The 55,614-nt window shown below is 40.0% G+C and overlaps 3 protein-coding genes across 8 annotated transcripts; 1 reads left to right on the forward strand and 2 right to left on the reverse strand.

The window, feature by feature from the left end:
- Positions 1-561: 561 nt before the first annotated feature.
- SLC27A2 (solute carrier family 27 member 2) lies at positions 562-16,551 on the forward strand. The gene is made up of 10 exons (XM_086620214.1): positions 562-1,039; positions 3,936-4,145; positions 5,396-5,554; positions 6,065-6,189; positions 9,847-10,041; positions 10,380-10,470; positions 11,648-11,846; positions 12,460-12,557; positions 15,139-15,269; positions 16,375-16,551. The coding sequence occupies exons 1-10, from the start codon at positions 562-564 to the stop codon at positions 16,549-16,551; spliced, it is 1,863 nt and encodes a 620-aa protein (XP_086476340.1).
- Positions 16,552-17,161: 610 nt separating this feature from the next.
- Positions 17,162-28,501, reverse strand: HDC (histidine decarboxylase). The gene is given in 13 exon segments (XM_086620131.1): positions 17,162-17,298; positions 17,301-17,961; positions 18,143-18,244; positions 18,934-19,032; positions 20,199-20,289; positions 20,396-20,558; positions 21,448-21,514; positions 21,760-21,903; positions 22,900-23,034; positions 24,717-24,839; positions 26,256-26,369; positions 27,425-27,597; positions 28,440-28,501. Coding segments are annotated over 13 exon segments (1,998 nt in total). The 5' UTR covers positions 28,468-28,501; the 3' UTR covers positions 17,162-17,200.
- Positions 28,502-32,461: 3,960 nt separating this feature from the next.
- GABPB1 (GA binding protein transcription factor subunit beta 1) lies at positions 32,462-55,334 on the reverse strand. Of its 6 annotated transcripts, none has more exons than XM_086620312.1 (9): positions 55,254-55,334; positions 47,849-47,956; positions 46,848-47,015; positions 46,186-46,380; positions 44,950-45,097; positions 44,485-44,598; positions 39,379-39,564; positions 38,000-38,115; positions 32,462-33,154 (listed from the first exon to the last, which is right to left on the reverse strand). In XM_086620312.1, the coding sequence occupies exons 1-9, from the start codon at positions 55,332-55,334 to the stop codon at positions 33,002-33,004; spliced, it is 1,269 nt and encodes a 422-aa protein (XP_086476438.1). In that variant the 3' UTR covers positions 32,462-33,001. The 6 variants fall into 6 exon arrangements, with proteins under 6 accessions (XP_086476438.1, XP_086476444.1, XP_086476440.1 ...); XM_086620318.1 differs by having other exon boundaries at positions 44,986-45,097; positions 55,244-55,265; XM_086620314.1 differs by having other exon boundaries at positions 55,244-55,265.
- Between the last annotated feature and the right edge of the window lie 280 nt (positions 55,335-55,614).

Consider the following 55,614-nt stretch of genomic DNA (forward strand, 5'->3'; position numbering starts at 1 on the left):
CTGCCTTCGCCACTGGCGACCGCGGCGTCAGAAGGGGACGCTCAGACGGCTCGTACCCCGCGCAGGACGCGCGCAGGCTCCAAGAGCGGCACCGGTTCTGACGGCAATGAAGGATGCCAGCCTCCCGCCCCGGGTCTGCGCGTCTCTCCCGCGGCACCGCCGGGCCCAGCGCTGACACAACCCGCGGGCAGAGACCCCGCGGGGCTGCAGCACCCCCTTGGCCTGCGCTTCCATTCCCTACAGCGGGCGCCGGGCGGGCCCTCTGATCACAGCGGGCAGCCACTGCCACCGACTCGGGCAGCCCTGCGGGGGACTCCGAAGCCCGTACGAGGAAGGCTCGACTGCGGGGGGTCAGCCGGCGCCCGACGCGGCCGCCGCCCCGGCGCTGTGCGGAGGCGGGCGCGGCCGTCGGTCCTGCCCGTCCCTCCCCGGGCGCGAGGCGCGGCCGTCGGTCCTGCCCCGCCGGGCGCGAGGCGCGGCTGCGGGTCGTTCCGCCCCCCCCGGCGCGGCTGTGCCCGAGAGCGGCGCGGCGGCCGGAGGAGAAGCGGCGGCGGCGGCGGGATGCTGCCCGCGCTCTGCACCGCGCTGGCGGGGCTGCTGCTCCTGCCGCTGCTGCTGCGCTGCGCCTGCCCCTACTTCTTCCAAGACCTGCGCTTCGCCCTCGCGATGGCGCGGATAGCGCGAAGGGTGCGGAGAGCCGGTGCCCGCCGGCCCGCCAGCACCCTCCTGGACGTCTTCGCGCGGCGGGCGCGGCGGACGCCGCACAAGCCGCTGCTGATCTTCGGCGACGAGGTCTCCACCTACGAGCAGGTGGAGCGGCGGAGCAGCCAGGCGGCGCGGGCGCTGCGGGACGCCGCGGGGCTGCGGGCGGGCGGCTGCCTGGCGCTCTTCATGGGCAACCGGCCCGCCTACGTCTGGGTCTGGCTGGGCTGCGCCAAGCTGGGCTGCGCCGTGGCGTGCCTCAACTCCAACATCAGGGCCGCGTCCCTGCTGCGCTGCTTCCAGAGCAGCGCGGCCACCGTGCTGCTGGCGGCCCCAGGTGAGGAAAGCACCGGCCCCGGTGGCGAGCGGAGCCGCGCGGAGCTTCTCGGTTGCCCCCCGCGGTGACGGGGCTCCTCGCCGGGCTCGTCGGTGCGCGGAGGTGGCGGCTGCCGAGGGCGAGCTGGAGCGGAGGGGCACCTGCTTCTGGTTGCGTCCCGTTCGCTGAAGGGGAGTTTGGGGATGCGAGGAGTTGCTTCAGACCAGATAAATGGAAAAAGTTTCCAAATAATTGGCACTGTGTTTTCATCTTCAGCTCAGGTACAAGGCGTACATTAAGCTCTGATCCCTTGTTAGCTATTTGATAAGGATAACACAGAAATGAAACAGCCCTCAATCATGAACAACAGGATTAATTCGCAGTTATGGTTCACACAAATGTCCAAGTTAGAAATAAAAAAGGTAACGCAGAAGAACCCTCGTGCTGCAGCTGGACAGTGACTTAGACACATGGAGGAGGTCGCAGTCTACGTAAAAGCTTTTTGTCAGGTTTCAGTTCAAAGAAAAAGGCAGGAAGCCATGTAGACAAACCATATTCCTTTTCCATAGAAGCGACTTTGACATATTAGTATGTTTTAAATTGAGAGCTGCATTCCGTTCCACAGAGAGCAGAGACCTAATTTCATGTCCTTTATATATATTTGTATGCCTATGCATACATACAGTATGAATGACTGATTGTACGGGAAGTCAAAGATGCTCTTTATCTGCCTAGACTTAACAATTTAACAATTTCTACATGAATATATACTCTGTTTCAGCTTAGATAGTTGAACTCATTCGTCTATTGTATGTAACTGAATTATTTTATATGCCCCAAAACTTTAGGAGTTCAAATGAAATTTTCTCCTTTTGTGATGAATTTCTGCCTCACTGAGAATAAATCCAGTGCAATCTCTGAACTTTCAAAATTAATCAGTATTTGAGTTACTAGCATATGTGGGAAAAGCTATTGTGTAGAATAGGAAATGTCTTTTTCCTCCTCCTATAACATACTTGCCTCAAATTTTCTCAAAAGCCTTGAGCTCTAAGAAAAAAAAAATGAAAGAAATCAATTAAGCCTTATAAAAACTTACTGCATGCCTGATTCCACTAGTGATTGCTGGACACTAGGAGAGGAAAGAAGTCTAGGTCTTTTCTTCTGGACCGTGATTCTGTCTGTCCTTATTAAGTTTCATTCTTTATCTTGCTACTTCATGCAGAAGATGAATATTGTCTCATCAGAACTTACCACCACATGAGATCCTGTCTGTGTGATTGTGCAGATAAGTTTCTGAAAAGAAATATGCTGAATTCATTAATACAGTTTATATGTCATTAAAGTTACTTACACCTACAACAAAACACGGATTTCAAAGTTTATTGGAGGCTCATTTATCTCTAAGGTGCCAGCTCATTAGATACTTGCATAGAAGGCCTTATTTTATCTCCTTCATGCCTGATAGTGTCTAAGGAGCAGAACTCTCCTCCCACCCAGCTTTACTCTTTGTGCAGTCCAGTGTGAGAGCATAGGTGGAACAGAGGAAGACAGGCCAGGCTGTGCTAATAATATTTTGAAGTTTCCTCACCTGTTCACTAAAAGAAGCCTTCATTAGATTTTTGTGACTAGCTCGGTGGCTAAAGGGTGCCCACAGTAATCTCAGGATGTTTGTTGGACCAGAGTTACAGCACAAGTACAGAATTGTTTGATGGGGAATTCCAGAGTCTGCCAGACTTGAAAAGCTAATGCTTTTATTAAAGTTACTGCTTTTATGCAATTGAGACAAACTTTTGATGTGGATCTTGGCTTTAGCTAGAGTGGAGACATAATTTCCAGTAACAGATTTAGTTTTCAGCATTGCATTACCTCAGAGATTTGTTGACTTAATAGTATTTAATTTATTATTTGCTTTAAAACAGAAGTGGCAAAAAAACCTTATATGTTATGGAAAGTTTTATATTATGATGTTTTAGTGAAATTGATGTTGAGGATTAATTTTAAATCCTGTGGATTATCTATTCAAGTAAAAGTGTCTGTGAGCTGGAAGGCTTTTAGTCTGGATTCCTAAAGAAACAAGGTATATACAGTTGCACCAGCTGTCTGGTCATCTTCACTTCGTTCTGTTATCCATCTTCTTAAAGGAATAAAAGTCTCGGGGACAACTGCATTCTTTCCAATTTGGTTGAAACTGGCAGTGAGTGGAGGAGAGACCTGCATTACTGCTTCAATAAGAGAAAGGCAGACAGGCCGCGATCATGCAAGGAGTGAGCCTACTCATTGCACATAAGTGAAGTGGTGGGTCTTGTTGGTTGGAGATACCAGAGGGAATATGAGGAGAACTGAGATTAATCAAGACGCGTAGGAGACAGGCAGAGGGAGAGACAGAAGACAACTATCTAAGAGTCCAGGCTTAAGTAGTACCACTACTTACTAAGTCACTCTTCATTCTGCTCTCCAGTGTTTCTTCCATTTATGTTAGAACTTGAGAAAGATGACCTTCATCTTTACGCATAAAACATAGTGGTGATTTAAGCAGCACCAAGCTTTGTGTGGGTACTTGCCAGGTGAGGCATCCCCCCATGGTAGAGAGGGAGTAGCAACGTGGAGCTGGTGATGCCAGGTGTACGCTCCCTGAGAGTCCTGCAGGGTCTGCAGACAGGGGGAAGTGTGCCTGGACTGGTCCTCTGCAGTTCTGTTCCTGCTGCAGAAAATCAGATCGAATCAAATCACTCCCAGTTCTGTGGGGAGACACTGTTCCTCTTCAGTCCTTTTTGATGGATTCTGAAGTAACTTGAACATGAGTTTCTCCAAGAGCAGCTAAACATGAAAGCTGCTGAGCCAAAGTTGATGTGCCAATAGTACTGTTCACAGAATAATACAGAATTTTTTTATAATACTTTTTTCTCTTCTTTTTAAGAACTGAAGGAATCTGTTGAAGAAATACTGCCATTCTTGAAGAAAGAAAATGTTAAAGTTTATTATTTAAGCAAGAATTCTGCTACAGAAGGAGTTGAGAGCTTTCTTGATAAAGTAGATGCTGCTTCAGATGAGCCTACTCCATTGTCTTGGAGAGCGGATATAACCTTTAAAACTCCTGCCATGTACATTTATACTTCTGGAACTACAGGTAATGTAAATTCACAAAAACTCCATGGAAGGTCACGCATTCCCCCCGACATTGTGATTTTTTAGTAAGGAAAGAAAATCTGTTACTTCACGTTAATTCCTACTCTCATTTAGTCCCCCTCAGGATGAAAATCGTATATCTGTATCTAAAACCAAAAAGCACATAGATCATAGGCTGACTTAAGCACTAAATCTAGCGGGAGGGACTGAAGCAAAAGCCAGATACAAGCTTTATGCCAGTAAGATCTCTAGACATCTGCTATCTCTTATCCCTGGAGTCACTGCTGGCCGACGTACGTGTCTTGGCACCCACTTTATATCAGTATGTTTGGATCATGAACTCTTAAATGCTGGCCATTGAGTTTTTGGGTGTCAGGGTATCAAAAATAGTGAGAGCAGCACAAAATACAACTAGTCATGGCCACTGTGCAAAACTGCAGCTAGTATAGGAGCAGCAACTTGCTCTACATAAAGGCAGCCAGCGTTAAGAGCACTTAGCCACAGCAGAAACCGAGTGACAAGGATGAAGAAGCCTGAAGGCACTCAAATGTATAGCTTCATTAGGAAGAGCAGGGTATGCCTCCACGCAAGCTCAGTCTTTGAGCCTCATAGGGCAGGAACTCCCCTGGAAGGGAGGAAGTAAAAATTTGAATCCTATTTGGGCTGCAGAAGGCAAATAACTCGGGCGTCCTTCATCCTTGTTAGGGGCTGTAACATCTCTGTTCTTACAGAATAGGCAAGCACTACCATCATTTTGTCTTATAGCATCTGTTTCAGCGTAATCAGTTCAACTGTATCTGATGGGAAACCAAGAAGAGATTTTGTAGTATGAATTCCAATTTGATCTAGGCTGATTCAGAGCTGCCAGGAGATACCTAATTCCAGGAGAGATGCAAGTTCTAGCCTCTGTTTTAGCAGTTCCATTCCCTTTGCTCAGCATGCTAGATTCTCCAGATCCCATTTCCTCATTCATTAGGTACTTGTTATTCCTATGTACCATAGTATTGGGGAATTTAGGCACTTAACAGGGGGTAATCACCTAGAGGTTACATGTGGGAAGAGATATCCTCACTAGGGCTAAATGCCAGTATGTTGCATAGACACAAGCTGTGTATCTCCCTGGACTCTGGAACTATCACTTGCATCAGTGAACGAGAGAAGATTTCTTCTAAAGCCCTTGTGAAACCGACTGGTCTTACTATGTTTATTGTTCAAGTGAGGTTACACACTTTTTTGCTTGACTTTAAACAGGTCTTCCCAAAGCTGCAACGATTAATCATGAACGCATAATGCTAGCTTGTGGTTTGTTTGACGCTGGCAATGTCACCTCAGAAGATATTGTGTATACTGCTCTACCACTCTATCATAGCTCTGCCCTCCTCATTGGAGTCCATGGATGTATCACGAAAGGTACCGTGTGTATGAATGTAGTATGAACGAACGTGTTACTGTGCCGAATTCATGCGCAGGTACAGTAAGCCTTTCCCTAGCTACCAGACTTCGAGACTAAATACTTGGTTATACATCTCTGTTACCAGCAACTGTTAAGTCAAGAGACATTCTCATTTCTCTGTTGTCTTCATATGACTCACACAGATCTTCACCCTGGACAAATTTTATTTCATCACCTGGACAAACAGGATGTATCCTATCTTACATGACAGGTCTTTGCATAGTTTTAGGGTAAATCAGTACAGAGTTTCATCCACAAAACCAGCCTTTAACTTCTGATGAATAGAGGTTAAACCAATTATTCAGCATGGATTGTATTTCAATACGTTTTAGGAAGAGTTGCTTCCAAAAGCTATATGACCCTAATTCTACAAGTTTTCTACAACATTGTGCTAAGAAATTCTATACGGCCTTATGATATAATAAGAATTGTTCTTTCTGTTATTTGTTTTCCTTCTTTCTACACAGGTGCAACTGTTGTTTTGCGTGACAGATTTTCAGCAAGCCAGTTCTGGGATGATTGCAGAAAATATAATGTAACTGTGATACAGTATATTGGGGAAGTGCTTCGGTATCTATGCAGTGTGCCACAGGTAACATTAATTGCCTTTCTTTTTTAGCTAATTAAATTATTGGGAATATTTGTTATATTATGCTTAAAATCCAACCGTAAGGGGAGGGGGAAAGAAAGCCCAACAAAAACCTTCCCTCCCAAGGTCTGTAATCTCTTTGCATCCTAACATTAACTTTTTTAAAGAAAAAAAAAAAAAAGGAGCTTTTGGCTTGAATTAATCATCCTTTTGAATAGCAGAACAATGGCAATCCATTAATTGACATTCTGTTAAAGAGGGCAGAAAAAACACTTACCTTATATGAGCACTCCAGCTGCAAACGAAAAATGAGAAGTTCTGAAGGAACTGGTGGACCTGTGTTTTGAGCAATGTGAGTTTTGGAGTTTTTGTAGCTAAAATGTCCTAACCCAAGGTAGTCAGGTGATCCCCAGGTGAAAGCGTTAATATGATTATTTAAAGAACGCCCCCTTTGAAGATGCCCTTAACATCCTGTCTTCATAGCCACTTTCCTGCTGAGATCCCTGCAATCATATTAGTTAATCCTTAATTTCAAAACTGTGTTTGCATAAAATGACTTTCACAGAGGTAGGTCTAGTGAATTGCAGTTAGAATTTAGTAATAACAAAGGTGTTATCAGTCTTCCTAGCACCATTTGATAAGCCAGAACAGAGAATCAGGTCCATGGTTTCTTTGTAATTTACGTATGTGTGCAAAATATCAAAAAGACAGAGGTTTCATTCTGATGTCAGTTACAGAGATATGAAAGAACTTCACTGGAAATCAGTAGGATTCCTCAGGAATGAGGTATCTAAGCAAGATTCTGCTGTGTTTTGTATTATTTCTTCATGAGTTGTTAGTACAAAATGAGCAGTTAATAAAATAAAGTTTTATAATAATCAGAAGGCTTGGCCTCTGGATTGGGCCAGTTTTAAAAGTGTGGGTGGAGGAGATTTAAACTGAGTTAAAGAAAAACTGGGCACTTGAAACATATAGTTAAAGGTGGTGATAAGTTACACGTCAGTCCTGCAGTTCATGGAAGATCCCAATTAGCAAAGTACTCATAATTCGACAATACTCAACTAGTATAAATAAAATAGGGGAAAAAGTGAAAAACTAGATTATCTCCTTTCATACAGAATGTTGTTGGTTTTTTTTTGAAAATAAGCTTAAAGAATGAGCTAATAACTCATTTTTGATAGAGTTGTGTTTCTTGATAGCATGCATGCACGCACAAATGTAACTGAGTCACAAGGCATACTCCATAACTTCCTGAATTCAGACGGTATCGGAGGTGTGTACAGTTGCCAGCCAAGTATAAATTAGTTCCCAAATGGGGTGAGTTTGGTAATGTTAGCCACACAGAGGCGTTTAGCTTAACCATAAAAGTAACCTGATAATCAAAAATAACATGAACAGCTGAGCCTGAAGCCCACTGAAGCCCAGCTGAGTAGTATTTGAGGCTCTTACAGATTACTCGTTATTGGTGGCTGCTTGTCTACAAAGGTCAGATTTTAAGATAGACACAGATAGCTTAGCTTTCATTATTTAATGTAAGGATTTTTGTTTACTTAGTGTGTAGAACTCAACACCAGTGGAGAAAACATCTTTGCATAAGCAAGGTTTATAAGCTGATCCCATGTACCCATATGCATGTTACTTTGAGTGCACAAGTCTCCCAGAAAGATGGGATTAACATTTTAAGAATGCAAGAACTTGACCAAATGGATGTTATTACTTAAACTGTCATAGTGCCAAGAGGGCTTGGCCTGTTATTGCAGCTGTAACAGGGTGACAGTCTTTTCCATGAAGAACTCACAGTATAAGCAAGATCCGCATTGATGTAGGGTGTCAGCTCTCTTACCTAATGCCATTTCATTACTGAACTTCCTTATTGCACTAGTAACTTTTATCTGTGATACCGTTTCTTTCCTTTACGTATCCACAGAAGAAAAAAAACTCAGCATGTGTCACAGTTTTCTTTCTGATTGTATTTCCAGCTAACTTTACATAGTCATTTCAGAACAAATGAACAGTCCAAGTATTACAGAAATCACCTTAAGGGTGAATCGTTAAGTCCTTCTTTCCTCCTTTCATGAACTGTGACTAATTAATGGCTAAATAACAAATTTTCTTTATCCACCTCAGCAAATGGGGAAGAAAGATTGAAAATACAGACTTAAGAACAACAAAAGATGAGGGACAGTGTGGAGCCAAGCAGCACCCTGTCCCCACTGAATAATTTCAAAATAAAATGTTTTAAGCTCAGATGTATAAATGCCTAATCAAGTGGAGTCTCTCTCCTGAGAGACTAAGGTGTTGTGTACGGTGTTGTAGAGCATCTACAACAACAAAGATTTTATAAAAAGTGAACATCAGGTCATTTAGACACTGCAGAAATTCAGCAGATTTAATTGTTCTATTTTAAGCTTGATATTGTGCTAACATGCTAATGGCAGATCTCTCTCAATAGTACAGAGAGGACTATATATTAAAATATTTATTCTTTAGATTAAATTTAAACATCCATTTCTAGACTATTCTGCAGAAAAGCAGTAATAATCCAGAAGTAATATGACTGAAGTCCAAAATAAAATTAAAGTTTTACAGTATTTTAAAATTGCAGCCATTTTATTGTGGCATTTTTTTGTCTTTTCTGGGAATACACTATAAGACCCATCCATGTTTGTCTTAATGGCCAGATTTCTCTCTTGACTTGCTCCTTGAAAGAGCATTTTGCAGTTGCAGTGTTCTGTACTTATCTTCTGCTTCTACCGTCTACTGCATTGCCCTCTGCATTGTATTTCCTGAAAGACATAGACTCAGCATTCTTATTCTGCACAAATACACATTCCAGTCTGTTGCTGATAGAATAGTTTTATTCTATTCTAAAGTATTCCAAGTTAAGAAGCCAATATATATTTAAAAAGATTCTTCATGCCTTAAAATACTATTAAATTATGTAATAAAAGAAATGGAGGAAAAGGCAGGGAGAGGGACAAAAGAGCCTTTCCATATTTTGCTAAAATTCTCTCCGGCTATTATTACTAATTAGCACATTAGATATGTTTATGAATTACAAGTTTCTGACCCAGTTCAGTACTTCTTATTGTTGGGGATAAACATAAACACCTAAGAGAAGGCATAAATGGACTGCCATCCTCACTGTGTGTTCATCGCTTTACTGTGCGTAAACAGAAAATTCTAACATCGCTATTAAAAGTGATATGAAATGTGGTAACAGAATTTTTAGCAGGCTCAATCCTGCACGTACAATCACAGAAGGGATTTCTTTTCCACCCAAACACCATTTTAAATCCTGCAAACATTTTGCTGAATTCAGGGTAAATTACACTCCTCTGCAGATAGTCAGGACAAGGCTTACAAATAAAATAGTTTAACATGGTGCCTGAGTTTCATTCTGGCTTTCTGTGTAGAATTATTTGTTCCTGTCTTCATCCAAAACAACTTAACTTTTAACTACAGTTAGATATATAGCCCAACTTGCTCAGTAATTTCTTTTCCATATCAAAATCCTAAGCTTAATTGTAACGATGTTTGGAAATATTTTGCTTCAGAATGAGCTCAATACTTTTAGACTAAAGTTTCTCTCAGAGTTTTCCAGAAGTAGAAGCTTTCACTCAGCAGAAATGTGACCTCATGACTGCGCCTTGTTTCTAGAGACACAATGATCAGGATCACAAAGTCAGACTTGCTATAGGAAATGGAATAAGGGCTGATGTTTGGAGGGAATTTATCCGAAGATTTGGAAATATTAACGTTTTGGAGTTTTATGCATCAACTGAAGGAAACATTTCTTTTGTTAATTACACTGGAAAAATTGGTGCAGTGGGAAGAGTAAACTGCCTGCAGAAGGTAAGAATAACAACAAAACCTGGTATTTTGTCCTTCTTGGTGAAACTTGGTATATTGCCAAGGGCATATACCAGGCCATTTGTATGGAACACAGGGCTCAGTTATGAATTTGTTCAGGGTGAAGATTCTCCCAAGTACGGTGTGTAGCTGCCCATGCTAGGTATCACAGATACCACTCGCTAGTTCAGGCAAAAGGACATTTAGACTCAGCACAGCCAGTTGAAATGTGATGAATCTGGCTCCTGTTAAATAGAAAGCTGACTATGTAGAATAATTCTGGAAATATTTTTCAAAGATTGAATATTCATGTGTGTATACATTTTGCAAATTTTCACTAGAAAATCTTACGCTATGAACTGATTAAATATGACGTAGAGAAAGATGAACCGGTCCGAGATGAAAATGGATACTGCATAAGGGTTCCCAAAGGTAAAAATTTAACTCCTTTAAAAAATTTCAGAAAGCTATTTACTTTTTAAAATCCTCTCTCTTTGCATCACTTCTATCTGGAAAGATGCTAAGAATTGCCATTGAGTAACCCAGATTTTTAAATACAAGTTAGAAAATATGTACCAAATCACATACTATTGTAATACAGCTTCACAGTCATTACTGCAACGGAGGACAGAAACGCTCGCCTTCTGTGTGATTCGGAAATAGGTGGTCTGGGTAGCAACTGTGTTAAATTCTCATTGCTGAGGAATACACCAGTTATGTTAAGAGTGTCTGCCCCATAGGCATACTTTCCTATGCCAACTCTCCCTATGCGGTCTCTTCAGTCAGGATGAGGAGGGATGTGCACACATATATTCCATATTTATATAAATGCACCTAATGTTTAAGTTGCTGAACTGCAGAGATGTGGAAAATATATGCAATGTAAGAGAGAAACCCACGAGAAAATGTAAAATCCCAGGTTTGATGGGGACAGACTGTAATTTATTTTGTATAGAGATAAAATTCACTCCAGTGAAATCCACGCAAAGCTCTATACAATGTGGGGTTGAGTTTCAATTTACATAAACATATAGGTGTTCCTGCCCCCTTCATAAATTATGCCAGCTCTAGCACATGAAAGACTAAAGAAAATACTAAGCAGCCTTTTGGTCTGTTTTGCATTCAAAGTAAGCAAGCCGAACCCTGATATTTGGTTCCTAAATCAAATTGAATTTTTTGGTTGAGGAGTAAGGCTGCCCCATGCCAACTGAAGTAGCCTGTACCAATGGTCACCTTCTAAAGACATGTCTGATGCCATGTGTAGGTTTCCGTTGTAAACACAGCTCCTATTGAGTCACCTGTTTTAAAGTGAGGTTTATGAAGCTGTCTAGACAAACCGGGCAACTCTTTTCCACTTACCAGACAAAACCTCAGAGATTCTGTTCTGCTGCATTAATACAAGCAGGTGATAAATTCTATTATCTACTCTCATTTTTGAGCGCTAGTGAAACTCAATCTATACCCTCACAACTGATTTTAAAAGATGATGATTATGACAAAATTCGGAAGTAATTCTGTAACATCTGCAAACTTCACCGATGTAATGAAAATTGGTTATTTTTGGCAATGTACACTGTGCTTTTTAAAGAAATGTTTTTCTTCTTCATAGGTAAACCTGGACTACTGATCTGCAAAATCACCCAATATGCACCATTTAGTGGCTATGCAGGAGCAAAACAGCAAACAGAGAAGAAGCAATTAAGAAATGTCTTCCAAAAAGGGGATTTATATTTTAATAGTGGTGACCTTTTAGTGATCGACAATAATAACTTCATTTATTTCCATGATCGAACTGGAGACACATTCCGGTTAGTTTATTTGTTTAAATGCTTGTCACAAGAGAAAATTCTAACTCGTTCTTAGGTTTGAATTCATATCCAGTATTTCCTACTGATTGATGAAGAGGAATTTCTCTGACTTCAGTCTGAAAAAGAGAGGACTGGAAGTCACGTCCACGGTTGTATTTTATCAGGTGTGTCCATGGCTACACACAGAGCCCACGAGAGGTTCAGTTTAGGGCGGTGAATGAATGCAATTTTGAACAGCCAGAAACCAGTCACATTCACAGAACAAAACCATTGCGGCTTCACGTTCACTGTACTTAAACTCAGAAAGCATAGAGCCTAGGATGAAATCTAAGGTAAGTAATAATTTGGGGTTATGTTTGTTTAGAGCCATTTTAAGCCTGAGTAAACTAAATGTGTTAAAGTTGTCTGAGATCTGAATAATCTGGGATGCATTGTTGACCTTTGCAGCATGTTTTTCTCTACTTTTGATAACAAATTTCTTGTTCTAGTGCAGAAGTGCTTTTTGATCTCAAGCTCAGTGCTCAGCCCATTGCAAAGTCAGACATTAAAATACTCAAGATCACTGTGTAATGCACATAGAAATCATGACTTCTGTCGACTGCCTATTTTCCAGGTGGAAAGGGGAAAACGTTTCTACAACGGAAGTTGCAGATGTTTTAGGACTAATTGACTGTGTTCAAGAAGTTATTGTATATGGAGTATCTGTTCCAGGTATGAGTGAAATACTTGAAGTATTTCAACAAAAGAATTTTTAAATACATTAACAAAATGTCAGTATACTGAACTGCAGAGTATAGATAGTTCTACTTCAGCTTATTTTTCATAAGCTACATTTGATTCATTCCATCATTTAAATGTATGCAACATTAATTAGCTAAAAAACCATACCCAAAGCTTGTATTAATGACAAGAATACTAACAGCAGAATGGAAGAACATTGGAGATTAAGTATCTTGGATATAAATAGTGTTGTGTCTTTTACAGGAATATAGCTCTGCAATTACTGTACAGTGGGACAAACAAAATAGACTTGAATTTCTAGAACAAGAACATCACTTAAGAAATTGATTCCTCCCTTTTTCACCCTTCTTTAAGAATCTGAAGGAATGCAAGAAGTTCTGAGATGTTTTCTGCCTTTTTTCTACTCTTCAAAAATCTGTGAAATCCTTGAACTTTTTTCCTTGAAACTCTGTAAGTGCTTATGGCAGCTTTTTTTTTTTCTTTTAAATTTGAGAGGCACTGCTGCTAAAGGCAAATTCCCAGATATACTGGAAGACAAAAGAGGGAACAGATAGCTTTAATCTACTTTCTTGTCTCTCGTATTTTGGAGGTACCTTCCTGTCCATGTATCTCACTTACCCAAGATCCACAGGACTGCCATCTAGCTCCTCACTGCATTTAGGTTGTGATGGACAGATAAAATGAAACCCATTCTTACAGTGTAATATAGGGACCTGAAATCAAATAAACATGGTTAGATTTGATTGAAATCCTGAGTATTGCATTATGCAAGTGGTTTGGACTTGGTGGCGTAATATGTTGCATGCCCTTAGAGTAGTCTAAGGAGGAGGAGGAGGAGGAATTTTGGAGCCCCCAGTAACTAAGTTAACAGATATTAACAGGTGTAACAAATTATTAATTCATTAACAATGAATTAATAAAGTTAACAGGTATCACACTTTTCCAGAAAGGCTTCCAGACTATGGTATATCATAACATGGGTCACATCAATGACAATTTAGTATTTTGGAATTGAAAGACATGTTAGAGATGCCACTCTTCCTATGTCCACGATTTCCTTCCACCATTTATTCAACATGTGAGAGATTCTGTTAGTGTTATGACCCACTCGCTGTTTCCTCTACTAAAAGTGGAAGACATGAGAATAGAAATGCCCAGTGTTCTGACACTAGAATAACAAGGCTGTTAATAAATTAACATGACTTATTAGAATAGTGAATTTAATTCAAATAAATAAGCTTTTTATTAATCATGTATGTCTCTGCTACACCTATTGATCTAAAATTAAAGCCTCTCTCTTTAAATCACTCTTGTTTTCAGCTACTTTGTGGTAGGGATAAACACAGCTGCCCTAGGAGACATTTCAAAAGAAAGGTAACATGAATGGTCTAGAATTCTTTATGTATTTCTCAAATTACAGTCTAGGAGATGAGGAAGATATGCTCTTTTTCTCAATGCTCTTGTAAAACCACATAGAAGAGGTATTAATACCTAATTATGGAACAACTTTATGGGAAAAAAAAAATATTGTTCAAACCAGTTCTCACCTTACATTTGTGTAAGAACTGGGTGGATTGTGTTTTGGGTTTTTTTTTTTTCTGTTTTACATGGCACAGAAATATTTGTACTTGGGTAATGTAGCTGGGGATGATAGTATACATCACCTGAGAACTCATTAATTCAACACTCTAGACTTCGAATAAACAAATTGGAATGCCATGTGTCATCATACATGGTGTTAAAGGCAAACAGAAAACAGAAATAAGACTCAAAAGAAACTGAAGAACAATTCGTCTTAAATTAGCATATGCGTCTGCTCTGCTTCTCTTTAAGCATTAGATGCTACTTTCCATTTTCACTTCCTCCTGCACACAGTTCTGTGAAAGCGTTCATACGGTTCTAACGTAAAACTGTATATTACCTATTTCTTCTTGCATTACCTGTAATCCCTGGAACCAGAAGGAACCCCAAAAGGTTTGTATTTAAATGATATCCTATCCCTCAGCCACCAAAAGGGGAGGGAAGCCCTCTCAGATTGTAGTTAAACAAGTAAAAAATTTGAAGTACTTGGACTTTTGCAGCACCTAATCGTTCATATGGTAGTAAAGAATGGTAAACTGGGTCTTATTCCTTTCTGTCCTCCTTCTGCATGGATGAGCTTGTCAGTACAAGTACAAGCATATTTACCATGATTTATTGTAAAGTAAATTAACCCACACAGTTAAATGCTGCTGCAGGCAGACTTCTGTCTCAGAGTACTGAAACCTCATTTTCCAAAGTCTTTCCAAAGACTTTCAAAAGGATGATTTTCAAAACGTCTGCCATCCATAATTCTGATGCTAGGCTTTCAAAAGAGTTTGGCATCTAGCATGCTGAAGCCTTAAGAAAATCTAATGACTCAGATGTCTAAAGGAAAATATGTTAGTATGTTTTCTAAAGTAGCTTAGAAGGAAGAGTTCACTTAGAGGAAGAAAAAAAGAAAAAAAAAATGTTAGCCTGAAGTTCAGATTTTTGTATGAACTACAGTTATTTGCTGTCATTATTCCTTCAGGTTATGAAGGCAGAACAGGAATGGCATGTATTCGACTAAAGGAAAACTGTGAATTTAATGGAGAAAGTACTTACAGACATGTTAACACTCACCTTCCAAACTACGCAAGACCTCGTTTTATAAGGATTAAGGTAAAACAGTGTTCCTAAGCAGCTTTTGTGTGTCCATCTGCATTGTGTTTTCTCTCTTTTCTATGAGGACTATGGACTTCCTAGTTAGCAATTCTCAACAAGGTTTCTTTTGCCTCTCACTTGCTCCTGTCATTACGAATATGAAAGTAGAACTGCACCCAGATGTTTCATTTCAGCCTGAAAAAACAAGTTGCATGAGCTCCTACAGGATACCTGACACATTTTTACACGTAAAATCAGGAAGATCTTTTAATGGAAAATACATTTTCTGTTGGATTCTTTCAGCAGAGTAACACTGCTGTGTTCCCAGTTTAGTGAGGCTCCCTCTTCAGACTGTTCTGTGCAAAACAAAGATCCCAACACAAACAAAAAGCTTACAAGAGCTGTCTTTTTCAAGAGGCCTTAGATTTTTATCATACCAGTGAATAAACAGCCAAATTCTAAACTGAAGTTTAACTTGAATTAGGAAAACGTTGCAAGAATGTCACTCACTGTACTTCTTAAGTTACTTATTTTAAATAAACATTGCTTCTTGGAGAAAGGTCGTGTATTCACCGAGATGATTCAAGAGGACTAACACAGATACTAGCATGCCTAATTATTTAATCAAATTTTAAACTTTTGAGTTATACAAACAGAACAGTTGACCAGTCAAGGTAGGGGTTTGTCTTGCCGTCTCATGTAAAGTACAGTGAGTCTTGCCCAGTCTCTAACTGCCATTTTCTTTGCTCTTCTTTTCTGAGAAAAATTCTGTCGTATTTTGGTCTGAGAACATGATTAAATAATTTTCTGGATAAACCTCTTGATTCTCTCTCACTGAAAGCTGAAAACTAGTTGTTTGCCTGCCTCATTTAAATAGAATAGTAACATCAGCCTTTCAATAACGTTTCTGTGGCCCCAGCACTTCTTACATGCAGAGTAATTACTGGCCCACAAATTCCACAGTCCAGTTATTATCTGAATGCACATAGTTTAGACCTCTATTAATAAGCCTTTGACTTCTGTGCTGTATGGATTTTCTTTAAATATGATTCCCTTTAAATTTAGGAAAGCTGATCTAATTCCCACAATTGTATGCTGATATATATGTAATTTTGTTTTGTAGAGTGCCATTGAACTTACAGCAACTTTTAAATATCGTAAAGTACAACTAGTGGAGGAGGGGTTTAATCCAGCTGTCATCAAAGATCGCCTGTATTTCCTGGATGACAAAGAAAAGTTGTACGTACAAATGACCCAGGACATTTATAACTCAGTGAAAGAACATTACTTCAAATTGTGAGCATATGAAAAAAAAAAACCCAAAACTCTGTGTTTTATAATACTCAGGTTTTAAAGCATCTGTTATTCTAACCTTGCTAGGAAATCCGATCTATCAATACTAGCAAATATCAGTATCTGAAATAAATTGTGAATGTGAGATTGTTTTAATAAAGCAGAACTTCTCCAACTCTGCTTGTATCTCAGCCTGCCTTCTTCTCTCCTTCATACTTTGAATCTTGGCATTTTCTGCACACATAGATCTTCACAGCAGTCTAGACTGTTTAAGTCAAGGTATTAAAAAACCAACAGTGGTGCAAATAGAGAGCAAAATTGTTTACACGCTGTTGAGGCCCGCGTATTTTGTCAAAATGGTTCTAGCCCACCAGCTACAACGCCTCTACTACTGGGACTGATAGGGCAGAAATTGGCATTTTCTTTACCACAGTCTACAAACCAGAGAGTTTCATGTTATATGCCTACAAGATTTATTTGACATTTTAATCTATAAATACACAAGGTTTCCACCAGTAAAAGCATGGGAATTTTCTCAGTGATCATGGCCACTGCTTACATATTGAACAAAATAACATGTAGTATTGCATATGAATAAGCAAACTTTGGTTCTTTTTCTACCTGGAGAGGTCTTTAGGACCAATCTCTTTCACTTGTTAAACAATGGCTTGCAGAGGACAACAAGGCAGCTGGAGGCCACACTGAATGCTACACTCTGGAAAGCTTGGGACACTGTAGAACTTAATTAGTTTTTGAAGGCACTTTTTTTGAGCATCATCACCTCTTCAGGCAGCCTGGAAAGAATTCTGGAATTTGCATGAGACTCCTTCTTGTCAGTGGCTGCTGCTTTGGGATTACATTGCTCAAGACTACCAGTCATTGGCACACTGTTGCAGCTAAGGGAACGTGCTGTCTTTTTCTTGCCTTGAACAGATAAGTAACTGAATAAAAAAGAGGTTAACTTATGTTTGGCAACGTCTTGGACATCTTCTGGAAAACAGTCATCTAGAGGATCCCCTTGACCTTTCACTTGTTGACTAATCACGCACGTACTGGGACTCGCTACTAACTTCTTAGGCTGAACTACTATTTTTCTGGAAAGTGTTTTGTATTTTCCTCCATCTGGATAAAGCTGAGAAGCATTACTAATGGCATCAGAACTAGGCTTAACTATCACATTAGGGCTTCTTGCCCCATCACCAGAATTGATGCAGTGCATCCCATAATTCTGGTGAACGATTTGGGCTGCAGTGTGTTGAATGATGTTCCAGTCTTGCAGAATATCTTCCCTGGTTGTGAACTGAGATGTTACAGTAAAGCGAATGATGAACTTGTCATGAATGGTCGCTGGAATAAGGAAGAGCTTGCCAGAACTGCTTAGTTCCTTCAGGAGCTTTTCTGTCAGCCAGTTGGGACCCTATTTTAAACATGAATAAAAAAACCCTACAGTTAGAATTTCCAGTGACTTCTAAACATCTCTAAGAATTCCAGCATCACAATTTTTTACATGAAAGTTTATTCACAGTTCTTAACGTCTGGGGAGAGATCAGCTGTGGTCAATGCATTCTAAAGAGACATGCAAAAGGCCCGATCTTTACCTTTAAACGAAATACAACCAGTCCAAGGTGTCTCTTGGCAGGAATTTCAAAGAGTGGATCACTTTTAACCAAGGATTCAAAGAATTTGGCTGTTTCAGTACCCTATAATTAAGGGGAAAAAAAAGCAGTTATGTATTGGTTTGTCACAAACCCACTGTAAAACAGGAAATTAAGTAGTTAAAAAGAATTCCTTTTCTCACTGAAACACATCATTCCAATGCATGAATGGTAGCAAACAGAAGGATGATAAAAAGCTGAGAATTGTAAAGTCTCTCGCTATTTGCCCAAACCCTTGACAATGAACAAGAGTAACATAACTGGACTATAGGTAGGAATTTTCTGGAAGAAGGTTTGAATGTGCCTTCTCAGATGAGAGCCCTTTGTGGTAACTGTTGATCCACAATATGATCCCTTGTATTTACGCTCCATCAAAGACTCAAGCCCGTAAATTTTCATAGCAATGGGCTCAGCCGTTCACGACAGCCTGCTTCCCAAACAGCTGCCACTTTGCCCCACAGAAAGCCACAGATTAGCACTCAGTAACGTACAGAAGGCATTGACTTATCGAGTCGCTTTCCACCGCCTATTGCTTCCAACAAGAGTACAGGAAACGTTTTGTCCACACAGTCAACCTTTACTTCAGAGTAAAATCAGCATGCGTTTAGCGCTCACATGCGAGCTTCGTGTGTGAGAAGATTTCTGTTACTCATCTTTGCATCACTGAATTTATTAAACTCAGCTGCCAATAAACAAACATAATATATTTACGCTTGCTTTGCTAATTCACATACATGTCGGACATGAGCTTGAAGCTTTTTCACCCCAAATGAACGAATCACAAACCACAGCTTCAAAGAACGAAATCGACGACTCAGCGGAATTTGCCAGTGCTGTGAAAACACAACGGTGTACCAGTGAGTGCAAAGCAACAGAAAAGAGTGTCCCCCCCTACACTGCTATGTCTGTTGCTTCAGACTCAAGTCAGAAATCTCCGTTGACACAAATAACTCATACTACTGAAAATCTGCTTAGCCTCAGAAATAACCATCAAAGAAACTACATATTTTCAACTATTTTCAAAATAAGATTTTGGCTATTCCCCTTAATCTATGGCCTAGATACACTTAGAATTTTTAGTTAATTACCAGCTATAACAAAACCTTTTCTCATTTAAAGAGCATTATCAATTTAAGATGTGTCCATTGACACTTTAGTGCTCACTTCAGCTCCTGTAATTTGCATATTTAAGTGCCATCCTGAATGTTTTCCCAAATCAACTCTAAACAGTGAGAGCTGATATAGGAGTATACCCTTCCAGAGGAAGTAACACCTACTGCATGGAAAAGAGTAACAAAACATGTACAAGAATACTTCCAGGGAGCGACACAACTACATGCACGGTCCTACTTAACCACAAGACAGACTCGTTGATATCCGCCCCCCCACTACACTCCAGTGAAAAGCACTATTGATTTCAAGAAAACAACTATCTTTTCAGGACTAGGGTGAGATCATAGCAGAAACAATTGGCAGCGAATATTCTTTTGTTTTACTGGGCTGAAATCTGGTGTAAGATAGCTCTAAAGTGAAATGCCTCTTAGCTCTCCTATGAATACCTTAATCTGAAGAAATATGTAATTCATTCTACTGCTGTTTCAGAGCATGGTGTTTCTATGGCTTACTCCTTTCTATTACACATTAGAGATACAAGGAAACTAGCCAAATGCTGTCAGTAGGAATTACTTCAGCAACCGATGCACAGAAATGACCTTTCTAACTAAGCTGGATCCCCATTTGTGTAAAAATCTTAACTACTTCAATCTCTGTATCTGAAAGTAATTTTATAATTAATTTGCATAACCAAAGCTCACTTCAAAGTTTTACTATTTAATCTGCATTAGGATCTCAGTGCAATTGAGTTTACGCTTTTATGTAATAAGACCAGCTATAAGATAAGCACATTCCAGAGTGTGAGGAGTTTTGCAATGTTTGAACATTAAAATGTTCAAGCAATTTAAAGGCAATTTAAAACATCAATTCATAAATAACAACTTACCATGAAATCAACAGCAGCTCCTGAGTTGGGATGTCTGAGGTAGACAGGGTTAACACTGAAGGTTTGATGTAACTTGTATTTGTCCTTAACCCTATCAATTGTAGAATGAACTGTATTTAGCAAAAAATTATGCAGAGAAAGACTTTGCAATGTGCATGTTATCCTTTTGGTGGTGTTTGTGTTTTGCCTTTACTCACCAAAATCCAGTGCAGTCAAAATGAACCATCATCCATTTAGAAGGGTTAAAAGTGAAGGAATCTGCATATTCAATTCCATCCAAGAACAATCGAAATTCAGGACATACAAACGCTGTTCCTGCATATGCAGCATCAATATGAAGCCAGAGTCCCTCAGAATCACCTGTTGGAATCGAAATGGTTGTTATGTAAGGGACATAAGGAATCAAAGTACATGCTTAATCTCTCCTCTCTGAAAACTAGGTGTGTGTTTCTGCAGGAGGTAGACAGGCTGACAACAAAATAGCAAGCAAGACAAACAATTCACAACCTAGTTTTATTCTAAAGCTGTGGATCCAGAACCCTAAAATATAGGAGAATGCTGAAATCAGATGGACTCTGTAACAAAATTCACTATTCTATATTTCATATGAGTGAGGCTTTTTAACGTTTGATTTCTGTCACCTGTCTTTTTACTAAGTGAAAATCCCCAGTACAACACAGTTACACAAAGCCAGAATAAAGCTATGGTGGCAAGCAAAAAGGACACAGAGACAGACACCACACTCAAACCCATTAGAGAAAGTGCTGCAGGTCTTCAGCAACTGCTTGTCAGAATTTATGCTGGTATAGAATCTGCACCTACGTCAAATTTACCTATTGAACTGGTGGCTACAAAGGATGTCCTACCAAACACTGCCTTCAAAACTCCTTTGCTAGGTTAAATATTTATGTATCCATCCTACAACAGTACTGCACTCTGTACTATACACAGTCTGTACTCCCTGAATAACCACATTAAAGATTTAGAAATAGATAAAGATATAAAGATATAAATGTATTAAATATAAAGATATCCAGTTGAGTATCTTGGATAGAATGTATTTTAGCATCCTAACCTAAATCTCACAGAAATCACTGCAAAGTCTTACACTGACTCCACTGATCTTTGAGACACATCTGAAAAACTCAGCTGATCAGTGTTTCTACTCTTCTAGGTTTTGGCATGAAAAATGCTTCTACTGTCTCTTCTGTGCTACCACAGTTTAAAATCAGGAAGAAAGGACACTTACAAATTGGACCCAGTTCTGAGAGATTGTCAAAAGCACAAACGCCAGTTGTACCCAAAGTTGCACAAACCTAGAAGAAAACAAATCTGTTAAGATGACATTTTTTTATTAAATGGATGAAGCACTTTAAAAGTGGAGAGGCTATCATATACAGTCAAAATTATTTTTTTTTTTAATAAAATATACATTCTTGTATACATTTGAACCTGCAGCTAATGTATTTTAACACAATAAGAAATGTTTCAGATGTAATTTTATGTTGACATTAAGAATACAACACCATGCCAATACTCCCAACCAGAAAGTTGAACATACAAAGACAGGCACTAAGCCTTTCTTTCTGTCTTCTGCAATGGCTTTCTTCAAAGTTTCACCTCTGAGGGAAAAGTTCTCATCCACAGGCAGAAATTTCATCTTCACAAGAGAAATCAAGCCAGCCTTTTCTACTGAAGAATGTGCCTTAAAAAAAAAAAAAAAAAACAAAAACAACCCAAAAAAACAGTAAGAAAGCAAGCTCTGAGGCTGAACAGCTGTGATAAGTTACAGCCTTATAAAAGACAGGAGTTGCAAGAAAAGTAGAGATAAGTCCTTACTATAATCACTGTATTAATAAAAGTCTGAAAGTTTCTTCTTTGTGAATAACTAAAAGAAATAACACACTAATTCCAAGGAATGCATATGCTCCATTTATTTGGGTACTGGTCTCTAAAACTTAGTAACAGGCATCCTCACTTTACGTTTGGAGGGCCATTTATCAAAACTCAGATCTTAAAGGAGCCTCTAGAAATGGATCAACCTCAGTTATTCCCTCCTCCCTGCCATAAGATAACACCCCTGAAGCATGCCTACTTCTGGGCTGGTGTAGCCCAAATCCGCCCCCCCCTCTCCTCCCCCCAGGAAAAAGCCCTTTTAGTTACACTAAGAGAGAACAGCATGAGTGCCTCTCCTGTTGCACTTTTCACAGGGGAATACGATAGTTCAGTTCAGTTGCCAAAGGACAGAAGGGGTTTGCAGACAGAGTCACAGTACTGTGTAAATGTTTCCTCCAAGAACGAGCACAGGGGCCTCGAGTGGAGACCACAACCAGGAGCAGCACTGAGGTAACACCCTGAGCGTGCCTGTCTCTGAGTGGAAGGAGGACGTGAAGAAAGAAGAGCTGAAGCAGCACGAGATCAGCACCTATTTACTGGAGTAAGGCTTTGTGGAAAACAGGAATGAAGTGCAGAAATGAGTCATGTGAAACAGCCTCTTGAGGACTGCTGAGACCCTACAAAACCTCATCTCCCACTGATTTTGTTTCCCCATGTGCAGAAAGCAACATTAGAGGGACTCGTCCATGCTTGTGAGGCAGTCAGTTTGTGTCTTCCTCTTGGTACAGAAACACGAGTTCACATTGTATGGTCTGGGTGAGGCAGCAGAAGCGAACTCGTTTCCTTTGTAACCTTAAGAACTTACTTGATCAGATGCATAAGCGATGAGGCGAGAATTGAGTGAAGACTCATCAGTGCCTGGCTCAGACAGCTTCATCTCCAGGATTTTGTTTTTCCTTGCTGCCAGCAGTGCAACTAAGGTTGATTCACTCACAGTGCTCTGTAAAGACAGTGCTCATTTATTGCAACATACTGCTACTTTATTGCTATTTTGTCAGGGATTTACTGAAGTCACCTAAGTGCTCAGCTGCCCACCCTTTCTTTTATTTCTACTCCCACTTTCCTGGGATGCTGTGGAAAGTCACTAGCTGACAAGCAGCCCTCTGGCCCAGCAACACAAAGCAAAGCCTTTTAACTGCTGCATATTTCTAATGTGTATGATTGAGTTGGGGCGAGTAAATAAACCACATTTTCCTTTTGTTCCTCTACAGCTAAACTGTAGTATCTTCCATAAAAATTACAAACCTGAGCAAAGCTCCTTATAACATCACAGAGCCTCAGCACTGATTCCAGGGGATACTTCCTTAGGCCTTACAAAAGGAGGTGAAGGTTCAGGCCATGATATTACAACTCTCAGAGACACAAAGTAAACATGAGAAAAAGGAAAAATAATTTCTTGTGTGGCTAAGGACCACTGGCAGAATGACAGTGACAAGGATTCCTTCTCTAATTATGTAAGAATCACTTCAGCAAATAATTTGCTGATGTGAAACAGACTGAAGAAACCAAATCTGACTCTCATTTATCCTTACGTAAGCCACAAGAGTACCTCCTCCTCAACCATAACACAATCAGGACAAAAAGAAATAGCATTTCCTACTCTATATCTTCTATATTTAATACTAAAATTGATAAAGTAACATCAAATTGGGATTTCAAATCATAGAACTATAGAATGGTTTGGGTCAGAAGGGATCTTAAAAATTATCTAGTTCCAAACTCCCTGCCATAGGGACACCTTCCACTAGACCAGGTTGCTCAAAGCCCCATCCAACCTGGCCTTAAAACACTTCCAGGAATGAGGCATCCACAACTTCTCTGGGAAACCTATTCCAGTGCCTCACCACCGTCAGAAGGAAGAAATTCTTCCTTAGATCTAATCTAAATCTCCCCTCTTTCAGTTTAAAGCCATTACCCCTTGTCTTATCACTACATGCCTTTGTAAAACATCCCTCTCCAGCATTCCTGCAGGCCCCTTTAGGTACTGGAAGGCAGCTACAAGGTCTCCCCAGAGTCTTATCTTCTCCAGGCTGAACAACCCCAACTCTCAGCCTGTCTTCATAGGAGAGGTGCTCCAGCCCTCAGATTATCTTCGTGACCCTCCTCTGGACTCGCTCCAGCAGCTCCATGTCCTTCTTGTGTTGGGGACTCCAGAGCTGAATGCAGTATTCCAGGCGGGGTCTCACAAGAGCAGAATGGCAGGACAGAATCACCTCCCTTGACCTGCTGGCCACACTTCTTTGAACGCAGCCCAGGATACGGTTGGCTTTCTGGGCTGCAAGTGCAAATTGCCGGCTCATGTCGAGCTTCTCATTGACCCCCATGTCCTTCTCCTCAGGGCTGTTCTCAATCCATTTTCTGCCCAGCCTGTATTTGTGCTTGGGATTGCCCCAACCCCTGTGCAGGACTTTGCCCTTGGCCTTGTTGAACTTCACAAGTTTTGCACCTCTCAAGTCTGTCAAGGTCCCTCTGGATGGGCATCCCTTCTCTTCATTTGTCTCCATTCAGACCCACAGAGCAAATCTTGCTGGTTTTGACTCCAGAAAAACTATCACCCAGAGGGAAATTCATTTGACTGAAAAGAAAATGTCAATGAGGCCACCCACCTCTGATGTCCCCTACCTGTAATACTCCTCCACCCACACTGTCGGGATGGTGGTGCAGGAATTTATCTGGAAGGCCCAGCATTTTAGCCAACCAATCCATTACATTCATTTCCAGTTCTGTACAGGCTGGACTTGAGGCCTAGAAAAATAAAAAGAAAGAGAATCAGGCTGTAAATCACCCTGCAAACACAGTAGGAGTATAACCCTTAGAGTAAACCACGTATTGCATTTTAATTAATAGCTATTAACACTTTTTAATTGCCTTGGGAAAAATCTCACCTAGATGCAACAAAGGCAGATGACAAGCTTTGTAGCGCTGGATATAAAAGCAGCTAACTGTGTAACACTGGCCTATACGTAGCAGAACACAACACTATTGTAATAAAAATTATGTTGTTTGTTGAGTTCTGTAACACAGGCCTCTATGGTAAGGTTGTAGTTGAGGGTGATCTCTGGGTACCTTGTTCATTACCAGCTGCTCTCTTGGAACATCAAATACAGAGACTCACCAACCTCCTTAAAATGTTCTCTCAGAATTACCTGCATCACTTCAGTGCAGAGCTTCTAAACTATCAATAATTTCAGAGTCATGAAAAAAAAAATAAAATCACAATGAGCCATTTGAGACAAAATTGTGGAACTGCAGTTCACCACACAAGTACACGTTCTTGGTCCCTTAAGAGAAAGGGCACTGATCCATCTTCCAGCACAGAGTTAAGGGAGGCTTTTTGAAGAGTGGCAAAAGAAAGATGAAAGCTGTTCCGCAGTGCCCAGCTTTTGACTTATGAAAGAATCAGTTTACGTCAAAAACTTAACAGAAATCTATCAAAACTAGATTGAGGGCATGGAAATGGATGTTTCTGTATATGCGATGAGCTAATCTGATACAACTACATGAAGACTATAACCACCAATTTCTCATAGGTTTATGAGCTTCTACTGCTTTCTTACACAGAGACATACATCTGAAAATCTCGGCAACTTCATCACTGGGGAAAACATTGGCTTAGAATGCCACTAAGGTACATAGAGTCATAACCTAGCAGCGCTGTGTAGCTGCTGGAGAAGGATACAAAATACAAAATACTCAGATATTATGGGACAGGCTATCAAACAATTATTTTCAGAAAAGGAAAAATAGGAAATGTGTTCTCTCAAAGGAGCAGGAGAACTGGAGTGGAGCCCCACCTACCCTGCAACAATGGATGGTGGCTGCTCTATTGCCTGCAGTACTTGTGTAACACTCTTGGCACTGAGACTAGACGACAGGGAAGAAAGCTCACAGTGGGATACGCAAAGAATTAGAAAACAGACATTTCTAGTGGTATATTTTCTTCATTCACCTCTTACTACTAGGTAATGCTAGGTAATGTTTGCTCTTATACGTTCTTTTTTTTTTAAGTGACATTTTTCATTTATGCAAACAACATACAATTGGTTAACTTAAATAATTATACTAACTCACAGAACAAGAAAGAATGACTGTGACTTGCTACTGCATAATACACACAGGAGATGCTTATATAAAATTAAAAAATAAATAAATAAAAATTACCCATGTGAATCCCAAGCAGTTAATTGCATCAGCCAACATGTCTCCAAGGAGTGAAGGCCAGGAAGTAAGAGCTGGAAAGTAGGCATGCATGTGTGGACTTTGCCAATGGACTACCTAGAACAAAATTATCTAGAAGTTAAGTCTGAAAACGTCACAAAATTCTGCACAAGATGTAGCGATTAGCATCTGTTCAAAGTGATGGAAAAGGATCACAGCAACATATGTGCAACTATAGATCTGCTAGCAGAAAGCTACAGAGATAATATCAACAGGAGTGCAGCACTAGCAAATGATAACACTATGTCGTTATTAGATAAATTCAAAATTATAGCAAGAGTGTTTATCTGCATTAAACAGGCAGACAAAGATTCTGAACAGGAAAGAATGGTCTTTCGAACATTACACAATGGAGTCAGAAATATTTATCTTTATAGGGGGAATCCTTGCAACGAATTTGCTCCTGCTCATGTTGCCAAACAACAGCTTGCCTTTAGCTACACATGGCAATTTACAACTATATAGCCTCTCTCTGCACACCTGAAGGAGCTTGTATGAGGGATGCCAGTGTAAGCATGTTTAAGGTGAATACCTCTCCTACATCAGGCCGAGTTTCTGCAAACATCTACAAGGAAATTTTAAAATAGACTTTGGAACAGTTTCTTACATAGAACAACAAACTAGGTAATATGAACTCCCTTAGCAGAATCTGCAGTATGGATGTACAAGGAGACGACGACCTTTACATTCAAAGAGCAGGAGACAAGTCTTATGTACATGACCTTGGGTAAGAGATGTTCCACCTTGCTGTGCTTGAGTTTCCACATCTCTGAAATTGAGATGATGCAGTTCAGCAGGTAGAGGCCTTGTGAAGCTAAATTCACTAGTTTCAGAAAATCATTGTTTCCCTTTAAGCAAATATGAGTTATTCTTAATATGTAAAATACTTCAAAAATACAATCAGTCTATCCCCTAAAACTGTAGCTAGGAACACAACAGTAATCCCCAGAATCCTTCTGTGGACATAATGTCTAAAAGATTAGATTATTTTACATTTTGGGTGCTTTACCTATTTAGATAAATGTTCTTCAAAACCTGTGCATTCCCAGGATTTGGTGTTCACCCCAGGCAGTAATGACTTTTTCCTGTCATCATTATACTTTATTTCTTACCCCAGGCATGATAATCTTCTCTATATCTCCAAAGATGTTGTCCCAGCTGTCTGGGTCCATTGGGGCAGAATCCGGCAACTGGGCTCTCATGTAACCAGGCTGTACGTCAGGAGTCACCCGTCTCTCTCTCACATTGCTCAGGTACTGGCAAATGTAATCTACCATCTCTTTCCCTGGAAGAAGCAAACCAGTGTTTTGAGTTTCGACTGCAGGAAAACTAACTAGTAGTACTAACACTTCACGCAATCTGTCAGTAGGATTGGTCAGGGCTTGGAACACTGTTCCCAGGATAGTCACAAGAACTAAACCTCCTCCTAGGCCCTGCTTGTCTCATCTAATAATGTGGGGACATGGCTTCTAGAACAGGCTTCGGGGGGACAGAACAGATTTCACAGGGTTATTTCAGTGTTGTCATTGAATAGTTCAAATGTACTTTTAAAATACAATCATGGTACAAGCACAGCTTGATTGGTTACTGAGAAGACAGACAGATTTTCTTGCCTACAAATTAACTGAAACTGTTTCGCAGAAACTAGATTTTCGTAACGCCCCATGCTTCCCTGTCATTATAGCGTAACCCTTTTTGCATCCTCTGAAAACAGCCGCACAGCTCCTCCACACCTTTTCTCTACTTTGTAGACAACCTCTTCCAGCCCTGGGACCAAAGTTTGCTCTACACCTCCAGAATTATGCCAGTAACACTGCAGTTGCACAGTGTCAGCCAGGGAAGAGCCACTGCGCACAAGTTAATTCAGAATCACAGTTCTGCAGCTTTCCCACGGTATTTTAAATGTAAGACCAAAAATCCTAAACCATCCACTGACTCTAAACCCACTAATTTAAACTCAACCCTGGAACACGTTTTTGTCTCAGCCTCAGCAGATCCAAGTCTCAAGGATATGTGTGCAAACAAGGAGTATATAGACCATCCTAATTTTGAGTACCAGTCCCAGCCCTACAACAGTTATCTCCATGAACAAATGCTACCTGTTTCCAAAAGCAGAGGATCACTCACCTCTCCGCCTGTACTCCTCAGGCTCCATACTGATTCCTTCTAAAAGCGCCTCTTCAAACCTTGGCCACGACCTTCCAGAAGCTGTGGGCAGTTTGGTCTGGTGCCTTGCTAGCTGCTTCACCCTTTATAGCTCCCTTTATCTCAGACTCACGCATTCTGGAAAAGGTTTAACGTAGGCAGGTTATTGGTGAGTGTTCATCTATCTAACTCCTCCCTACTGAGGGCTTTCGCAGTCTCTCGTACGTTCTCATCCCTGCTCTTTTGATGTGTAAGATAGTCTGTCTCTAAGAGAAGCTGCCTCTGCGCTAAACCTTTCTCATTTTCAAACAATCTCTCAGAAATCTCACAGTAATCCACGTCATGAACATAAGACACATTAACACAAGACTTGCAAGAGAGAAAAAGCTCAAGAGCTTCCAAAACCAAATAAAAGCAGCCATGTTATCCTAGCACACCAAACTACTGCGCTAGCAGTAGTCATTAAAACAAGGCACCAGCACTTAATAAATTTGACCCTGCAAGTGGCAACTTTGGGGTTTTTGTTTTGTTTTGTTTTGCTGGTTTTGTGGTTTGTTTGTTTGGCTTTTTTTAAAAGAATTTTAGGGCAGAGTTTCCCAAGACCCTATACCTGCATCCCTACAATGCTGTCAGTCCACTGTTACCAGAAGGAAAGGCCTTACAATCATTGCCAGTTCCAGAACCACAACACAAAGCAGCAGTGATCCTCTTTGTGGATTTCCTGCCCTTCTAGATCAGGCCAGGTTACACTGCAGGGTGATGTTCCTCCACTGGTATCACCCCAGATTGCCGGCCTGGGAAAACGCATCTTTTTCCCCCACCGCTGTGCTTGCTTTTCTCACATAAGCACTGAGATTTGGCCTTTTATCTCCAGAATTCCTCCAAATCCTTCACCTGGATTGTTCTCAGTTTGGAAGAAAAGCCATGCACATTCCCCCTTGTTCCAGTTTTAGGACATGAAAACACATCCCAACCTGTCTTTGGCAGCACGACCTTTGACACCATACTCAATGCTGAGAGCTCATCTTCACCAGAAGGAGCTCACTTGCTCTACACTGACACCAGGTAGCCCTGGGAAAAGAGAAGAGGTAGGACTTACAGACTGAGCACCAGAAACTATCACATAGTGCAATATATGTTTGCCCTGATTTTGCTCTACCCTAGGCTCCTGCTTAGGGCTGGCCCTGTTGGCAGCACAATACCAAGCCTGGCAGACCCTTCGTCTGACACACCCCAGCAGTTTCTCTGTTCTCATCGCACCGAACAGAAGTGGCTGTCAGAGCAGCTTCCATTTTCTGCCCCACGTACTGTAACACAGCCTTCATGCTTTCATTATTCTAGAAAGCTGTTAACGTCTTTCTCCACAGCGTACTTTCTACAGAACAGTGTGAAAACCTTTCCCAGTTTCTGCTGCGATTAGATATTTGAGAAAGAACCGTTTCATAGATATGACAAAGATGCTGATACACACGCATGAGATTAATATACAGAAATAAAAAAAATTCAAAAAAGACATTCAAAGAAGTGGTGCAAGAAGTGCAGAAAAACCCATACTACAGGCACGTTCATCTCTTATCTCACATTTCTCTGGAAACATTAGGAAAAAAAAATAACAAGCTGCCCACACATATCATCACTGATCTTTTCTTGGCTTTACTGTAAATGCTACCATAAAGGGGAGCAAAGAAGGGGAGAAAGGACTGGCATGAAGAACAGGACCAACTCAAAAAGAACAAGAGTTCTCAAAAACTGTGATTCTAGCTCATTACACGTACCTAAAACATTACTTCAACATATGGACGTGTGTTCAACGAAAGCTGGTAGCTAATTACAGTTATGATTTCAATTTGGAACAGCAAATAAGGAGCAATACTTGTAATAATGTTTTCGGAGCTAAACTACACAATAAATATTCCATGTGACATATACCCTACGCTTTTGCTCAAAGCTGATAGTTTCATCAGTTTGGTTTCTCATTCTGTGCAGAAAAGAACAAACAGCAGGTCCTGTTCGGAACTGGAATAAGACAGGTGATAATGGATCACGGGTAGGGTAAACACTGCTAGCGATAAATACATTTTTGCTATAGCTACCCTGCACTTGGAAGGATTTCGTTACAATGAGGAATAGAGTATTTGCTCACAGGAAGCAGAATGAATAGAAAAGGTTCTTTTCATTGTTTGCTACAAAGGTCTGTGCCGTCAAACCCGTGGGAAATTCTCCATTTGGACACGAGCATTACCACTATCACTGCTCAGACTAACGCTGAAATTCTTATCGTTATTAAGAGTTCACAGAGATTAAACTGTAGTTAAGTTTGTGGGACGTGAGGACACAAACATTATTTTGATCACAGAACAATTCAGTTGGAGCAATGCCTAACCAGCACATTTAACTTGACTAACTGGTTCCCGCATTTGCTAGTGACATAATGGATACTTTCCGAAAAAAAAAAACCACAACCTTAATATATAGTAATTTCCAGTTAGTCACTGCACAAGGCTTGCTTCAAGTCCTAGTACCAGCTAAGTATGATTATATCTTTGAAAATAATTATTCTAAAATTCACCATCACAGATTGTCCCTTTTTAATTACATTTTGATTATTTTGGGGTCAAATTTACCAACTGGGATCAAATCTGTCAAATTTGTACCAATATTAGGATATTCAGGATTTTTTCCTAAGTGCCAACTCTATAAACTCAAGTCAAAGTTTGAAGAAGGAAGACTTTACTTTGTATTGTATAATGCAATTCTTTCCCCACTCCTCCCTCCTATTTTTGAAGGCCATTCTAAGCCCAAAACTGCTTTTTCATATTTTTTTGAATGCTTAACACAGCAATTTATATAAATTGCCCTTCTAATACACATATGAAACAACTGAAATGGAATTGATTATACACTATACATATGTGGAAAAGATATTTAATTGTAAAATAGAAAAAGTAGGCCAGAGTACAGTTTTAAGGGTAATTCTTCTGTGTACAGTATAGGTAAACTAGACTTTTTGCTTAAGTTTATATAAACAATTCCATAAAAGCAGTGAAACATGGAACAACAAAGCAAAGCACAGAGTTTTATCTTACAAAAAAGTAATCTGCACAGTAGTTCAAAACTTAATGTAACACAGCACTGAACAATCTTAAGGCAGCTCAGTCTAAGCACAGGACTAGAAGCCAGGAACTCCTGAGATCTATTCCCAGGTCTACCACAGGTTCACGTGGTCTTGGGCCAGTCATTTAACACTCCCTGTGTTGTGCTCATACCAGTTATAAAATTGAGACAATAACACTCACTCACCTGCCTCAGGCAGTACAGTAAGGGTTCTTTAAAAGATTTTACAATGCTCTGAAGATGTAACGTGCTATATAAATCCTAAGCATAATAGATCACTGCACAGACACACACAAACACAGTATCACAGTGAAGAACAATGATGCCAGGTAAGAGCAGCATCACTACAACATAAAAAAATTACTTGTCCAATCGCATAATTAAAATGCAAAAGTCTGTTTAGAAAAAATGTATCACTGAAGTAATTTCATGGCTATTGGGGAAAAGAGATCAATAGGAATATTCTAAAAGAACTACTATTTGTGTTCCAGTGGAGACATTCCTTTCTATTCGTTACTGAACCTTAAAATGTTTGTACAGACACACAAAGTGAAGTTTCAATGCCTCCACTACCAAATTTTAAATTGCCTCTAATATGTAAATTTTTTTTTCCTTTTTAATTACAAATTACATTTTTCCAAGAAATATACCATCCACAATAAAACTGGCAGCTAGCTTACTTCAAATGACCTTATAGGCTAAACTTTTTTTTCATAATTTTTCTCGTCTTTGCTGAAAAATACCTATGCAAGACGTATGTGTAGAAATTATAAAAACATGCAGCATATGTACAAACTGAAAAGTTTAAAAAATATTAGCTTCATATACATGTAAATCTACTTGGATATATCTGAAATTAAATATAAAAATTTCACTGCCTAAAATAAAAAAAAAAACAAACAAAAAACCAAAAATGTTTTTCAGAGAATCTGAGACAACTAGTGAAAGCTGTACAAAGATTTCCACCAGGAAATGTCTTATTCGGAGAAGTTTAAGTTGTTACCGTGTAGAAATAACTGTTAATTAATTTTGTCGCATAATTCATTTTCAAATTGTCAGATTAAATCAACAACATCACCCTTAAAACTGTTCTGTTTTTCAGAAGTTAGATTCATACTAAAATCAAAAATTTCACAAAAACATTGGCTTCTCGTGTTTCTGGATCCCTTCAAAAAGATTTATCAACTCATTTTGAAACTGTAAAAAAAACAACTATTTACAGTATTTCATTTTAAATACTTTTCACAATTTCTAAATTCAGAGTTTTTATGTTACAAGAAATTCACCAGAGCTCACGGCTTAAGTCCAGTTATCAACTTGTAGCATCTTCTCTATCATGTAATCCTGTGTCTGTACCTATACAGCGTACAGTTCAAGATTGCACTGCAGGTGTTGGAAAGTAACAGGCTTTGCAGTATGTTCGTTTTTTATTAAACAGCTTCTTTATTAGTCTGGAGGCGGTTCATCGCCTCTAACTTCTGCCGATAGGCCTCTGCTTCTTGTTCTTTCTTTAGAAGCTGCTGACGGTATTTTTGTGCTTCTCTGTTTGCCTCATCCAGCTGTTTCTGAAGAGTTTCTCTTTCCTATTAGAAACAGAACCAGCAATATTTTGTCAAATACGTTATCAAATACAAGTTAAAATGGCAAATACTTTTCCTTTACACGCAGCTCAAGCGTTAGGGTATCATGTAGAAACTGTTCAGTTCTTACTCAGGCAAACCTACATGAATGCTGCTGTGTGAGTTAGACATGAACCCCTACTCCAGACAACCCCTCACGATAAGGCTTAAAGTGTAAAAATAGCAAACCCAAGTTTCTATAGCTGCAAAGATACCAAGCAAGTCTTCATGGAAGACGAGTGAAATAAAAAAGTGGAAGCATGGTGATCAAATACTAACATCATACAGTAACGTTTGTCCAATGATTTAATTCCCTTTGTTACTTTATAAAATTGGAATCCAACCTAACAGGATTGTCCCTTTCTGTTGTATTTCTAATCACCAGTTTGCAATGGAAAGTGACAGCTGCTCACTAACTGAAGTATATACATATCTGGGTTTTAAATGAAGCAATCTAAAGTGATTGTTACTGTGCAATCCAGAGGTATAATTACATCCCAAGGACACCATGTTTTTATGAATTAACAGGCATTTAGCTCAGTAAGTTTTTTCAGTTCAAAAGGAGTAACCTAAAGCTTCATCCTACATACAAGTTTGTCAGGGATGACTATAAAATGGTTTCCAAACAAAATTCTACAGGAAATGCCACTTCCTATGAAGTTGCCTTAGGAATTAAGGAGAATGTATTTCCATCTCCAGTGACATAGGTACTGTCGTTTTGTTTGATGTTGCACTGAGCCAAATTGAAAAAGCAATTTGCTTGGAAAATAGTTTTGTTTTGATCTTCAACCAAACACCATTTCATTAAAGTGCATCATACATTTATAAGCAAGGTAGTATTTGATTTCAAATCACTTTCCACTGTAGTTGTTAAGTAGCCACAGGATGGAGGCTGTCAGAGAAGCAAGGTACTTCCCAGAAAAACAGAACTCTTATAAAAAAACAAGGCCCAATGAAAACAAATTGCCTTTTCACCTTATTCCCATCCCAGCAGTTAAGTATCACATTCCCATTTAATATCTCAGTTGCTAGAAGCTGCTCCCACCACATTCCCGTAACAGCATCCCTATTCTTCACCTCTTTGATGCACTCACATATTTTCATGGTCAGAGCCTGAAAATACGAAATACTCTGCCTCCCTTCTACCTGCTACTGTTCTCATACTTGTCACAGTCACATTTAGCAGTCACACGCTGTGCTGAATGTGCTGGAATATAATGACATAGGTGATCAGATCATTGCTAATAGCAGCATCTGTATGGCAAAAACAACAGGTGAAGGAGATACGTTATTAACAGGTTACAAAGATCAGCTGTAACACAGAACAGAACAAACTCCATTAAGTGCAACCTGATTTTACATAGGGCTTTAAGAGCTGAAGGAAGCTAGCTAGAGTTTGCTGAATTTGGAGCACATGCTGATAAAACAAGAGCTCATCTGATCTTGCTTACTTATTCAAGAAGGAAGTTCAGCTTCCACCTCTGAAAAGTTAAGATTTTGCTTTTTAAGCAACTTGATGAATGGCCAACCCACGTGGCAAACAGACTGACGAACGCCAAATGAGCGGTAGAGCCTACAGCTCAAAGGATCTGAAACACACCAATGACGTTCCAGCACCAGTCCAACCAAAACATACTGCTCTTTCTGTAAGTTATCTGTGTAGTTTAATGGGTGCCGACAGCTCATGTAAAACAGGCTCATGGAGCAGAAAGTTGGTGAAAAGAGCTACAAGACAATTCTCAGGGAAGCAGTCAAAACAGTTGATCCTGCTGCATGTGGAAAGCAACCCTTCCCTCTTGAGGACACTCAGCCCTGAGACATACAGAGCTGGCCATTATCTATCTCATGAATTTGTCACATAAAAAAGTCAAAAATCTACTACTGACAAGAAGCAAAGCTCCTCTATCCACTGGGCTGCAGAAGAATAAGAACCACCAGCAGCTCACTGGCCAGTGGTTCTGCGGTACGTTACAAAAGGCAAGGTGCTATCGCTACTACAGAGCGCGTGCAGCCTGCAAAGGCTTAGGGGTGGAGAGGTTCTCAGACTACATCTTAGGAGCATTCCTCACACAAGAGAGAACAGAGCCACGTGCCCACAGGAGTACAGCACATGAAGGAAGGGATAGAAAAAAAGGATAAGTCTCAGTGGCAGAGACAAGAAGATAAAACCAGCATCTACCAGACAGACTAGCAATTCAAAAGCACGTAGATTAGTCCAGCCAGTAACAGGTGTAGTTTTTAGACAGTCGTAGTCCTCACGTAATCAGAACGAGTTCAGGAACTGAGGCCAAGCATACTGTCTAACTAGGCAGCGGAAGGAAAGCAATGCTTCTGGAGGAGTAATGCAGACCCACAGTGGATTGAACATTGAAAGCTGGTTCCTTAACTTCGACATCCCGAATAGGCAGGACTATACCTGGTCTATTAATCTAATCAAATCCAGACAGTACTCTTAGGGCATTCTTTAGAACACAACTGAAGTGTTCTAATTACCTGGAGTCCTTTTGTATCAGTGTAAAAACCTACCCAGGTAAAAATCACATTAGAGGATCCTGAGAGCTCTTAAGAAATCTTCCATTTTATGAGATAATTTTCTTCATTACATGTAACTTTTCTTAACAGTCTATATATTGACAACAGGGACACTCCATAACTAAAATAACCAAACCAAGCATTCTTTTTAACAACAGAAGAAACAGGGATACGAATTCACTAATACAACTAATTTACAATTATGATTTTTCTTTTAGTCTAATGAAATTATTGTCCTGGTTCTAATGCGTGCCACCTTTCAAGTATACAACATGGGAAAAAGTCAAATTCAAGAATGAACATAAAAATCACTGTATGTTAATGAATTATGCATGAAAATGAAAAACAGAGTATCTGTGTGACAGGGTTTTTTTTGCTGCCATTCTACGTTTAAAATATCAAACTGTTTAGGAAAACTGCTATCACTCTTCAAAATGAACTGAAACATTTGAACTTAAGAGATCTGAAAAATCAAAAAACACGACTACAGCTTTAGTCGTTCATACTTTCACAGGAAAGCTTGTCACCTCACATGAATGGGAAGATGTTCAACTTAAAGACTTTCGAACTATGGTTAACTGTTCATACGCTATGAATTTAAAACAGCTGAAGAAAGCACTCTTAGCCTTGAATCAACTCTTCATAACGAAATAAAGGAATGAACCAAAGTGAGGCAAAGAAACCAAACAATAAAGGTTTTCTACATTAAAAAAATATTTTAATGAGGGCAGAAGTCTCACTTCCTCTACCAACTTCTGTGATGATGAAGTTTGAAGTGAACTGACTTTATGCGTACTCCTGTAATGCCCCTGTTACCAACGTGAGGCAGCACCATACCCCTGTGAGCCACAACACGGCTCCTGAGGTCAGCTGGCCTCCACACAGGGCTGGACAAAGCCAGTCATCAAAACTTGCAATTAAAAGTAAAACAAAATAACTCATTTAAACCAACCTCTTTCGATACTGGAGAAGTGTGCTTAAAATATACAAGTGGAACTGATAATCCCCTTAAAAGAATTATTTGTACTGTTACACCAACTATCTGTAATTAGGAACAGGTCAATTTATTCCTTAACCAATTTAGATTTTTTTTTTCCCTTCACCTAATAGAATTATTAAAATACTTAAGGAAATGTAATTTCCTTTAGGAATAATTCAGGCAGATGTTTAAAAGTGTGAACAAAAGAAATGCTTTTATTGTAACAGTCATACACTTAAAAAAATGCAGCAAGAAAATTTCAACTGTCATGATAATCTGTAATGACGACAAAGCTGCAAAAGCCAGAGGTATTTGATGTGACAACTTAGGGACAGGGAAAGCAAGTGATGAAAGGTGGTAATTATTCTTATTAGACATGGATAACATATAGCACATACTGTACAATAAAAAGTATTCAATTAGGCACAATTCAATAATATGCACAGGAGCTGGAGAATACAACCTTCAATAAATGAATATCATGGAGTTGACAAAAAAAGCACGTACAGCCTAGTCAAGGCAGACACCAATTTTCATAAACTTTTGGTCAAAACTGGTCAGCACAGTTAGAAGTAACAGAAGGAGTGAGATGGTTGACCTATTGTGGTTAATATAAAACAGCTACAATTTTAAATCGAACAGCTATGTCTATTGGTTATATATAAAAAGAAAAGCTCTCTCAATGTTTTTAGGTCTTCTGCACTATGATTTTAAAAAAACAGTATGGTGTGAAGATGTGTAATAGTGAACTGCTCCAGATTTTTTATTTTTTTTTTTAAAAAAAGGGACAGATAAAAGTTGACAAACACAGAATCTTACTGTTTCACATTTCCATTAACATTATCTAGATATCATGAATGGAAAGGAAACATTGCTAAAAATATGATCTCACAATCAGGACAAGCATGTGGTCATAACAGAAAGATGAGGGTACAGTACTCTCATTCACTGCTAGCGGAAAGAGTCAAGATATTCCATAGTATATCAGTACCTAGTTCTAGAAACTGGCTAGTGACCTTAAAGGAAAAAATAAAAAAATTTAAGTTATCATATACTTAACAAGTGTCACCTTTACGTGCACAACCAGAGAATGAAGCAAACAGCCCTCCTATGTTATTTTCACAACAACTTTGTAAAAGATGCACTCCAGTAACAGGGGAGACTGAACAAGTTATTGTTTCACACACCTCATTCTGTGGTAACACAGAAATTAAACTCTAGAACAACACAAAAAACCACAACCAAACACTCAGTGCTGAACATTCTGTTTAACACATATCATGTAATATACTCCTTACTTCTATTTCTGCAGACTCCACACGATTTTCAACAATCTCAATGCACTGTCTCTTCACTGGCGGTTCTTCACTTATCACAGTTTCTTCAGCAATGTCTGTTGCTGGAACTGTTAATACTGAAAACATTTGTACATAAAAAATACATTTACTTCAAACAATATTTGCACTATATAAAATTCATATAATCAAGTAATTTTATTAACAGCAATAAAATGCTAAGACTTTCCCTTACGAAAACACAACTAGATAATAAACCACATTATAAACTCAGCACAGGGAAAATTTACTAAAAACTTTAGCTGCTTGTATGCTACTATAGAATTCTAAATTTTTTTGTTGCTGAGGTCTACAATAGCTGCTGTCACTCTGGAGAATCATTGCCGTTTTTCAGAGTAAACAGACATGGAAGTGAATTGCAGCAGCTACCAGTCTGTAAATTCTGTAACTCATGTAGCAGACCATCTCCTTTACAAGGTTTCTTAAGCAAATACTAAATTACAAAACCAGCTTTTGATTTTGATTAATTAGAACACCTCAGGTAATCTGAAAATCCAGTAGTTGTTGACTTTAAAGGAGAAAAATCAGGGATCTAAAGACATCTATACTCTAACTTACTCATGCAGCCATCTGGCAAGTAAATGTTGTAACTGTCCCTTCAATTACTACCTACACACATTCACGCTTTCTGATAACTAGCTGTACTTGTTCAGACACACTGTAAACCAAATAATTTGTCTCCAGTGTACAACTCTTCAAGCTCCATGCTGGGAGTTGTTTTGAAGAAACCAGCGAAGGAATCATTTTTGTCTAAACAGTAATAGCAGAGTGTCTTTAAAAGAAACCACCCAAAACACAGGTAAGTCACAAACTAGCACTTGATACACTAGCAGCTTCCACAAACAAAGTACACATGGCTCAAAAGGACAATCTGTGTCACCCTAGCTTCACTGGTTCTGCCGCTGCTCCTCTAAAACCTCAAGCATGCAAGACTTGGCTTTTGCTCTGTTAAGAACACGCTCCGTGGGACTTGCACAGCTTGCTTCATGCATCAGATTTCAAAATCCGAGCTTCACGTCCCCACAATATTTCGAGAAAGACAATAGCATAAGTATTGGAAGAAGGCTTTTGCTTTACTCCATCTTCTAGTTTTCATAACAAGTTTGCAAGAATTAAGCTTACTGAAGGGAAAGCTAGTAGCTATCACTTTTCCCTTAAATGTCCCATTTCTCTTCCATACAGTTTAGTAATTCCATTCTTTCTCCTAATGCAGAGATTCAGCATTACACAAACCTGTCCAAGCTATTTGCATCTAACAATTTATTATTATTACTGTAACTAAAATAGCGCCTCAAGCTCAAACCACACAAGTTTCCACTCACCTTGCTGTCCATCTGGCATGGTCACAATGATTGGCTGCCCTATTCCACTGGTTGGAATTGAATGCAGATTACCAAGCTGAATGCCATCAGTAACTATAGTAATAACTTGTTGACCTCCAGAACTGACAACTTGCTGAATAGCACCATCCACAGATTCTGCAGTCACGACCTCTTCTGTGGCCACAACTATCAACAGATTAGTAAAGGAATTAAGTCAATTTATAAGTTAATCTTTATGATTTCAAACACATTTTGGTATAGCTGAGACAGAATTTTTTCAATGTCTTTTAAAATCTGATTCCCCCCCAACCCCACAATTCATGCATTACTACGTATTACATTGTTCACAGAAATCTTTCACCAGGCCAACACAAAGCACTAACATTTTCTAATATACATGCAAGTCCGTTCTGGTCTATCTTCCTCAATGTAATAATTTTTTTATTTAGCATGTTTCCTAATAGATACATCTCACTCAAAACTGACACTTTGGGTTGAGTGTAAACATGGCAGCAAGAACAAGTGTTGTTTTTAAGAACACAAATAACTTTTCCATTGTACACAAGCTGGACTAAGTTACACTAACAGCAGAATAAATTAAAAAAAAAAAAAACAAACTTGAAATACTACCTTGAAACTACTCCTCATCCTGTACCTTGCTAGGTGTACCTCAGGACCAAGCCCTGATTTCTCTGCTTACCATAACGGTCTTCAGGACAGTAACAGATTGAAGCACCTCTAGAGAATCTTAAAAGTTTTCTCTGTACTACATGGGCACTTCAAATACAACCACAACTTTATTTATTATACAAAGTATGAAACAGGACTAAAGGAAAAGTCCGGCAGAGCTGACATTTTTACAACTTCGAAGGAGAAAGATAAACAAGTAAAATAAACATTGTATAATTTTATAGGTAAAAGTAAAAATAAAAAATCCCAGCTCGACTAAATATTTCAAATTCATGATTTGATAATGAGTATACAGCTGTGAACTCCCACAGTTCTGTATTACATTCACAAATCAAGGGAAAATAAGGAAAAGACTGCATTCAGAACTACAATCCATACCACAGCTTGCACTACACGCTGTAACTGAGGTCTCGCATCACCACCCCTATTTTTTAAAAACAAGATACTGAGACAAAGAGCAAGATCACTAGTAGCATAATCAAAGAATTTCAAGCACACTCACTCAGTATTTTCTTTTCAATTTGTCAGGGTAAAAGCAAAGCCTTTGATTTAAATAACAGACATTAGAGTGCTTTCTATCTACAGAGAAGGAATTTAAACCCTATAGACTGTGTTGTGATGCTCAAGATGAGAAGGTAGATAAAACCCTGAAGCTTTCATCTTTTAAGTTAATTACAGTATAACACACATACAAAAATCACTCTCTAGTTCAAATAATGACTGCAGTCACTGCCTTCTGAAGATCTTTATGTTCAGAGACTGCTGTCCTATAGCACTGCTTAAATATTCAGTGTTTATTCAGTAAACCAAAACAGTAAGTCCTACATGAATAAGCGGTGTTGTATTGAACTTGATTTGGCTTCCAAGCACAGGCTCAGCGGTTAAGAAAGACCACTGTCACAAAAAAATTCCAAGTCCTAAGTGCCAATACTAGCTGCTGTGGCAACAGCTCTGATCTTTCACTTTCAAACTCAATGTTGGGCTCTTAGTTCTGGAAAGAAACATTTTTAGGACTTCTGCAGACCTTGAAAGAAAAAAACAGAGATTTTGTCTAAAAATAAGTTCTTCTTATATAAAGAAAAATATCCCCATAAATACAGTCCTTATTTCTTTCTTGCTCTCCTTCCATATCTATATCCATATAATCATTAGTTACCACACTACTTCACACGCCAAAGGACAGGGGCAGTGATTTAAAACAGCGGCACTATTGCTTTCAGTAATCTCTGTATTAATGTGCATTACTTTCTTCTGCAGTGTGTGCAGGGAAAGAACCTGCACGTGCAGTAAGACATACACCTAATTCCAACACAAGCACACCAAATATTGCATTTAAAATACGCATCTTGAATCAGATTTTTCTCTGATCCAGGTCCAAGTTCCATACGTTCATCATGCACCACATTTCTACGTAACATCCATGTCCTCGTATACGCTTCATTTGAGTAACAATCAAAAAAAAAAAAATCATAATTCTATTCAGCTCCAGTGAGAAGTACCTTCCTTTCTTTGGTTTTAAAAAACTGCTGTGTTTTTAACTGTAAGACATGAGGAACTAGGGGGAAGAGACCAGGGTAAAGCTAACTTGGAAAGAGGAGAAAAACCTAGACAGAAAAAACATAAAAGGCAAAAGCGCTTTGTCCAAGTTTATAAATACAGTCTTAAATACAGGAGGCTAAATAAAAGGTAAAGAGCCAAAACCAGAATTCTCAATCCCTCAAATTTTTGAGCGTATTTATAAACGGATCTTTTATAAGATCAGCATAAAGTTTTTTTTGTTACTTGTTTGTTGGGGTTTTTTTTCCCCTTTGAACACACTTACTACTAACGTGCAGATGACAAAAAGCTGCTTTTGTATCCTTTACACTTCATAAACTATTAAAGGAGTAAGAACCCAGGAAATAATTTGCAGACAGTAAGATGCTGCAAGACTGCCCACACATCTGCTTAAAAATCAAAGCAGAAGAACTGAAATAATCAGGGAGGTCAGGAATGATGCACACTGCATTACTGAAGGTGGGAAGCTACTGCATCAAGACTTCAAACCTATCCCTTCCTGCCTGTCATCTCCTGCCTCCTCCCTAACAATTTTTATCTTCAGAGGTTTACTGACATGTAACATAGGTTACACTGCACCACTGCAAGGGCAAGGCCCTCAAACACAAGAACACCTAGTTGTGACCAAAGTCTACTACCAAGTCCTGAATACACATCTACTGCTCTGTAATCCCATAAAATCCTTTTTCAAGTTTCTCTCTCCCACAACTAGATCTGAGTTTCACTGAAATACATTAATTGATTGAAAACATCAGCAGCTTCTTCTGTAATGAAAGGCACTGCATTCTGGTTTTGAATCATTCACTTCACTTGCAATATTTAAATGTCAGATAACAGTATAGTTGTACTTAGGTATCACTTAGAGAAGTAGTAGAAGAAAAGAGCTGTACTAAGAAGGTGGCTTGCAGGACTTCAAAATACTGAAAACTCAGGTATATGTTGGGATGTAGCTGTCATGCCAACAAGTCAGAGTACAGATCTCTTCCATGTTTTCAGTGAAAACTGCGTCCTTAAAAAATTACGTCATCTGCAGAGCTGAATTATGTGAGAACTTTTAAGTACCAAAGACTTTGGCCATGTGAAGTATCCTAGTTCTGTAAAACTTATCATATTGATCATCAACAAAAACGTAAACTAAATGCTTATCTTTAGAAATGTATTCAGAAAAACTCAGGTTACCATAAGCATCATAAGTCGTTGGTCGACAGAGGGTTGTTGCTCTCCATTTTGATCTCCAGTCACTGGTTTTAAAATTAGGCTCATCTTGCTACATCTCAAATGACTAACCAGTGCTCAAAATCCCTAGCTAACTTGGAAACCACGTTAGAGTGCTACATGTCAGTATAATAAACACTGTAAATACTAAATAAAAAGGCAATTTTGCCTACCATAACACTCTAGTAGCTACAGACATTTCCTACCGCCTGAGAAAACTGGGGAGCAATGTATGCAAAACAGCACTAGGCAAGCAAGGCATGCATTAAATACTTCACAGCTCTGTTTAGAAAGCCATGTCTCCACTAAACCACCTTTTAAGATTCTCAGAATAACAGAAGTTTTTATTCAAGTGCACCATATAGCCTAGTTCAGAGACAAGAACTAGGGATTTCTGTGTCCCAAAGCTAGCTAACAAAGAATTAACATAGCACTTGATCTCCTAATACTAGTTTTACCTGATTTTTTAATGCAATGGCAAGATATTAACACACACAATTGGAAAACATGGTCTGGAACAAAAGTTTAGTGGCATTCTCTTATAAAATAACTTGCAATAACTCAGAAGCTTTTGATCACATTTTAGCCTTATTGTAGATGGTATCACAACTTGCTTAAATTATAAAAGGCGGTCTTTTCCTTGCTTATCTCTCTCTCAAACCCATTAGTGGTAATGACTAGTCTTTATAATCCACTTTGATGCTGTAAGACTCCTGACTGCTATTTCTTTCATCACTTTGCGTGTTGTAATGAACAAAAGTGAAAAAGTACACAAAGCAAGCACCACATTATTCAGAAAGAATGGAGAAAGATATCCGTTGCAGAATGTGGAACCTTGACCAAAGATTTTTTCAGACAAAGCAGTAACTGGCGAAGTTCCATGGGACAGAGGTGAAGGTTTTTTGTATTAAGAAAGAGGAACACAAAACTTGGGAACTAGGGGCAATGGAATTCCTTGTGCCTTTCTGGCTTCTTGTCATGGCCTTACGGAACAAGAGAGTGTGCATACGGCTGCAGTGAGGGGAGCAGGTTGCCTCTTCCTAGGAGAACAGTAATGTATTGCTAGGCTTACGTTTACCTGTAGCACCGTGACAGCACAACGGCCTGAAATGGGACAGACTAATCACTACATGTTATTATAAATGCAAGTAGAACGCCTCAATGTTGAAAATAAGACCCATCAAAACTCTAACGGGCAAACTGCATGTTAAGATCACCAACTACTCTTGTGCCTTTTGGGTGAAAGAGCAAGAAAACTGCTGATAAAGAATATGCAAACAGCATTGGGGGCCACTTCCCAATATTTAACAGAAAGAAGCATTCAAAGAAAACATTCTCCCACCAAATGCAACTAGACTGTATGCAGACAAAGATGGGAATTCAATCTCCTGAATTACGCCTGCTTTCAGCAAGATGAATGCCACTCACATTAGGCCCAGAAATACCAGTTGTAGTCAGGAATCTTTTTAAGAAGTAATTGTGCATATGAATCTGGCAACCTTCCAGGTGAAAGTAAAGGAAAAATTCTGTTCACGCTGAAAAAAGGAAGATTGTAATCTCATTTCTGTATGAACTGCATCTCCAAAAGTGCCGGTTATGTACTTTTGGTTTATTAAATGAGGTTAAATGACTTAGCTTTCTAACCTGGTGTTTCTGAAGAATTAGACAGCGGAGCCGATGCTTCTGCTAGAGCTGCCAATGTGGCTAATACCGATGTTGATGAATTTCCAAACTGGACAGCAGACACTCCTGTTTCATCTAGGAGGATGAAAAAAAAAAAAAGATGGCTGTTAAATTTAAAACCAGCAAAGTCTCTTTTTTTATTATTGCACTGAAGCTTCTAACACACACTTTGTTCTCAGCAACATTCTGCTAAAGTAAAACGCTATTCTGAAGGCAACTTTGTTAAGCAAATACAACTTCTGATAATTTCTCTGTGAAGACTGTTGTTTTAAGTACCTAGATATTTAAAACACGTAAAAAACTCTGAAGAGGAACATGGTAACTACTCTATTCTTACCACTGTTCTTCCTCAAGCCTTTTCACCAAACAGTGAAAATCAACTGAAGTATAAAATCCCAGTAGCTATCCCTATAGGCATCTAAATACCTGTTCCATTTGATGTATTTGCAGAAGATACCAGACCTGTTAGGTTCACCACCCCTCCAGGTCCAATGATGAACTGCGGTGTTGCTGCATGTATCGTCACAGTGTCTGGACTCTCTGGATTCGTATTGATTTGGTTCTGCATTGCAATCTAGGAGACAAAGGTAGTAACATCATTCCAATTGTTGGCATACAGAAGTTATTCACTTTGTAACAACTAGAATTATTGCACATTCCACTCAAACAGGGAGGATCTCCCTTGTTATACACATGCAATACACGCACATTGTACTCTGTGTAAGTACACGACAGGTTTTTTTGGCTAAAATCTAAAGACAGAAAGTCTGCTGAAAGAGAATAATGACACATCTCTACTTCTCCTTACTGTTTATTGTAAACAAAGAGGACCATACAAAGACGACACCCATTTGTAGATGTGCAAGCTCATGTATGTAACTAAAACAGAAGCCTGAAGAACCAAAACTGCTGTGGCAGTTACATGCCATGATAGTAAATGATGGCATTCTTCTTTTTGTCTGTCTTTGAATTATTACTGACTTTTATTTACTATATACTTTCTGCAATGAAGACAAGGCTAAAGGAACAGACCAGAAGTTCATACAGCTCAAGCTGTCAAAGAACAACAGATCTACACAGTGGCATAATGGTATATTTTGGTTTGGTAATAAATAATATATTTATTATTTTCTCAATAATGCTTAGCACTTAATTTGCCTTTAAGGCCACTACTGAACAGCAAGCACACACTTCCATGGAAGTATCTATTATAATCCCGATCCAAATCGCTTCTCCAACAATTCAATCCTAGTTTTTCTAATTCAGGAAAAATTGGCATCTCTTCTCTTCTCTCTTGTTAGGAAATTAATATCAATATATGAATCTAATTGAACACTAGGGTATAGTCAAAACATACGAGCAGAGTAGGGAGCTAAGTTTTACATCCTGCTTGTGAAGACTCCACCTAGCTCTGTGTGCTACAACACTCAAACTTAAGAAAATAAAGGATATTTATCCTTGACTTTGTAGGTGGTGAAAAGACTCTTTGGCCAACTAATGTTTGCTAACATTAATCTCGTTTCCATGTCATGAACTAGACTGGAGTTTAGCATCATCAGTCAATACATGGTCTCACAGTTGCTATTTTAAAAGTTTAGTTTATCCCACGTCTAAACAAGTACTTTGCTGTATGTTCCCTTAACATCATGAACCAAAAGTTACCTGTAATATTTCTGCAAGGTCTTCATTTCCATTGTCTACTGCAATATCTAATGCTGTTTTGCAAAATTTACTCTGAGCGTGAACATCTGCTCCATACTTTATTAAGAGTTCTACAACTTCTTGGTGGTTATGTTCAGTAGCCCAGTGAAGTGCAGTCATTTTGAGCATGTCCTTCGCATTGACGTCAGCACCGTGCTACAAACGAGATCATTGCATAAACTGTCATTAGAAGTCTGAATTAAATAATGCTGGTCATGGAATGAAACACAAAATTGCCTTTCTTTAGCATTAATGTCCTGTTATCTTATATTTACAGATTTATTAAAAGTTCTCCAATCTAACTACCAAATAAATTATTTACCTCAAAAGATTAAAGACTCCCTAAAACATAACATGTCTTGGTTCTGAAAGATGTTAATCAAACCACGTCAAATTAGGAACTAGTCTTATTTTGAAACAGCAATAAATAATTCACCTGAAATTATGAGGATTTTAATGCTAAAATAAGTTACAGTTTAATAGGAAAACAAAGCACCCAATGCACACAGTATTAATATTCATGTAATTTCAATGTTGGTTTCATGACCAAAAGGAAATTGCAAATATTTGATCATAAACCACTGTAATATCCCTGCCTCAGACCTTGTTTCAGCAGTCTTTACCTTAAGTAACACTTCTACTATGCTGGCATGGCCTTCTGATGCTGCCATATGCAATGGGGTTCTGTCAACTTTGGTTCTGGCATCCCGACTTACACCTGCTCGCAGCAACACTTCTGTTGTCGAGTAGTGTCCATACTGTGCTGCTAGATGAAGTGGAGATGTTCCCAACTGTAACATAATGGAAAAAGTGGAGTTTTAACAGATGTCAGTATGAAGTATTTCTTCTCATTCTGCAGCTATGAAACTCAAGTGTCAGGCCACCACTTCAAAATCATTTTCCCTTGTAGTCTCAAGGAAAGAAGCTGTTGGGGCTTTTACAGAGTATGAAGAGAAACAAAAAAAAGGGTTTTTTTAAAGATTTTTTTAATAATCACAACACACTAAAAACAGCTCACTGGAAGCAACTTTTTGATGTCTGTGCTATGCTTTTTCTGTCTTTTTGAGGTGTGATGTTTCAAGGAGCCTTACCCCATTTTGAGTGTTGGTCAACACGCCATACCAACATTGGAAGTTAAGTCTAGTCATCTGCTCAAAACAGAATCAACTTGAAAGTTAGGTCACTAAGGCAATTAAGGCTCTTAAGGGCTTGTAAACACCCTAGAGTTTTCCATAGCTGACCTCCCTATACAACCTATTCAAAAACACCTTCAAAAGACAACAAAGACTCTCTCTCAGCTGCACCTATTAGGTAGTTAGGACTGCTTTCTTAATTCAGACCTCTTACTACACTAAATGCATAAACACAATAACTAGGAGGATGATTGCGGCTTTCTCCCATTAACCATTCCAAAGTTCATCTTAAAAGCCACCAGAACAAACTCATTCACAGTCTACTAAAATCAGCAGGAGGTCATATGAGAAAACAGACAATTTTTATTTTGAATAGGACACTAGACGACGTGACTCGAGAATTTCAAGAGAAACTCCCAAGGCTGGCAATATCAATGCTTAATAGTAATAATACTATTTTCTTGATTTAACACTGCAAAAGTTTTCATTACCCAATCTGTGGTAAAAGGTGCTCCATTTGCCATCAAAATGCGAACTTCGTCATCTTGACCTGCTCGTGCAGCTTCTAAAAGTTTCTTTCCCAAATCTACTAGTGACATCTAGCGAAGGACATAAAGGAATAGAAAGAAAAAATAACAACATTAATACTATTTTAAGTACACAATTGCCACTGTCATTTTTTAAACGATTATTTCTGAACTACTCTGAAAAGTTCAAAAACTAGAGTTGGTATTTTAGCCGAGAGAACAAGCTTTATCAATTACAATAAGCAGCTTGATTTTAGAATTACTTTCGTCAGCCAAACAGAACTGACACTGGGGTGAAGATTTCAGTATTACAATGCTGTAACCGTAGCTGCTGCAAAGTTATATCAGATTAAATTTAAAGTGAACTGGATGCATGTTTCTTACAGCAGCAAGTGGTTTAGAGGCTCTCACCTGATACTGCAACCTTCTGCAGGTTTGCCCAGCTTTCAAATGGCACTCACTATGGCTGCTGCGTCACACACCCAAAGGCATTCACTTACCCAAAGTGCCCATACATATTTAAGAGGTACCACTATGTAAACACATTTAGGTAGACATGAAACACAACACCTTTCTGTCATCTTGTCCATCACTGTCACTTCATTTTGTTCGTCCTAAAATATAATTTCTGTATTTCTAGCTACAAAACATCACAACGGGCATATATTATTGTGCTCTCTGCATCAGATATATGAACTACGTCTGCCTGAAAACGAACACTATTACCTGCTTATGTTAAGTGCAAAATTTTGACTGAGACATGACAGATGCTAGCTGAAAAACATTCACATCTTCTTTAATCTCCCTCTTACAGCACTCAAAGTTCCACGTAATACAGAGCACGCAAAACTGTATATAGACAAATGCCACCTATCTCTGTTGCATCAAAGATTTCCTAATATAACATCTTTTTAAACCCACTCCATGTCATACTTGCTATTGAATTTGTTTACTAAAATAAAATTTAGAACTGAATCATAAATCACACTACTAACCAAAATATATCATTAAAGTTTTAGTCCCATAACTATGTTTTCCACTACCAGGATGATAAGAATGAAATTACTTTCATCAGTTTAGTTTCCAATCACAAGTGAAATTAAGCCTGTATTACTAATAACAGCAGTTGCAAGGCAACACAGCCGATTTCCCACACAAAGTTAGAGTATAGTTCAAAAAGAAATCCCAATAAGATTATTTTTTATGCCTTTCCTTGAACATACACTTCTATCACAAAACCAACATATTTAGAAAGTTCTCTGCATCTAGTTCGACTGGTGAAATCTTTGCGGCATATTGCTCAATAAGCTGAAAGCTATTGACTTTGGAAGAAATTGGAAAGGAAGATGGAAACACTGCAAACGCAGAACTCCAACATGTATCAGTAGAGCCATGACCTGGAGCAGATTACCTCTTTGCCTACAGAACTGACTGCAGGCAGCAATGTCCCCTTCACCAAGATAATACTTCATTTATGTCTATCCTTCTAGTACCCATGGACATGTTGATTTGTCTGCAGTCAGAAAACGCAAGAGGAGCAGGAAGGCAGCAAGGCAGGACAAACACTGATAATGGGAAAAGGAAGGAAAAAAGGAGCACAGAGTCAGATGCAGAGGAAGGAACAGCTGACTCTTCCATGAAGAGAAAGAGCAAAAGAGAAACAGGAATAGAGAAAAGCTACTATCTCTCTTAAAGGGTGACACTAGGAGTAACAATAGAACACAATAATAGGACAGAGATGTCACCTGGCAAGTGCAGCAGCGAAATGAAGGAATATAGCACTCCCTTTTTATGGCACCCTTTTTTTTTGGCAGAAGGAAGGAAAAAAGCACAAATACTTTTTCTGGTGGTCTAATACTACCACATTAAGGTCCTCGGAAGCAAAAAGAAAGCTGGAATTTAACACAAAATACTGAAGTTAGAAACTAATTTGGAAAGACAACAATTAGTTTGCCTTGCTTTTATTTTTGTTTTAAACTCTTTTGGAATTAGAGAATAATGGAGGCTGGAGGGGATCTCTCAAGGTCACCTAGTTCAGCCTCCCAGTCAGAGCCAGCCCAACAGGCTCAGGCTGTGCAGGGCTCAGTCCTGTTGAGTTCTGAATATCTCTGTGAATTAACATCCCACCACTTCTTCAGCCTCGTTCCAGTGGCCGACCACGCTCACAGTAAGAGCTGCCTTCTGTGTATACCTCTTTCTCCACTAACCAAAGAGACAGCCTTGATAACGGCTTATACTTGATGTCTGTTAGACAACAAAAATAGGTGAATTATATTAGAGTTCGTACATTTAACAACTATAACTATTCAGGACCTGCTGACCACACCTATACTGGTGAAATAATCTGCAAAGTTGTCACCAAAACCTTATGCAGAAAAAAAAAGAAAAAAAAAAAAAAAAAAAAACAAACAAAAACCAAAACACCACAATTATGGTGGCCTGCAAAATACCAGTCTCACCCCCAGGAGATGTTAGGGACAAACTTCAGCCTGAGGCTGACATCTTTTCAGAGCTTCTCTGAACCACCACTGTTGAATAAGCTGCCAGCGTGATAGTACCTCAGTTTTCATCTCAGTGTAAAACTGAACAGCATTGTACTACACTAAGAAATGCTCTAATCGAGGAAAAAGACTGACCTATAAGAGATCATACATGGCGTAACCTTCCATACCACCCATTACCTACATTAACCACCATCCCTTTGGGTGGTACAAAGTGTTTGTGTTTTAAACAAGCACAAAGCATCACAGAAGTTCACATATGTTTCATGATGCAGAATTTTAATTTCAGTTAAAACGATACGAATTTATTTTAGAAATGAAGTAAAAGTTTCAGTTCCTGTAGGGCACTTGAAAGCATGCTTGGGCCATCTAGTGGAAGAAAGTTAAAAACATAGAAAAATTACACTGTTGAACTCAAAAATAAAAAAATCACACTATACATCATTCATGCACTAACAACAGCAACTGAGGAGGCCTTTCCAACAAAACTCATGCACATTTAGTCACTTTTAACCAATGAATACTAGCATTCACAAAATTTCTGAAGAGTAGTCAACCCAAAGCTAATTTCTACTTGGCAGACCGTTCCAAGGACCAGTACTTTAAGGTCAGGAAACCCTTAAGTAATAACATGCCCCATACTTGCACCCATTCCCTTCCACTGGTAGTAATGGGCCACACAGAGTACAGTATGCAACGTCATAATTTCCGTTTCTTCCCTTTCCAGAAAAATTCTTCAGCTGCTCTCTTGAGATCAGTAGATCACTACAATAGCATAGTGGTAATATCAAATGCAAAGTTCTACATGTAGCACGATAAAATATATTTAAAATTGAAAGGCTATTTCCATTTCAAAGCAGCACTCTCGGTTAAGTACTGCCACTGCTCCACACAGCGTTACAAACCAGCTGCTGAACTGGGTTAGAGGGCACTCACTCCTCACTAACTGTGCCATTGCCATCGAGCTTGGCCAGCACAACAGCTGGGTAGTGCTTTGTAAGAGGATTCTTTCAGACAATAAAAACATCACTTGCTCTGAAATAAAGTCTTGAAACTATCATAGTTATTCTTATGGCAATCTGAGTATGTTTTCAGACTTCTAAGCTTTTCAGACTTCAGCTTCTACACAACTGTGTGAACTGAGGGGTTTGTCTACAACTGCGTAAACAGGGAAGAGCTTCTGCTGAATTTGGACTTCTTTGCATTAACCACCTCACGAACTTCCACATTTCATCCCTGCAATGCCTTTTGTATCATTAGCCAGCTGCCACAGTGAACTGGTAATTGAAATTTACATCACATTGTTATTACCGTTTTACTTCTGTTCAATAGGAAATCATACTGGGGTTTTTGTATCCATCTTAGATTTAAGTTGTTATACATTCTGTAAAACTCTAAACATCATGCTGTTGTCAGACGAGTATATAACAGCACTTGATCGGAGTTTAGGTGGAACTGTGTGCAAAATGAGTTTTGTGGTGAGGGAGAGGACCTGAAAAAACAGCTTGGGAAGCCTGCGGTCCCACACCACAGTCTACAGACAATAGAGGAGTCTACAGTCCACAGCAAGAAGATTAAGTTGGGCCTAAAACATTGCAGCACCTGTCAGACTGGTGTCCTGCTCCAAGGATCCTGGATCCAGCCTTTAGTCCTCTTCTACCCCTGCAGTGGTGAACATCAGTGGTCAAAAATCAACAGGCACAAAATACTTGTTGCAGAACATCTGCTAACAGAGATCTCACAGCCACCAGTGTACTACTACTAAGGCATGCTCCTAAGAGAGACCTCCTGAGGCTAGAAAAGCATGGACTGTGGCTGTGCAATTTACTAGAAGGAAAACTGAATCAACATACACTCTATCTACAATATGGATTTGCAATCATTCCTAAAAAGCCCAAGACAAAGTTCCATAAAAAGCTAATTAAACAGGTTTCCCTACTGAAATGACATGCAGCTGAATGGCACTTGGAAGACAGCTCGAGATCCATCATCTCTCACACTCATTATGTCTGGAAAAAGAATGCCCTTTTCCAAATGTCTTTTTTCTTTCCGCTATTTAAAAAAAAAAACCACACAACCTGCTTCCCCAGACCTGATCTTTAGAAATGCTATCATCCTACTGATTCAATACTGTACAGTATTTGCCAGAAATTCAGAATAGCAATTTCTAACTAATTTTTATGCCTATCTATACTAAGGTAAAAAAAAAAAAATTACAGAGTTTAAATAGCTGGCAGTAACTATTTAAATCTTTAACCAAGCACTCAGTTTTGATCATTACTAGAATTGAAATAATAGGATCGACTTGCTTTATTTTTTTACATCCTGATGTAACCACACAATACTCGAACTCAGAACAACTCCAAAAAGTTTTTTATTTCAATTACAGCTTTGTAACTTTCAAAAGAACCAGAAGGTCTGCATTAAACCTATGTGAATTTGCACATGCTAGCGTCTCTTAAAAACTTTGGTATGATTTTACCTTATATATCATTTAATGGGTATTATAGTGACTTACATAAGACAAACTCAAAAAGTTCCTGTATTGTTTCCTAAGGGAATCATATTCTTCCAAATGTATTTTGACAATGATTTCGTATATCATACTTCAAATCTTAATACAAATATCATAGGCTTACAGTATCCACACTTCTATTATGACAATGAAAATTACACTAATATATTAATAACGGTCAGCTTTAATTCCAGTGCTTTCAGCTTTCCTCTATGACTGTGTCATGTTTGTAACTAAATTCTCTCTAGGCTGCAGACTAGCAACACGACTTTCATGTTGGACTAAGCATGCATCAGATGAAAAACATCTGAGAACAGAGATCAGAAAAGCAAACATATATATTGAATAGCTTAGTGGTTAAGATATTCAAGCCCCTATTTATGCAGGTCTGTCCTTCAATTAGGTTCATACATTAATTTAAATTAGGACCAACCATCAACATAACTCCCATTAAATAATGCAGATGGCAAGAGTCTTGTCCTCAAAAAAGAGAGCACAGATTTGGCCACGATCTGCGACAAAATGCAACATCTAAAAAACATTATTATGCAACAACCATTGGCACCGATGAGGATTTGGGCTGGCACTGCTAACAAGCTATGAAGCTTTCACAGGCAAGTTTGGCATTAGGTACCAAAAAGGTTACATTACGGCAGCTACGACTGACATGAAGAATCTAAGGGATTGTGATGTAACCTTTGAACAGTGCTACAGCCTTAACAGTATGTCTCAGATTAACTGAAACTGGGAAATATCCCCAAACAAAAATCACCAACCTCTTTAATTAAAGCATCTGTTTCCTTACAAAGAATCTTCCTCAACAGTTTCTGCCTGCTACACAGGCCTAAAAAAAAAAACTAGAAAACAAACTGTTTTCAGTAAATAAAGCAGATAATGAACTAGAATCTACAGCTAATGTACGCTCAGCTGCCATGTATACTCCTTATTTACATGATTTATGTGTCCTTATAAGTATTTTTATGTTCACATACACTACAGCCAAACTGCTTTGTCTAATACTTCAGAAGTCACAAATAATTTTTAAAAAATATTAAGCTGAAGCACTCCGAGGTGTGCATTCACAACTTTTAGCACATTTAACTTCAATACGTGGTATGTGCCATTAAATAAGAGCTGCCTTAGTAAGCGGGCTAAAGGATGACGCACAACTGTTTTACGTTAAAAACCCTGAGCACAGACGACTTCCACCAGGGCATTTCACTGACGTGCTACGGGACAGAATCTCACCAAGAGAAACTACTTCCGAGTACCAGGAGGGAAAAGAACAGCAACAGTCCGAACTAACACATCTCATCCCAGGTTTACGCTCCCGTCACCACACGCTTTATTGAGTCCAAAGCGAGAGCGCACGCCGGCTGAGGGACACCGCAGAGGCGGGAAGCGCTCCCCTCCCTCCGACGCGGCCTCTGCTCGGGGCACCTTTGGCGCCAAGCTCCGGCACGCGGCTCGGGCGCCCCCGGGGCGTCGGGCCGTGACGGGAACCGGCCACCCGGCCCCACGCGAGGCCCGAGATCGGCCCCACGCGGCCCAGACCGGGCTGCCCGGCGGGGAAAGACGCGGCGCGAGCCGGGCCCCGCTCTGCCCCTCAGCGCCTGGGCCGCTCGCCGGGCGCGCCGCGCTCGCCCGGGCCTGCGTGGCGGCCGCGGGAAAGGGGCTGCCGCAGGCGGGCGCGGGCACCTGGGCCCCGAGGCGACCCATCCTCCCGCCTCGCCGGCCGCGCGGCAGCCCCCGGCCCCGGCGCAGCCCCTGCCCCACAGGCCGCGCCCGGCGCCCCGCGGGCCGCCCAGGCCGCCGCCGCGGCCCAGGCCGCCGCCGGCGGAGCTCGCGCCCCCCGCGCGGCGGGGTCCCCGGAAGGCCGGCCAGCGCGCCCGCTCTCCCCAACAGGAAATCCTGGCTGGGCTGGGCGCTGCGGAGGGAGCCGCGGCGCCGGGTTCCGGGGGAAGTGGAATTATTTTTTACCAGCGAAGAGATCAACTTCCACATCCGGTAACAGGGCCCCATACAAAGGCGCAGACTGACCTGGAAAAGCTTGGCCGGCCCGGGGGGGGTGAGGGAGAGACGGGGCACGGGGAGAGGACCTTACCGTGCTGCCGGCCCAGCCGCCGCCGCCGCGACAACAACCAGGGGCGCCGGAGGCCGCCGCTCATCGGCGCCCAAAAGCCCCACACAAAAGTCCCCGCTGCGCCCGGCGGAGGGACACGGCGAGCGCAGGGGAGGGGCGCCGCGTGCCGCGCCGCGCTGCCCCGCCGCCAGCCCGCGCCCGGGCGCCAGGCGCTGGGGACCGGACGCGGGCAGCGCATGGAGGGGCGCTCGGGCACTTACCATGGGGTGCAGGTATTATCTTATTACACAAATATCGCCGACAAAAGGGGCTCGGCGGAGGGATACGGCCTGCGCGCAGCTTGTCGCGCATGCGCGGCGGCGCGGGGAAAGGCGGGGGAAGCGGGGACTGGAGGGGCCCGCCATGTTCCGTCGCGCTTCCCGCCCGGCGGGGGGCAGGGCGCTGCCTGTCCGCCCGCGGCCGGCCCCGGCGGGCGGAGGCGGGATGTCGGCGGGATGGGGGGAGCCTGCTGAGAAGCGGGGTAGGAAATAAGAAAGGGGGTCGCCGTGCCGCGCGCCGGCCTCTCGAGGCTCCTCTTGGCTGAAGGGCCGCCGGGGCTCCGGCTGCCCTCCCTGGCGAGGGTGCCCCGTCT

This window comes from Tauraco erythrolophus, chromosome 14 (genome assembly GCF_009769465.1).
Source record: "Tauraco erythrolophus isolate bTauEry1 chromosome 14, bTauEry1.pri, whole genome shotgun sequence".
NCBI lineage: Eukaryota > Metazoa > Chordata > Aves > Musophagiformes > Musophagidae > Tauraco > Tauraco erythrolophus.

Bases quoted from the DNA above. Each gene is read 5' to 3' on its own strand.
- GABPB1 (XM_086620312.1), bottom strand. From the start codon at position 55,334: ATGCGCGACAAGCTGCGCGCAGGCCGTATCCCTCCGCCGAGCCCCTTT. The intron at 38,116-39,378 runs GTGAGTGGAAAC...AAATGTTTTCAG, and splicing joins CATGCCAGATGGACAGCAAG to TATTAACAGTTCCAGCAACA. The intron at 33,155-37,999 runs GTAAGGAGTATA...TGTTTCTAATAG, and splicing joins TGGAGTCTGCAGAAATAGAA to GAAAGAGAAACTCTTCAGAA.
- SLC27A2 (XM_086620214.1), top strand. From the start codon at position 562: ATGCTGCCCGCGCTCTGCACCGCGCTGGCGGGGCTGCTGCTCCTGCCG. The intron at 5,555-6,064 runs GTACCGTGTGTA...CTTTCTACACAG, and splicing joins CCATGGATGTATCACGAAAG to GTGCAACTGTTGTTTTGCGT. The intron at 15,270-16,374 runs GTAAAACAGTGT...TTTGTTTTGTAG, and splicing joins CTCGTTTTATAAGGATTAAG to AGTGCCATTGAACTTACAGC.